At 44.6% G+C, this 61,282-nt stretch overlaps 7 protein-coding genes, 2 long non-coding RNA genes and 1 pseudogene across 16 annotated transcripts; 5 read left to right on the plus strand and 5 right to left on the minus strand.

Annotated features, from left to right (window-relative positions):
• Positions 1–11,978: 11,978 nt before the first annotated feature.
• Positions 11,979–14,745, minus strand: LOC127773892 (calcium-dependent protein kinase 14). Of its 2 annotated transcripts, XM_052300113.1 has the most exons (8): positions 14,033–14,743; positions 13,811–13,954; positions 13,533–13,685; positions 13,326–13,441; positions 13,050–13,217; positions 12,820–12,947; positions 12,596–12,695; positions 11,979–12,487 (listed from the first exon to the last, which is right to left on the minus strand). In XM_052300113.1, the coding sequence occupies exons 1-8, from the start codon at positions 14,697–14,699 to the stop codon at positions 12,395–12,397; spliced, it is 1,569 nt and encodes a 522-aa protein (XP_052156073.1). In that variant the 5' UTR covers positions 14,700–14,743; the 3' UTR covers positions 11,979–12,394. The 2 variants fall into 2 exon arrangements, with proteins under 2 accessions (XP_052156073.1, XP_052156072.1); XM_052300112.1 differs by having other exon boundaries at positions 12,820–13,217; positions 14,033–14,745.
• Positions 14,746–15,007: 262 nt separating this feature from the next.
• LOC127773894 (transcription factor TGAL1-like) lies at positions 15,008–18,481 on the plus strand. The gene is made up of 9 exons (XM_052300114.1): positions 15,008–16,053; positions 16,353–16,536; positions 16,679–16,753; positions 16,832–16,891; positions 17,018–17,095; positions 17,170–17,221; positions 17,432–17,703; positions 17,793–18,035; positions 18,134–18,481. Exons 2-9 carry the CDS (start codon positions 16,471–16,473, stop codon positions 18,278–18,280), a joined length of 993 nt encoding a protein of 330 aa, XP_052156074.1. The 5' UTR covers positions 15,008–16,053; positions 16,353–16,470; the 3' UTR covers positions 18,281–18,481.
• A 548-nt stretch (positions 18,482–19,029) lies between these two features.
• LOC127773926 (uncharacterized) lies at positions 19,030–25,889 on the minus strand. Of its 6 annotated transcripts, XR_008017681.1 has the most exons (8): positions 25,629–25,888; positions 23,942–24,002; positions 21,848–23,850; positions 21,622–21,760; positions 20,598–21,505; positions 20,404–20,492; positions 19,743–20,334; positions 19,030–19,524 (listed from the first exon to the last, which is right to left on the minus strand). It is a non-coding gene; the product is annotated as an uncharacterized LOC127773926 (long non-coding RNA). The 6 variants fall into 6 exon arrangements; XR_008017677.1 differs by having other exon boundaries at positions 21,848–24,002; positions 25,629–25,889; XR_008017682.1 differs by lacking the exon at positions 23,942–24,002 and having other exon boundaries at positions 19,031–19,524.
• A 4,573-nt stretch (positions 25,890–30,462) lies between these two features.
• Positions 30,463–32,865, minus strand: LOC127772722 (uncharacterized). The gene is made up of 3 exons (XR_008017453.1): positions 32,502–32,865; positions 31,781–31,909; positions 30,463–31,056 (listed from the first exon to the last, which is right to left on the minus strand). It is a non-coding gene; the product is annotated as an uncharacterized LOC127772722 (long non-coding RNA).
• A 481-nt stretch (positions 32,866–33,346) lies between these two features.
• Positions 33,347–36,680, plus strand: LOC127774264 (putative disease resistance protein RGA3; annotated as a pseudogene).
• Positions 36,681–39,410: 2,730 nt separating this feature from the next.
• On the minus strand, positions 39,411–42,504 carry LOC127773020 (uncharacterized). Of its 2 annotated transcripts, none has more exons than XR_008017492.1 (4): positions 42,246–42,388; positions 42,016–42,124; positions 40,319–40,389; positions 39,411–40,009 (listed from the first exon to the last, which is right to left on the minus strand). XR_008017492.1 is itself a non-coding variant. In XM_052299032.1 (4 exons), exons 1-4 carry the CDS (start codon positions 42,359–42,361, stop codon positions 39,971–39,973), a joined length of 360 nt encoding a protein of 119 aa, XP_052154992.1. In that variant the 5' UTR covers positions 42,362–42,504; the 3' UTR covers positions 39,411–39,970. The 2 variants fall into 2 exon arrangements, 1 of the variants encoding a protein (XP_052154992.1); XM_052299032.1 differs by having other exon boundaries at positions 42,221–42,504.
• Positions 42,505–44,135: 1,631 nt separating this feature from the next.
• Positions 44,136–48,447, plus strand: LOC127773946 (cysteine-rich receptor-like protein kinase 15). Its single transcript, XM_052300191.1, has 7 exons — positions 44,136–45,272; positions 45,909–46,055; positions 46,149–46,279; positions 46,416–46,626; positions 46,714–46,951; positions 47,622–47,763; positions 47,881–48,447. Exons 1-7 carry the CDS (start codon positions 44,414–44,416, stop codon positions 48,193–48,195), a joined length of 2,043 nt encoding a protein of 680 aa, XP_052156151.1. The 5' UTR covers positions 44,136–44,413; the 3' UTR covers positions 48,196–48,447.
• Positions 48,448–50,790: 2,343 nt separating this feature from the next.
• Positions 50,791–52,973, plus strand: LOC127773949 (uncharacterized). Its single transcript, XM_052300195.1, has 2 exons — positions 50,791–51,455; positions 52,403–52,973. Exons 1-2 carry the CDS (start codon positions 50,791–50,793, stop codon positions 52,524–52,526), a joined length of 789 nt encoding a protein of 262 aa, XP_052156155.1. The 3' UTR covers positions 52,527–52,973.
• Positions 52,974–54,432: 1,459 nt separating this feature from the next.
• On the plus strand, positions 54,433–57,367 carry LOC127773948 (cyclin-B1-5). The gene is made up of 9 exons (XM_052300194.1): positions 54,433–54,694; positions 55,088–55,211; positions 55,307–55,406; positions 55,502–55,729; positions 55,820–55,945; positions 56,032–56,280; positions 56,394–56,552; positions 56,655–56,833; positions 56,982–57,367. The coding sequence occupies exons 1-9, from the start codon at positions 54,643–54,645 to the stop codon at positions 57,112–57,114; spliced, it is 1,350 nt and encodes a 449-aa protein (XP_052156154.1). The 5' UTR covers positions 54,433–54,642; the 3' UTR covers positions 57,115–57,367.
• Positions 57,368–57,485: 118 nt separating this feature from the next.
• On the minus strand, positions 57,486–59,404 carry LOC127773947 (UDP-glycosyltransferase 87A1-like). Its single transcript, XM_052300192.1, has 2 exons — positions 58,807–59,404; positions 57,486–58,732 (listed from the first exon to the last, which is right to left on the minus strand). Exons 1-2 carry the CDS (start codon positions 59,306–59,308, stop codon positions 57,828–57,830), a joined length of 1,407 nt encoding a protein of 468 aa, XP_052156152.1. The 5' UTR covers positions 59,309–59,404; the 3' UTR covers positions 57,486–57,827.
• Positions 59,405–61,282: the final 1,878 nt, after the last annotated feature.

Raw genomic sequence — 61,282 nt, forward strand, 5'->3', positions numbered from 1 at the left:
TTCTCAAAAAACATCACATTAAATTCTTGACACATGTATCTAGTATTAAATATAGATTTTAGAAAACTAATTACACAGTTAGTAGAAAAATTGCGAGACGAATATTTTAAACCTAATTAGTTCAGGATTAACCATAAGTGCTATAGTAACCTACAAATATTAATGACAGATTAATTAGGCTCAAAAGATTCATCTCGCGGTTTTTAGGTGACTTATAAAATTAATTTTTTTATTCATGTCTAAAATCTATTTCTATATCCGATCAAACATCTTATATGTCACTATAAAAATTTTCTTTTCGCGATCTAAGCAGGGCCCAGGTCTGTCTCGGCCTCTCGGATGCCAAGAGGCGAAAAACCTCCCGCGTGCCGTGCCTTGTCTGCTTTTGTTGTTGTGTACGACCGGCGATGCATAGCGTCGTCAAGGACAAGGGCCCCGGTTGTTGCTGGTGAAATGCGCTCGCTCGCCGGGAGATACGTGTGAGTGATGAGATGAGTTGTGTGACTTGTCCCATCCGTAGCAGTGTGGGCGCTGCGTACGCCCGATGAAGGCCACGAGGCCCGTCCCCTCCTCGAACGGCTAAGTGCATGTTACCAAATTTTAATAAATCTATCAGATATGTATATCCGTATAGTACTTTATCAAACTATGATAAACACCTAAGAAATCTTGCCAAGACTTGATAATATTATTAAATTATTAAAATTTTAGTATTGTCAAAATTTAATCAGAATACGAAAGTTCAGGCTAAAAAAACGTCCTAAACGAGGAAGTAGATAACTAGAGAGGGGTTGACGCCATCGTACGTGCCGCGTGGCCGTCCGCCGAGCGGCAAAAGAGGCCGCCAGGGCCAAGCCCACCGTTTGGTTTCGGCACTGGCAGCAGCGCAGGCCGGGCTGGGCTGGCTCGGCGAGGGAGCGAGCGCTCACGTCCACTTCGCGGCGTGGTCCAGTGGGCGGCCGGGTGGATTCGGGGACACACGGTTCGGTTTTTACCGAGCATCTCGATTGGATTACGGGGTGAGCGTGGTCTGTTACTGTAATTTTATGTTACTACTCTAAAGGGAGAAAAAATTACAATTTTATTATATATTTGTCAACAATTTTTCTCGTAAAAATTTAACAATATAATTACAGAATAATTGTAGTGTAATTGTACTCTAACTTTGGATGTAATACAATATAGTAACTTATACGTAACTTCCGCGTAATTTTGAACCGTTAGAATTGTTTCAAGATCTTTGCAACTGAGGAAGGAAAAAAGTCACAGCACGCACACATGTGAGAGGATTTGTTCCCACGATCTCCGTTTTACCGAAATACCATGTTAAGGAGAGATTTTTAAAAATTACATATAAGTTACTTTCTCCGTTTTATATTATAAGGCTTTCTAGCATTGTCCACATCCATATATATATATATATATATATATATATATATATATATATATATATATATATATATATATATATATATATATATATATATATATATGTATGTATGTATGTTAATAAATCTAAACATATATATGTGTGTGTCTAGATTTATTAATATATATAAGGATATAGGTAATGCTAGAATGTCTTATAATATGAAACGGAGGGAGTACATTATAGTTATATGTAAATTATAGTGTAATTACATATGATTATATTATAATTATATCTGCCAACTTTTTAAGAAAAAAATATCGATAAATGTATAGGCGATCCCTCGCATAGCGACGATGCGAACTCGTAGAGTGACAACACGAAGTAGCGATGAGTTCGTGAGATGAAATCTAGCCGGCGCGATCAATTAAACGGATCTATCCTAATTAAACGGTAGTTAATGGTAATAAAACTTCAGTTAAATCTAGTACTCCCTCCGTCCAAAAATATAATGACTTCTAGCCTTTAAATTTTGTCTAAAAATATAACAACTTCTACACCAACATTCTCTTCTCAACCAATCAGAACCCTCCACCATTCAATTTTTCCATCTAACTCAACTTCTCATCCAATCAGAACCCTCTCATATTTAATTATACCCACTTTCTTAATAATTGTGTTCAACTCTAAAATTGCTTATATTTTGTTACGGACGGAGTAATTGCTAAGTGAAATCCTACTCTCACATGATTAGTAATTGCCAAGATCGCGTGATGGAAGAGAGTATTATGCAACCCTTGTGTTATATCCGTAGTCCAGAGGGATTGCATAATGTCTATAAGAGTGGAGACATAAGATATGGGAGATATGGGGTGTGACTCTCTTCTCATTTCTCCATTCCATCATCCTTAAGCACAAGTGTACAAAATGACCAGCCCCCTCCTCTTTATATAGCCATATTGCATATATCAAATGTTTAGGTGTGGGCACAATTAGTATATATGGGCTGGGTTTTTATGGGCTCGGGCCCATAGGTTTCATAACAGAGAGAACTTGCGCACACCATCCTGAGTTGATGATGCCATATTTTTATCAATTCTTTTCAAATTTGTATATTTCTATAAAACTAGGACTCCCTCCATACTCGTAAAGGAAGTCGTTTAGGACAGCAACACGGTCTCCAAAACACAACTTTGACTTCTTATTTCTATAAAAATATTTATTGAAAAGTGATATATGTATACTTTTATGAAAGTATTTTTCAAGACAAATCTATATATATAATTTTTACATTTTTAAACTCAACAACTTGAGAGTTATTCATGATTTATATTCTCAAGGTTTGACTTAAGCATTGTCCTAAACGAATTTTTTTATGAGTATGGAGTAGTACAAACAGGGGCGGGCGCAGAACAAAAAATGACTGGGGGCATGCATCTATAACTCATAGAACAATTAGAAAGCTAAGTGAAACTCACCTCATTGCAACTTATATAAACTCCGATATTACATTATCTTAAATAGTAATATATAGATATGACTTTCAAAATCCAAATAATGTTATTGCCTGTAAAAACAATATAAGTTATTAGTTAACACAAGCTAACAAAAATAAAACTGAAAGTAATATATATTTATCAAACCAAGACGGATTGAACCGCCTCTTCTTATTCCCAATCAACCTATACGGATATTGGAAATCACCACGTGGCTGATATGGTCCCCAAACTAAATACTTTCTCCTTATATCTTCATATTGATTGGGATGATAATATGCCATTCTCTTCCTTTTACTAGGATCCCATGGAAGCTTGTCCAAATCAATTGGTTGAGACACTGCAGATTTTTCTCTCGGTATTGGTCTAGATGCATTTGCACTAGAACTTCCTCCAGTGGTGTTCATAGCTGCTGGATTTCTAATAAAAAAAACCTGTTCATTATCTTTCCTATTAAATCATGAGAAGGTTGATTAGATAGAGCAGCACATGAGGAGGGAGACCTAGGGCTAGGGCTAGGGATCCATCCACTATAACTATTAACATGGAAGAGGGGTACTTACCAGGGAGGGAGGCAGAGAGGATAGAGCGAGCAGCAGCTGTAGTGCAGCACTGCTGAGACGCTGACGATGAAGAGCGATCGAGGAAGGAAGGAAGCAGCGATGGCGGCAAAGATGAACCGATGCGGGGAAAGCGCGATGGATGGGCGAAGAAGAGGAGCGGACGTTTGATGACACCTCGACTCGCGCGCGTGCGATGGAAGGAACGAAAACTAGGGGGAGCGGGGTCCTTTTTTCTAACTGGAGTGGGGGCCCATAGGTCGTACTATTATTAATATACCTAGGAGCGTAAATTTTGACTGGGGTCCAGGGCCCCCATCGTATGTACGGTAAATCCGCCCCTGAGTACAAATTTAGGGGAGCAAAAGATATTCTACAGTTTGCAAGCTGATAAAAACAATGGGCCTGTTAGTCGTTTTCAATTTCCAAACAAGAACAATAATTCCATCGCATTTTAATTCTTGATCTAAATAATAACATCGATAAGAATGTGAAGAAGTTAGATCGAGAAGTAATTCCCTCTGCTCCTGATTCGTAAGAATCTATATATGTCCCAAAAGTAATTCCCTCTGCTCTTGAATATAAGTATTTTCAGCATTTAACATTTTATATACTATAATAATTTAAAGCACATTGATCCCCGCCAATATTTTTTGCCAATCAGCTACTTAATTAGAAGGAGAAAACAAGCAATTGAAAATTCAAAATTTAGCAAGTAAAGGTGATTAAAAAGAAATCTTTTCCATCACCCTTATTCTTTGCAATGTAGAAATACTTATACTACTTCCATCCCAAACTTATTAAAACCTGTCATTGGATGTAACACACTATACTACTACTAATCTTGACAAGTCTTAACAGAGAATTTGTCTACATTCATAGTATTATAATATACAAGTCCGATACAAAGTTAATATGGGACGGAGAGAGTACTATCTAGCAACAGAGGGGTACAGTGGATCGCATGAGAAATGCGTGCTACGTACACTAGCATTTATACCTTCATATAATTGACAACACTAAATACAACGCATGATGATTCATCTAAATAATGTTGAATATCGTGTTTTCTTTTGGCAGTTCTGCAGTTGGGCTAGATAAGAGCAGGTACAATAGCAGGCTATTAGCCAGCTGTAAACATATTTTAATGAGATAAAAGATGAGAGAGAAGAGCAGCGGGCTACAGACTGTAGCCAGCTGCAGCGTGGACTTCAAGACACAATGTGTGCATGACAGGTGGGACCATATATTAGTAGTATAGTAAGCAACTATTGTATAAATTAGCTATTAAATTGGCTATAGATAAATTGGAGCTAGCGGTGGGCTATACTATGGTGGTACTGGAACGGACAGAGAAGGGGTAGCACTAGGGGTCTCAGGAAAACAGGGTAGATATTTCCCAATTCCGTTTGCCCATATTAATTTGGGATAATTTTTAGGTTAAAAATTTAAGTATCTATAAGTTTTTACGGGTAGTTGGTCTAAATACAGGTATTTTCAGCCGGAAATATATGGGATCAGGTTCGGGACGACACTATCCGACATATATAGATTAACTGGTAAAGATATAAATATTATCCGGATTTTACAGGCCACCAAAATCGGAAACACCATCCACATTCCAAAGCCGGGCACATGGCCCAAAAGGCCCACCAGCCAGCCACCATAGGTAAACCTTAGCCGCACAGCACACAGCCAGGCAGTACAGCAGCAGCCTGCACAGCCTGCACAGCACAGCACAGTAGTGTAGAGTACTGATATACTTGACAAGACTTTTGTTTGTGACTTGTGAGCACTATTTCTTTCGTCCTAAAAAAGACAAATTCTAGGTTTGTATCCAACGTTTGACTATCCGTCTTATATAAAATTTTTTTATAATTAGTATTTTCATTGTTGTTAGATGATAAAACATGATTAATACTTTATGCGTGACTTGTCTTTTTATTTTTTTCAAATAAGACGGACGGTCAAACGTTGGACACGGAAACCCAGGGTTTGTCTTTTTTTGGGACGGAGGGAGTATTACGGTGATCTCTCATCAATTGTCATACTTCTTCCGTCTCATAATATAAGGGATTTTAACTTTTTGTTTACGCTGTTTGACCACTTGTCTTAGTAAAAAATTTTGTGCAAATACAAAAAACGAAAGTTGTGTCCCATAATATAAGGGATTTTAACTTTTTATTTGCACTGTTTGACCACTTATCTTATTAAAAAATTTTGTGCTAATACAAAAAAACGAAAAGTTGTGTTTAAAGTACTTTGGATAATAAAGTAAGTCACAAATAAAATAAATAATAATTCCAAAATTTTTTAAATAAGACGAATGATCAAACAGTGCAATCAAAAAGTCAAAATACCTTATATTATGGGACGTGGAGGGAGTATAAATTAATCTTTTCGCTTGATTGTAACTATGCATGTGATTTTGAGGTAATTTTTTTATTATGAATTGGTACTACTATTACAATGAATTGGTGATATTATGAATTATATCTATTAGTCTATGTGGATGTTGATTTACACTTATAGATTATATGTGGTGATACGGTGAGGTACTGTGCTAGGCTTCTACTCCATGCTCTTTGTAGGTCCTGAACTCCTGATCCCTTAATGGCCTAATTTAATCACATTGTAGATATATGGAACGATTGAATGGTTATTATCTATATGATATATATAGTTGCCACTTTAACTTAGATATCCAAATAAGTATTTGTAACAGATAGTGTACGTATTCGTTTTGGTACGTATCTAGCTATTTTGTATTTGTGTCCGATATTATCTGAGTTTGTATCCATATTTAGTACTACTCATGTCCGACCCGATTTCGATTATAAAATGTGCATGAGTTAGGGATATGGGATGGGTAAAATCTGACCCAACCCGAGACTTTGGTTTTGCACATCAGGTTCGTCAATCTCTATGTATGACCTTATCTGGCTGTACCTAAAAATGGCCACATTCGCTTTCATGTTGAAGCTGAAGCATTGTCTGGAATTTGAAGATTTGCTCTATAGTGTGAAATCCTATGGTATGATCTTTTGCTGGTTGGATCATGGGTGATACACACGCCGACACGCGTGTCGTTTCCTTTTGGAAATTCTTTCTCGCAGTCTTAAGTGTTGCTACTGTGAAGAATGGAATTTAAGATCGTCTATGTGTAGAGCTAACTAATTAATCAAATTACATAAGTATACTACAAGTATAGTTTTAAAGTTTTACTATTTATCTTCAAAGTTAACCTACATATCTTTTTATGGACCATATTAATGTACATTTAATAAATTACTAAAAGATATTCCCTCCTTTTCATATTATAAATCGTTTAACTTTTTTCTTAGTCAAGATTCTTTAGGTTCGACCAATTTTACAGAAAAAATTAGTAATATCTATAATACTAAATTAGTTTAAATAAATTTAACTTTAAATATATTTTAATAATATGTTTGCTTTGCATTGAAAATGCTTGTATAATTTTCTATAAACTTGATCAAATTTAAAGGTGTTTGGCTAAGAAAAAAACCAAACAACTTACAATATATTTAATGTTAGATTTAGTGAAACTAATTTGGTATTTTAGATGTTGCTAATTTTTATAAAACTATAGTTTTACGTGTTATACATAAAACTAAAGATTTAGCGTCAAATTTATTACAAAACTATAAATTTGAGGCTAAGTATCAAAAAAACTATAGATTAATGTTGAAGTTATCATAAAACTATAGATTTTGAAGTTCACTCAGATCCCTAGTACTACTATTATGTTGGAGCTATATACGTTATAGTTTTGTGATTAAATTGTCAAATCTATAGTTATGGGATAAATTTGCTACCTAATCTATTGTCTTATGATATTCTATCTTAAGTATATAATTTTGTGATAAATGTGATCTATAAATTTGTAGTGCAACACTTCAAATATGTAGTTTTACGATAGTTTGGTATATGCGGTTTTATAAAATTCTCTCTTTTGTATGTAAAATTTACAGTGGAAGAGAACCCAATGTCCTTTGACCTCTGCACAAAGCCAAAACACTTTTTAATCTATGCAAATGATGGACTAACAGCTTAATTAACACCCAAGCAGATTAATCATGTGTGGAGCCCACAAACGAACACAAAAAGAGGACGACAAAACATGCATTTGCCACAGTGCTATACACCACTAATTAACTTTTGGGGCAGCATCATACACATGAGTTTCATCTTAGATCAAACATATACTTCTTCGATTTTCCAATCGATCGATGGATCGAGCACATATATACATGCACATACGATACAAATAATCCTCGTACAAGAGCAGCACATACGATGCATCCGCCCACTCGTTAATTACTACTAGTAATTAATCTCCGCGAATTATTTGGGAATTAATTGCTCATCACTACCTACAAACCGTAGTCGTCGCCGTCGTAGGTGTGCGAGCCGCCGCCGTAGAGGAACGTCGGCGGCGAGAAGCAGACGGAGTACCTGTTGTCGATCAGCTCCGGCGCGATGAAGCTGTTCTCGTCGTCGTCCAGCGCCGCTGCCTGCAGGCCGGCGCCCTGCCCGCCGGCGCCGGCGCCGCCGTGGTCCGTCGACGACGAGTCCACGGTGCTGCCCGGGCTGGGCTGCATCATCGCCGCCGCGCCCTGCATCATCTCGCCGCCGCCGCCGCCACCACCGCCGCTGGTCTCGTCGACGGGCGCGCCGCCGCCGCCGCCGCGGTACTTGGACGGGTCGGCGTGCCGGCCGGTGAGCTCCTGCACGAGCGCGCGGAAGCCCTCCTCGCTGGTGGTCACCCGCATCGGGTTGGCGATGTACACCACCTTGATCTCCCTCCTCTTCCCTCCTCCGCCTCCGCCGTCGCCCTGATGCTTCCCCTTCCGATGCATCCTCCCCGCGCCGCCGCCCGTCGCGCTCCGGCGAGCATTGCCGCCGCCTCCGCCCTTGGCGCCGCACTGCTTCTTGTCCATCGATCTAGCTAGCTAAGCTACAGATGAATGGATCGAGGAGCTAGAGTGAGATTTGCAGGTGTGGCTAATTAATGGCGAGATTAATGGGAGGATTAATTGGGGAGCTCAGGGGAGTGTACTGGCGAATGAGAGGTTGGAGGTCACAATTGTGGAAAAGAGGCTATAAGAAGGCCGGCGGATGGCCGTTTCCAGTTTTAGTAGTGTTAGTAGCATAATTTGGCTTTTGGTTAGGTCATTTTAGACAGGCCAAATTATATAGAATAGTTGGTGTAATTGTTTTAGTGGTTTACTTAAGAATTGGTTAGCTTGACAAGGGCAGGAATTTGTGATGCACCGGGAGGTGTACGAGTTGCTGGGGAGCTGCAGAAACTAGAGAAGAAGGTTGGGACTTGGGAGGCTACAATTCTCAGATTTTGTCAGTTCAAGCAGCTAGCATGCAACGATGGAGCTTTTGCCGATTCAATGGATGTGAGGCTTCAGTGGTTGATTTTATATGGCTGGGGTTGGATGCATGGCTATGTTTGATGATATGCCTGTTGAAGTCTAGCCACACAGGATCACATTGTTGCCAGAGCAAGGGGAGACAAATTCTGAAACTTGGGCTGGAGCAGTGTTGCAGGATGGAGGCGACTTTCGGCTGAGGCGTGTATACGTCTGCATGGAAGCTGTCGTTAAAAAAGGATGGTTTTGATTAGATAGAATTAATCACGGATTTACCTAGAGTTTTCTATATATGCAGTACAACGTATTCCTTTACTATATACTATGGATTTTGCACTTGGTAGGGCTCTGGAACAATTATCATCCTATATTATTTTCTTCTACAGTTTTCATCGTACTTTTGCTCTTGTTTCTTTGGCCAAATCCTAGTTATCTAGGGTGCGGTTAATCTTTACTGGTTTGCGCTGAAAATCAGTCGGGTTCTTCCACGAAAGTGAAGATCTTTGCTAGTTTGCTTGAAAACTAGTCGTTCGTCGTCACGAAAGCACGACGGTTATCATTGTTGTTGCGTGAATCAATTTTACGTGTCAACAAGTAGCCAACCAAAGGAAGCCACGGATGGCAAAAGGTTACTACAATACAGCTACGGCGGATGGATTCCTGTGGGATGAGAGGAGATTTGTGTGAGAGAGGCAATGGCAATGCAATGCAAGTGGATTCTGTTACTGTATATCCCCTCTTGATCAATGTAATAATAATATTATTATTAAAAGAAGATGGTGTACATGATGTGGGGGGGGGGGGGGGGGGCGGCGAGTGTGTGCCACTGCCATGGATAATGGCTTTTGGAGTTTAGAGAGACATCAGGTGGAGGCAATTTGTTAGGTCTACCCAACAATGTGAATTGGTTCATGCCTATGAGCACTTAACATTTCTCTAAGAAGTGGTGAATTAGTCGACTATGGTGTGGTATTTCTAAGAAGCGGCAAAATAACCGAAGATAATATAGTTGTGCGGAAGTTTATTTGCAGTATTATAGAGTTTGTAGCTAGCTGGTGCAAATTTCTCAATTTACATATGGATGCCATCGTATGAATTAATGGGCTTCCTTTTTTTTACTCCGTGTTTGCTAATATATTTATATTGACATTAACACCATGCCTAATTTCCCCCCTTTCAACTAACTATTAGGTATGGTTTCAAGTTGCTTATAGAGTTAGTATTAATTTTCCTAATAACAAATGCTAAGTTATACTACTTCCTCCATTCTTTCTTTATTTTTTGCTCTGCAGCCTATCTGCCCATATCAACTAAGTATATGTTCAAAGCTACATAGTTTGATAATATTAAAACTACAGAGTATATCATTAGATTCACGCTGACAGCACTTTCGATAATGCGGTGTTTTTATTGAATTTCTTTAATGCGCACCTATAAAATATTTTCAAAATTTCGAGTTGAAAAGAAAAAAAAAGCTATTATTACCAAAAACTAAAGTTTGCATCAATCCATGGATGAATCTAGCACTTGAGGGGTCGACAAGGGCAACCACAGTTTGGAATCGGATACGGGCAGCAAGGGGAAACACAGCAGGCAGGGGGGCTCAAAAAGCGGGGCGCATCACACCCCAAGTGCATCAATCTCGTCTCGCAAAAAAAATCGGTGACGTGGCAAGCTCTCATAGGCCTCCTTCCCGTCACCGTGGGGCCCCACGCTGACGCCAAAGTACAACCAATTGGACCACGAAACTTTTCTCACCGCCCACCATCCCTTACCCGCGCCGCGGGTACCCGCCCGCCGCTGCCACTGACAGGTCGTGGCCCACGTCCCCCACCTGCAAGGAGGAGGGGGAAGTGGGCCCCACCTCTCCCGCGCTCGCGGATACCCGCCCCCGTGCGTGGCCGCGGGGGATCGCCAAGGGGGACACGTCGATCTGGACCGTCCGATCGTGGGCGCGGGCGACGGAGGGTCGTCGGATCGTCTCGCGTGGGGGGGACCGCAGCTCGTGGTGTCGTGTTTGCCGCTTTCCCACGCGATTGGACTGTTGCACCCACCTGACGGGTGGCTGACCGGTGGGGCCATTGCTCCTTTTGTTGGTAGAGTACTAGTAGTAGCCTGGAAGCAGATCAGTGAACGGGATCAGATCAATCATCATGGGCACACGTAAACCTTTTTTATTCCTGGAGTGATATCTAATCAAATCTAATCACTACAGGAATGTCCCCTCATGCACCTTTCTTTTCTAAATTCGATACGAATAGTCGTAAAAAGTTATGAAAAAAATTAACAATATTGAGTATTGTGATATCTATTTGTCCATTAAAAATCAAGTTAAAATTCGACTTACACAATGAGAAAAAAAAGACAAATTTAGATATGAACAGTACGCTATTGTGCATATGCTAAATTTATCTTTTATTTATATCTTGACTTGTGAGTTAAAATTGGACCTAAGATTTTATATAGCTGAATATATATGTTGTATGAGTATTGTCATTTTTTTCCGGAATTTTTCATAACCATTTGGATGCTTTTTTAAGCAGATGAGAGGACATCCTCTCGAGGGATAAAAATAGTTTTCCCTTTTACTCTCCTAAATAAGAAAAAAACCAACTTAATGGGATGTGACACAACCTCACATTCAGATTTTTTTATATTAGGTTATGTTATTCTCATCTAAAGGACGAAGAGAGTATGTTATTAGTACAATATTTTTTCTATACATTTTTTTACGTGGAAGACGCACGCAAACTGAAACTATTTTATTTACTGTGTATTGCTACACATGATTTGAGTGGAGAAACGTCCAGGGGTCTTTTGACCAGCTTTCACAAGGTGGTGGGCTAGCTAGTCTGGGTTCAAAGTCCCACCCCTTCTATTTATTTGATATTAGATCATTTCTTAATATTCACTTTTTTTATCTGAGTGATATACTTTTTATTCTTTGATCCTACAAGGGTGGTCAACTGGCAATATCTGCTTTCTCCTATTAATCCATGATTAGGGATTGACTTTTTACAACATGATGTTCTTTGTGTTGTGGCCATCAGCCTTTAAGATGAGAGCTTGCACTCATGTACTCAGTACTGAACTACTGATACTCTGATAGTGAACTGCATTCAGACATGTACTTCTTCAGGATCAAGTGCAATTGGAGCCTTCGCAATTTGCTTCTTACTAATTCACATTCATGGTCAAAATTTGTACAACAATCTCAAATCCTTCAGACTCTGTCTTTTACCCCCAATTTAAACACAGTGTTTAATACAACGCATCTTCAGTTAAAAGAGTATGAACAGTTCTATTATACAGCCGAGCTGAACACAAGAACAGCACCCATCTTCACATGGTTCTTCATCAGGCTCACTTCCCCCCGATCTCGATCCGATCGCCTGCCATGGCTGTGCAGTACAGAAATTCGCCTATGCAACACATGGCGTGTGTTGTGTAAGCATGTTTGTGTGGGGTTCATGTGCTTTGCTCTCTCTCCTCGCCGGCCACCCTGAGGAAATCCAATCCACCTCTCAATCTTGAGCTCCATCGATCCCCTGCCATGGCCGCTCCGATCTACAGCACGACGTCGCGCCGCTTCTTCGGGTTCGCCTCCGGGTCGCCTTTCCTCATCATGGCCACGAACTCCGTGTAGTTGATCCTCCCGTCCTGCACGAACGATCTCACCCAATTCAGTGATGTTCAGAAATTCAGTCATGTTCAGCAATTCAGTGTTCAGTTCAGGGATGAGCAGTGTAGGAAATGTCTGCGGCTTACGTTGTCGGCGTCGACTTCGGATATGATGTCCTTGATCTCCCTGCCGTCCATCAACCCTTTCTCTCTCAGCGCTTGCTCGAGCTCTTCGATCGTGATGTACCTGTCAGCAGAAATGTGCGTTGGTTTTCAGCTCTGAATGTTTGCAACCGCATACTGATACTGTTCTACTGCTGACTGCAAACTGAAATGGCATTGCAGCTGAACAGAATTTTCAGAAAATGTACCCGCTGTTGTCCTTGTCGAAGTACTGGAACGCGGTGTAGAGGTGCTCCTCCCTGTCCATCCTGTTCATGTGCATCGTCGCAGTGATGAACTCCTCGTAATCGATTGTCCCGTTGCCGTCTGCATCAGCCTGTTTTTTTCCCCCCAAATCCACAAACATTTTGTAAGTCTGAAAGTTTTCTGAATGTGAAGTACAATTCCATATGATTCTGGTAAGTGTGGCTATCCTTACAGCTTCCATTAGCTGCTGAACTTCAGCTTCGGTGAGCTTGGTACCCTTCTTGGCCAGCCCTTTCCTCAGCTCGTCGACGGTGATCGTGCCGCTGTTGTCGGAATCCATGCTCTTGAACATCTCCTTGAGCCCCCTGATCTCCTCCTCCGACAAGCATCCGGCGATAACCTGCAAAAGATTCAAGGTAACAAAGCGAATTATTGTTCATCATGAATTTTTCTCTCTCTCACTTTCACCACCTAATTTCAGACTCAATGAGCAGTGAACACTACTCACCCTTAGAGCAGCCTTCTTGAACTGGTTCATAGCTCTGAACTGCTTGAGCCTGCCAAGAACAGCATTGTCGAGCGGCGTATCGGGCGCCTCGCCGTCTTCCTTTATCCATGGATGATCTGGACAGAAAACAAAAACAGCATCATTCACCTGAAAAATTCAGGGTGTTGAAAGATTTGGGATGTTCAGCGTAAAGTGAAGGGTACTCACTGAGCACGTCATATGCAGAAATCCTCTGCTTGGGGTCAGAATGGAGCATCCGCCTGACAAGGTCCTTGGCGCCATGCGAGATGCGCGACCATGGCTCGCTGCTGAAGTCGACATGCCCTCTCAAGATGGAGTTGAAGATGCCGTGCTCCGATTCTGCCACGGCCAAATCTTGATCTCGTCATTAAATTGTTCAGAAAAAAAATTAACGCAAGCAGAATCATGAACCATTCTTTCTGCTTCAGCTTAAAAAACCATGGCGATGAACAGCAGCAGCTTGCCTGCCCAGAAGGGAGGAACTCCGCAGAGAAGGATGTAGAGCATGACGCCGATGCTCCAGATGTCCGCCTCCGGGCCGTAGCTCCGCTTGAGCACCTCCGGCGCGATGTAGTAGGCGCTCCCGACGATGTCCCTGAACACCTCACCTGAAATTGGAACGCCATTGATGACGACGATGATGATGAGCTCAAGGAGAGAGCAGCAATGGAGGAATTGATGGAGACCTTCTTTGAAGAAGACGGAGAGGCCGAAGTCGGTGGCCTTGAGAGGGGCGTGCTCGTCCTTGCTGAGGAGGAGGAAGTTCTCGGGCTTGAGGTCGCGGTGGATGACGCCCATGGAGTGGCAGGTGTGGATGATCTCGACGATGGTGCGGAGGAGCGAGGAGGCGGCGTGCTCGGTGTAGTGGCCCTTGGCGATGATCCGGTCGAACAGCTCGCCGCCGGCACAGAGCTCCATGACGAGGTGGACGGCGTGCTTGTCCTCGTACGCGCCCTTGAGCTCCACCACCCCGGGCTGGCCGGCGAGGTGGTACATGATCTGCACCTCGCGGCGGACGTCCTCGACGTCCTCCTTGGTCGACAGCTTCCGCTTGCTGATCGTCTTGCACGCGAACCGCTGCCCCGTCGCCTTGTGGGTGCACAGCGACGTGACGCCGAACTGCCCGCGCCCGAGCTCCTTGCCCACGGTGTAGATCGACTTGACGTCCTCCATGGGGCGCCCGAGGACGGGGCCGATGGGCGCGGGCGGCTTGGCGGGCGCCGGCGCGGCGGAGGGGGATATTGTCGCCGGCGAGGCCGCGGCGCCGGCGCTGCCGGCGGGGCGGGAGGAGCCGGAGGACGCCGGCGGCGGGTCGGGCTCGGAGGATGACCCCGGCGGGCAGCAGTTGCCCATGGCCGGCGTCGGCGTCGTCGTCGGGAGGAGGAGGAGGAGGAGGCGATTTGTGCGATTGGGGTGGGGGTGGGATGGGCGATAAAGGGGAGGTGGGGAGGAAATGGCGGGAAGGGTAACGGCTCGCGGGTTTGGGTTCGGTTGCCGCGCTTTTGCTCGAGACGGGAAAGATAACTGAAAGGCTTCGGTGTGCCAAATCCGGGGCATGAACTCAGCACGATCGCTTCGCATTTCTGGGCAAACAATCTCGGATTTTAATCAGAAGAGTTTCTCGACACCGAGATATTTTCGTATTAATAAGAAGAAAAAAATTCTCGTCCCTACGCAAGCGCCACGGACACCCTCGTAGGCCGCGCAGCGCGGCGTTTTGTGTTACTGTGCCCCGAGGGGAGCGAGCCCCCGCGAGGGAGAGGTAGTACTGCCTCTCGAACAGTGCCCACCATCTGTTCGAGCAAATGCCGCCGCCGGGGCCGAACTACCCACGGCGATGTTTGTCGCGTCGTCCCCGCGCAATTGTCCCCAAAGACCCTGGCAGGCTCGCGCGCACGGCCAACCAGCTGCTTGACGCCGCCGACGCAGCGGCCGCGGCGTTCGTGTAACCGTGCGCCGGTCGAGGGTGGTGGCGACAGTGAAGGGGCGCCCGGATCGAGCGGCAGCCATCCATCGCATCGATTCGATGAGCGGCCGTACAAGTGAGTTCCTTTCTTTTTCTTTCTGCTCTGTTGCACAATTTCAGTAGTGCGTCGGCATTGGCAAGCCTTGGTTGGCATGGTTACGCGCCACGACTTCTCAGTGTAGCAAACTAGGCTTTTTTTCTGAGCCTTTTTTCTAGCCAGATTTCTCAAGACTTCTAATCTCAGCTCAGGCTCAGGTAAACCATGGTTAGGCGCAAAAATCTAAAATCTTTTCAATTGATGAGGCGGCCTAGTCAGTCACAATGGTCCCCCTCCTGCCGTCCAAATTCTACTCTGATGTTAGACATAAACGCCGAGATACACCACTTGTGCTTTCCTGTGCTCCGAGCACATTCACAATTCAGACATAGTTGATCGCTATCACAGACCACTGAGTGCGTGTTGGGTGTAAGAGACACCAAACTGGTAAGCTCAGGATATATCTGATGCAATGTGGCAGTACACGCGTATGTGCCATTTCTGACGATTTGATTACTCCAGAAGATATGGTGCTGATAAAGCTGTGTTAGCATCATGGTTTCTGTCCATTATTTCTGTTAGCGTGTACTATCAACTCTTTTTCAGCTGCACAGAGGTCAATGAGTTGTAAGCCTCTTGGGTTTGTGAAGGCAAGAGGGGCTTGAGGAGTATACAGATATTTGACATTGCCAGAAAAATTACAGGTATGCAGATGTTCTCTCTGTTGATTTCTTAAGGAGTAGCTAGATGCTTATGCAATTGATTTTTCAACTTTTGTTGTCCAAATATGTTCAGAATGTCCATATGATGTGCATATTCTTCGTTTTCTCTATGTTTGTTCTCATGATTACCGTACAAAGTACATCACCTAGCTGAATTTGAGTTGACTGAGCAGCTTGGCTGTGTTTTTACCCATTTCAATCTGAAGCCAATTTACCTCCTTCAATTTTCATCTTGGTAAATGATGGATATATTTTCTGTCCACTGCAATCTGTTCCTTCAGTTGTAAAACTGCTGCGGCACCCGTCTCAGGATCCCAGTAAACAGCAAAGCGAAAGGAAGCGCACTAGATCAATAATATTATAAATATTAAGTGCATTTTTAGCTGAGAGGAGTTTAATATGGTTTATGCAAGCCCTGGGACAGATGCATCAACAGATCCAGACATTGACAAGAATATCCGGATGGTAATTACTATGTTCAATTTACATTTTTCATCAAAATTCTGATGCACCATCATGTTAGATATTAACAATATGTTACCTTTCATTTTTTGCAATAGACTGTTGTTATTTGCATATATGTTGACTGACCCGATCTACTTATCAGTTTGAACAAGGGGATCCTCCTACTCCCATAGCTTATTGTCCTAGAGAGAAATCAAAAGGCAAACTAGGTCAAAAGGTATCTGATCACTACACCTTCAAAGCATTGGTTCATGATTCACTTGTTAGGTTGTTACTGACATCCTCATTTTGACAGACACTACGTCGTCTTGCCCAAAATCGCGAAGCGGCTAGGAAAAGCCGTTTAAGGAAGAAGGTTTGTTCATGAGCATAACCTGTTGCGCGGGATCCCGTTAACCTTTCCCTTGCTCATATGCTATTTCAAGCATGTTCACAAGATTTGCACTGGAACTCATAAAATATTTATCCTTTTGTCCCACAGGCATATGTCCAACAGCTTGAGGATAGCAGGATGAAACTTACTCAATTGGAGCAGGAGCTTCAACGTGCTCGTCAACAGGTATATTCTTCACCTTTCTATTTTCAGAACATGCTGATATCTGAATATTTGATCTTTGTCTACTTACTGCCCAGGGCATTATCATTTCAACATCGGGAGACCAACAACGTTCAACGAGTGAAAATGGTAATGAGCTATCCTGTAAAATAGTTAGGTTACAGTATGCAGTTTGATCTTTAAGAAGCCCTCTCTATTTCTGAGTACACTAAAACTTTTGCATGAGTGCAGCTATTGTTTGTTGTCCATCACATTTTTTTTCCTTTTTGATTCCATCATCATCCTCGCATCATCTCTTACCACTTCATGTTAAGACTGATAACAATCTCTGAATTCTAGAAGCTCTGGCTTTTAACATGGAGTACATGCGCTGGCTGGAGGAGCATAACAAGCAGATAAATGAGCTGAGGTCTGCAGTCCACACTCATGCCGGTGACGATGATCTTCAGAGCATTGTTAGTAGCGTCATGGCGCACCATGAAGAAATCTTCAGGATCAAGGGTTTAGCAGCAAAGGCTGATGTTCTCCATGTGTTATCAGCAACCTGGAGGACCCCTCTTGAGAGGTGTTTTCTTTGGTTAGGTGGATTCCGACCATCGGATCTTCTTAAGGTCTCTTATACCTCTCAATTTTCTCAAACCAGCGACTAGTTCGTTCATTATTATTATTATTATTTTTATTTATTTATTTTTTGCTGCAGTTGCTTGCAGATCAGCTAGAACCACTGACTGAGCAGCAGCTTGCCAGCATATACAACCAGCAGCAATCTTCCCAACAGGCAGAAGAAACTCTTTCTCAAGGGATGGAAATTATACAAGATTCTCTTGCGAAAACCGTTGCATCCCAACTTGGCCGTGCAGGTTCTTCTTCTCCTAGCAATGCTGCAGATCACACGGCTGCGGCATTGGGAAAGATCGGCGACATGGAAAGCTTGCTGCAGCAGGTAGTAATTTCAGCAATTCTTGGAGCTGGTTGCCTACTCAATTCACATGAACATGACATGAAGCTTTGTGCTTTATCCTTCCATTTGCTGATCTACAGGCTGATGATCTACGGATGCAAAGTCTCCAGAAAATGCAGCGGGTGCTGACCACCCGGCAATTTGCAAGGGCGCTGCTCTTAGTCAGTGACTACTTCTCCCGGCTTCGCGCTCTGAATTCTCTCTGGATCGCACGTCCACAGCAATGAGTTAAAATCGATTTGATTTTCACTGATCCGTAGTGCGTTACGTTCTTGATAGCTTTGTGTTGCTCACAAGAATCGAAGTAAATGTTCATGTGATTCCTCCATAGCTCGTTGTGTTGATGTATACCAAGAGGAATTTAGAAGGGAAAAATCGATCTTGTTCATGTCTTCTTGTCTATAATAAAAATCCAACAATCTATCAAGTATGGAAAAATCTTCACCAAATTCAAAACCATTCAACTCTGGGACAAAGTACAGGTGTGGAAAAACATTCAGGGCCCCTTTAATTCGCATAATAGGAAAAACACAGGATTTGAAGTGGTAGGATTTTTAAATCCTACGGGAAGAGAAAACAGAGGAAAACGTAAGAAGATCCCTTTGATAGAAGCATAGGTAAAACAAAGGAATCCGCACATCCCTTTTTGCGCCAGGAATAATTCCAAGAGGTCTGACCTCTTTTTTAGTTTTCTTTGGAATCCACTCATAGGAATGCAATCCTATGAAATTTATATTTGCTTTTCCTATGAATCAAAGAGGCTTGAAGGAAAATAATCCTTTGGAATCCCATTCCTCCAAAAATCCTTTGGCATTCCTTTAAATAAAGAGGCCCTCAATGGAAATGATACAGAATTCGCCGTCGTGGCACGCGGGCAGGCCAGCGTCCAGCACATGGCCCACTAAAACGGACAACCAGCACAACTCACGAGAGGCCCACCAAAAACTGGATCGGTAGCGAACGTTCTGTGCACATGGGCCTACTCCGATGGGCCGTAAATCGTGGCCCAACTACACGCGACGACGAGACAGGGATGCGCGAGACGTACAGCGCGTGGACTTTAGTACCGTATCGGCCACCTACATTTGCGGAGCCAGTTTAAAAGCTGGGCTTTAAGCCCATCGCACTGCCCCTTAAGGAGGCACCTGTTGACTGTTCTTGGTACAAAGTGTGAGCTGTACTTATGTATAAAATATATGCACATAGAACGTACATAAAAAAGTGTATGTAAATAGGTTCCTGAAAAGTGTTGAAAAACACACAAAATTTTAATCTCTACGGTTTTTTTTTTCACTTTAGCACTCCATTATAGAGTCATAAACTGTATTTTATATATTTGTAGAAATCATACATAAAAGAAGCGTATACAGATTACAGAACCGAACTTGTATCAGTAACTTACCAACGACCAACGTCGAGCTCAAATGAAGTACCCCTTTTTCCTTTTGTTTTGCAAAGAACATTCCCTTTGCTGCAAAAAAAAAAAGGAGAAATAATTGATAAATACTACACAGATATGACCAAAGTAGGATTATTCGGCATCCTTCACTGCTGCTAAAGAAGTCAAAACTCTCACGAACAGTAGGTGTGAAACAAGTTAAGCAACCTAGACATTATCAATAAAATAAAATGGTTATCGAGTGTGAAACATGACGCACATCAAGATGAAACCATAAAGAAATCACGCACCTTCATCAATCATACAGTGCTTCTTCTTCTTTTTTTTCAAGGACTGGCACGAAGAGCTCGCACTTTCATCAAATACTATATGCTAACCCACCTAACTGCGACTTGTGCGAACCTGGAAAATTTTAATCAAAGATATCTAGTGGAAAGAGATCTTCTGAACGGTTCTTTTCAAAATTTTCCATTCGATGCCGGGCAGCCATGGTTGACTGAACACAAGAGAAAGGATGCGAGACATATTTGCACATGACTGTAGCAGGCCTGCTGAAGCTGTGCTTCTTTTCGAACAGCATTTGATGTTGCTTTGGCTGGTCTTTCTAGGAAATTGCCAAGCTTGCATCGACAGCACTTGAGTTCATTTGAATATTACACATAACGCTGAGGAATCGACAGCTTGTCTCCTTTGGTAATTTATCTGCACAAGACATTGGAGTAAGATTCAGATGGTTGGTCAACACATGAGTGAAGTACCAGATAACTCTACAACTGTAAGTTACAAAAAAACAGACGCCTTGAGAGTATATCATATTTCTCTTTTACATCGGACGGATGTTGTTTTCGCCACCAGGATGTCTCATATGGGCCAAACCCTATCCTGTCACAAAAATAAAAAGACATTTTATAATAAATTTATCCTCATTTTTTTATATGGAATAAAGTATACCTCAGATGTCATGATCCTATTAAGCATACAAATCATAGAAGCCACCGATCAGATCATCGGTAGTCCAGGAGAGATGTTACAGCAGGTCCCTACAACACACAACTTTTCTTTTCTGAAAATGTACAGGCAACAACGACTTTGAGGTCAATGCTGGAGACTCAACTAAGTACCCCCAAAGTCCCAGGCCTCCTCACCTTCCGTTCCAATTAGCATACCCAACCGAAGAACATGGTGATCGGAGAAGCTGTTCTGTCTGCCTTCATGCAAGCACTTTTTGATAAAGTGATTGCTGCTGCTATAGGTGAGCTGAAATTCCCCCAAGACATAGCTGAGGAGCTGCAGAAGTTATCCAGCAGTCTGTCAACGATTCAAGCGCATGTCGAAGATGCTGAGGCTCGGCAACTTAAGGATAGGGCGGCACGAAGCTGGCTTGCCAAGCTTAAGGATGTCGCATATGAGATGGATGACTTGCTCGATGAATATGCAGCTGAGACCCTCCAATCTGAACTAGAAGGCTCGTCCCGCAGTCGCCATCTGAGCAAGGTTAGAAGCAGTTTCTGTTGCCTTTGGTTGAACAACTGTTTTTCCAACCACAAGATTGTGCAACAAATAAGGAAGATCGAGGAGAAGATAGACAGGCTTGTGAAAGAAAGACAGCTTATTGGGCCCGATATGAGCAGTACCATGGACAGAGAAGAGATCAAAGAGAGGCCGAAGACCAGTTCACTAATTGATGGCTCAAGTGTGTTTGGGAGAGAAGAAGATAAAGAGAACATTGTGAAGATGCTGTTGACTCCGAACAACTCCAACCATGCCAACGTTTCTGTTCTTCCCATAGTGGGTATGGGGGGACTAGGGAAGACAACTCTAACACAGCTTGTCTACAATGATCCAAGAGTAAAGGAGTACTTCCAGTTACGGGTGTGGCTGTGCGTTTCTGAAAATTTTGACGAAATGAAGCTTACCAAGGAAACCATTGAATCAGTTGCCAGTGGGTTCTCATCGGTCACGACCAACATGAACTTGCTTCAAGAAGATCTCTCAAAAAAGCTGGAAGGTAAAAGATTTCTTCTAGTACTTGATGATGTTTGGAATGAGGACCCTGAAAAATGGGACAGATATCGTTGTGCTCTTGTTAGTGGAAGCAATGGAAGCAGAATTGTAGTAACTACACGGAACAAAAATGTTGGGAAACTAATGGGTGGAATGACTCCTTACTTTCTAAAGCAGTTATCTGAAAATGATTGCTGGAACTTGTTCAGGAGCTATGCATTTGCTGATGGTGACTCCAGTTTGCACCCACATTTAGAAATTATAGGCAAGGAAATTGTGAAGAAGTTGAAAGGCCTCCCACTTGCTGCAAAAGCAATAGGTAGTTTGTTATGTACCAAGGATACCGAGGATGATTGGAAGAATGTATTAAGGAGTGAAATATGGGAACTACCATCAGATAAGAACAATATATTACCAGCACTGAGGCTGAGTTACAATCATTTGCCTGCCATATTGAAGCGATGTTTTGCGTTTTGCTCAGTCTTCCATAAAGATTATGTGTTCGAAAAAGAAACCTTGGTGCAAATATGGATGGCCCTTGGGTTCATTCAGTCTCCAGGAAGGAGAACAATTGAGGAACTTGGGAGCAGCTATTTTGATGAACTATTAAGCAGATCCTTCTTCCAACATCACAAAGGAGGATATGTGATGCATGATGCCATGCATGACCTTGCACAGTCGGTCTCAATGGATGAATGCTTAAGATTGGATGACCCTCCAAACAGCAGCAGCACTTCAAGAAGTTCCAGGTACCTGTCATTCTCTTGTCACAATAGAAGCCGGACTTCATTTGAAGACTTTCTTGGATTTAAGAGAGCACGCACACTTCTACTATTAAATGGATATAAATCAAGGACAAGCCCTATTCCCAGTGATCTGTTCCTCATGTTAAGGTACCTCCATGTGCTTGAATTGAACCGGCGAGACATTACTGAGTTGCCAGACTCCATCGGGAACCTAAAAATGCTCCGTTATTTGAATCTTTCAGGCACTGGTATAACTGTGTTGCCTTCATCAATTGGTAGGCTCTTCAACTTGCAAACACTTAAGTTGAAAAACTGCCATGTATTAGAGTGCATCCCAGAAAGCATAACCAATCTTGTAAATCTTCGATGGCTAGAAGCACGAATAGATTTGATCACTGGCATTGCAAGAATAGGGAACTTGACTTGCCTCCAACAGTTGGAGGAATTTGTTGTTCATAACGACAAAGGATACAAGATCAGTGAATTGAAAACAATGATGAGTATCGGAGGTCGTATATGTATTAAAAATCTTGAGGCTGTAGATAGTGCAGAAGAGGCAGGTGAAGCTTTACTAAGCAAGAAGACACGCATCAGGATTCTAGACCTGGTATGGTCCGACAGGAGGCACCTAACTTCAGAAGAAGCAAATCAAGAGAAAGAGATACTTGAACAGCTCCAACCACATTGCGAACTCAGGGAGCTGACGGTCAAGGGATTTGTGGGATTCTACTTTCCAAAGTGGTTAAGCAGACTTTGTCACTTGCAAACTATTCACCTGTCTGACTGTACAAATTGTTCGATTCTACCAGCACTAGGGGAGCTACCTCTACTCAAGTTCTTAGACATTGGGGGTTTTCCTGCCATTATTCAAATCAACCAAGAGTTTTCAGGCAGCGATGAGGTTAAGGGGTTTCCGTCACTGAAGGAACTTGTAATTTAAGACATGGTTAATCTCCAAAGATGGGTTTCTTTTCAAGATGGTGAGTTGCTTCCATCCCTCACAGAACTTGAAGTGATTGACTGCCCACAAGTAACAGAATTCCCGCCCTTACCACCGACATTAGTAAAGCTCATAATTTCAGAAACAGGGTTCACTATTCTTCCAGAAGTCCATGTACCAAACTGTCAATTTTCATCATCATTAGCATGTTTACAGATTCATCAGTGCCCAAATCTCATATCCTTACAGAATGGATTGCTTAGCCAGAAATTATTCTCTCTCCAGCAATTAACCATTACTAAGTGCACAGAGCTAACTCATCTGCCAGCTGAAGGATTCAGATCCCTGACTGCTCTTAAAAGTCTCCACATTTATGATTGCGAGATGCTGGCACCATCAGAGCAGCATAGCTTGCTACCCCCCATGCTTGAAGACCTGCGCATCACTTCATGCTCCAATCTAATCAACCCTCTTCTTCAAGAGCTAAATGAACTATCCTCACTGATACATCTTACCATCACTAATTGTGCCAACTTTTATTCTTTTCCAGTAAAGCTTCCAGTCACTCTGCAAACATTGGAGATCTTCCAGTGCAGTGATATGAGCTACTTGCCAGCTGACCTAAATGAAGTTTCCTGTCTAACAGTTATGACCATCTTGAAATGCCCTCTTATAACATGCTTGTCAGAACATGGCCTTCCAGAATCACTAAAAGAATTATACATCAAAGAATGCCCTTTAATAACAGAGAGGTGCCAGGAAATTGGTGGAGAAGATTGGCCTAAAATTGCTCATGTACCAGTAATAGAGATAGATGATGATTACTTCATACCCAACAGGAGCATAAGAAGAAGGTTGTCCTGAATGCAACAGCGATATAGCTGAAATGGTAAGAACTGAATGCCTTTTCTGTTTTTTCTGTCTAAGTATGTGTTGTCAACTAAGTACTCAACTTATCAGTGTTAAAACTCTTTGATATAAAATGTTTCTTTACAAGTAAAAAAAATTGAGTAAATTTCACAAAACTACAGGTACTTTAAACAAATTATCAAAAAACTACAAATTTAACATGATGTATCCAAAACTACAGATTTAACACTGAAATTATCGCAAAACTACAGATTTAAGGTGGAATATCACAAAACTACACATTTAGTAACAAAGTTATCACAAAACTACAGGATTTAAGGTGGGATATTGCAAAACTACACATTTAGTAACAATGTTATCACAAAACTACAGGTTTAGTATCAATTTAACCACAAAAGTTGGACATTTTTAACTCAAACCTAACATTAGTGTTAAGTATTTAAACCCTAAAATATGTATTTTTGTAATAATTTTATTATTAAAACTATAGTTTTGCGATACTTAGCCTTAAACCTGTAGTTTTGTGATAAATTTATTGTTAAATCTGTAGTTTTGTGATACATGACCTTGAATCTATAGTTTTCTGATAATTTGACCAAAGTATCTATAGTTTTGTGAATTTTACTCAAAAAAATTCAGACCAGCACCCCAAAACCATGGTCAAGTCATACCTTGTAAGGGAATGAAAACCTAAAACTTTGCAGTGAGACATGCATATTTTCTCATGGAACCATGCATAGTAACAAAAACATTTGGTCCAATTTTAGAGAATGTTGTGGCGTGACTTCCCAAGAAGATAAGTCCAGGGCAGTACTCTATACAGATGGTAACTGGTTTCTAAAAATATCGATGATAAAGTATTAAAGTTCCATGCATAAGTATTATAAGTTAGCGCAGCTCACTTAGTTTGACCAAATAAAAATAATGGCGTCCATCTTTCTTAAAAAAAATGGTCAAAACACTTATTTGTGCACTATGTTCTCTGTATTTTTCAGATCACATATGAACTCATGATGTTGGTGGATGCTGATACTTCAAGAACATTATGCATTTATGCATTCAACCTGCCATCACAAAGCACTGTGAAGAAAAAAAATCAGGTACTTTAGCGGAAGAGTATGGTCTTAACTAATCAGTTCCTTGCGTTTCTCAAACATTGGGAAGCTTCCATTATGTCATAAATTTATAAACATCATTGTCCTAAGCGCATGTTTCAGATCCAGCCTATTCTATTGTGGTATTGTTTGTACTCATCTAGTTAAATGTGTGACTGTAACTTTCAAGAGTTAACTCTTTGGCTAAACTTTTGCTATGGAGATAAGTTGAACCGCCAACGATCCTCACTTTTTAAGCTATGCATTTCAACACTCAAGACTGATTAGCCCCAGATTTGGGTATCTTAACACCAATTATCTCAAGAAGCAAGCGGTTGTGAATTGTGACCATGCCAAGGCAAACGGTAAATATCCTGGAAAACCTAATTGCGCAGTACGCATAAAGGGTAGGAGAATCAGAGAATTACCATATCACCAATTTCTCGGAAGAAAAAAAATTACGGCATCAAACTCAGATGCATCATTCTGAACTCATTAGAGAATCGCGGCTATTGAACTTACCGCCTGATGAAAAAACGAAGGACGCGTTGCGCTCTCTCTCTCTCTCTCTCTCCTCTCCTCTCCTCTCCTCTCCTCTCCTCTCTCCTCTCCTCTCCTCTCCTCTCCTCTCTCCTCTCCTCTCCTCTCCTCTCCTCCCGCGTCTCCGGTTTGGCGGGGTGCAAACCGGCGGTAGAGCGCTCCGAGGCGGCCGCGGCAACGCGCGACGTGTGCGCCGCCGGGCAGCGGGCGCCGCGCGTGCCGCCGTCGGTGGCGGTGGCTTCGGCCATGGCGACCTTTCTCGTCAGGGACTCACGGGCTGCTGGGCTGGGCCTCTTCGGAAGACGATTGGTGCAATTGGGCATGTGCAACAAGGGCCAAGGCCCATCACGTATGAGGTCGTTTTAATTTGGAATAAGTTCATCTGAGGTCCCTAAACTTGTCAATAAATCCGATTTTCGTCCTTGAACCCCAAAACCAGATACCATGGATCCCTCAACTATCAAAACCGTGCAGACTACGTCCCTTGGCTGTTTTGGCTGACGTGGCGTCTACGTAGCTATTTTGACTTGGTCTTTATCTGACGTGGCATTGACGTGGCGTAATTTGATTTGAAAAAAATAATAATATCCATGCGACCCACATGTCAGTTCTGCACAAAAGATAATTAAAAATGGTGGGGCCACGTGGGCCCCACATGTCATCCTATCCCATGCGGCTGCTGCTGCTCTTCTTCCTCCTTCGTTCTTCGCGGCGCTGCTCCTGATGGAGCGGGGTGGGGGGAGCGGCGCCGCGGCGACGCTGTGGCGGCGGACTCGCGGGAGGACGCCTCCTAGCCAGCAGCGGAGGCGGAGGCGAGCGGCGATGTACGAGTTTTGAGGGGTCGGCGTGGCCGGTGGCGACGCGGATCGCGCTGGGGCAGATCATCATCATATACGTGCGAGGTTCAGGGAGGAGAGCATGCGGTCGGAGGCGGTGCTGCTGCATCCGGCAAACGTGGTGGCGTGCACGGCGCTCGGGGTTGTGGCGGCGCTGCTGGGCGTGCTGCTCCCCTGCCCGAGGCTGGCCACGCGCGACGCCACGGACAAGAGGCTCGCCTACTTGGAGGTGGCGGCAGAGAGGGTCATGCTGCTGGCCCACGCCTTCCAGTTGCACTTCTCGAGCGACGATGCAGGTGATGATGAGAGAGCATCATATTGTCGTTGCCGCAGACGGCGGCGGCAGTGCGTGGCCGCGTGCATGATGTCGCAGGCCGACCGCGCAGCCTCCGCCGGCCGGCGCCGTCCTCCTCCGCCGCATAAGCTCCGCCCAAGTATGTATACTATACGCGTGCAGCAAATCATGCAACAAACCTACACTATAGTATAGATAGTAGATGCATGCATACAGATGGCCCGATCGAAGAAGAGTCGTCGGGATCTAGTAGTGCTAAAGTTACATATGAGATATGATGGCCTAACATTAACACTATCAGCAGCATCTGCACGACACCAACATGGCTGCAGCAGCCTACCGACCATGTACGCCTGGCTTTGCTCACAAAACGCATTCCCAGCTGCAGCAACACAGGCATAGGTAGCATGGAGATGGCCAAACTAGCACCGGTCTCTGTTGTTGCTGCTGCAGCTGGCTCCTTTCCTCTTCCTCTTATGCTTGGATCTCCTCCTCCATGGATCTCATCTGGCGGCGCCCCAACGTCCACCTAAGCTGCTGCTCTCTGTGTCTGCACACTCAGACGCTGCTGCCTGCCTGCCTCCCAAGTCAAGGTGATCTCAGCAACAACAAAACACGACGATGAAAAGCAACCGGAGCAGACGAGGAAGAAGAAACACCAGTGGCACAAGGAAACAACAACAAGATACACCATGAGGAGGCTGGTGGCCGCGCGCGGCCAAGTGCGGCTTCTCGCTGGGCCTCGCCGTCCTACTCGGCCTGCTCTTCAGCAGCGACCACGGCTTCTGGTCGGGGCTCATCGTGGCCACCACCATGGTCGCCATGACCGCCATGGGTGGAGGTGGGGAGGGAGACGAGTGGATTCGCCATGTCTCGACCGCTCCGACCGCCTCCCGTGGCGCTCCCCCCCCCCCCCCCCCACCCCGCCCAGCGCTCCCGCCGCCGACGCTCTCCCCTTCTCTTGCGCTGCCACCGCCGTCGCCGTCACCACGTCGCCAGCCGCTGCCGCGGTGCCGCCGTGCGCCGAACCTCCCCGTCCCGTGGCGGCTGGAGAGAGGAGAGGGAAGAGAGGGAGAGATGAGGAAGAAGGGTAGGGTGGGAATGACATGTGGGGCCCATGTGGGCCCCACCATTTTTAATTATTTTTTTATGTAACTGATATGTGGGTCCCACCAGTTTTATTATTTTCTGGATGAATTGCCATGTAAGCGCCATGTCACTGCCATGTCATATGAAGACCGAGTCAAAATAGCCACGTAGGCGCCACGTCAACGAAAACCGCTATCTAAACCACCGAGGGACCTTATCTGCACCGGTTTTTATAGTTGAAGGATCCGTTGTATCTGGTTTTAGGGTTCAAGGACGAAAATCGGATTCGTTGATAAGTTTAGAGACCTCAGATGAACTTATTCCTTTTAATTTTGGAAAAATACATCGAAAGTCTCTTGTATTGTCATCGGATTACAAAATCATCCTCCAACCATAAAACTAGATATATGTCATCCTTTAACTTACAAAACCGGGTCACTCTAAGTTCTTAGGAGGTTTTGACCCCGGTTTTATCTGACATGACAAATGAGTCGGCGTGGGCCCCACACGTCAGCTGCTATTTCCCCTCCCTCTCCACCTCTCTTCCTCTGTCATCCCATCCTCCCTTTCTTGGCAACCAAAGTCAAGGGAGAGGAGCTGGGCGCGGACGATGGCTGGTAGGGGAGGAGTTGAGTTGACCCTCTCTTTCCATCTTCTATGCCTTCCTCCTCTCTCACTTTTCTCGGTGGTGTGGAGGAGGCCGGCGGGACGATACGGGAGAGGAGGAGGTCTGGCGGCCTCTCGTCATGGCTGTCGCGGCGATTGCTGCTAAGGAGGAGTAGGCGGTTGCTGCCAAGGCAAGGCTGTGTCGGGCAGGACACGGTAGCATGGACAGGGGCGGCGGAGACCATCCGACAGGCGGTCGATGGGGAGAAGGGCAGCCAACTGCAATGGTGGATGGATGGATTTGTGGTGGGAGGAGCGGGCGAGCTCACCGGCCTCCCCGCTCCCCTCGCCGGACCCGTCTCCTCCCTCTCCATCACTCGTCGTTGGCCTCCCTACGCCCCTCATTGGCCCCACCTCCCCCCTCGACGGCAGCTTTCCTCGATTGCTGCTAAGGAGGAGTAGGCGGTTGCTGCCAAGGCAAGGCTGGAGGGAGGAGGCTGTGTCAGGCAGGACACGAGCAGCATGGACAAAGGCGGCGAAGGCCATTCGACAGGCAGCCGGTGGGGAGAAGGGCAGCCGACTGCAATGGTGGATGGATGGATTTGTGGTGGGAGAAGCGGGCTCGTTCACCGGCCTCTTCGCCCCCCTCATTGGACCCGTCTCCTCCCTCTCCGTTGCTTGTCGCTGGCCTCCCCGCCCCCCTCGTTGCCCCCCTGGACGATGGCTTTCCTTTGTGCCTGCGGCCTCCCCTTCTCCTGTGCCACCTGTCGTTGTGTTGCCGGCCGCCGATGCCCTTCTCCTCTCCCACCTCGACCTGCCGACCTCCTTCCCACTTGCCGGCGAGCCTGCCTAGAGAAGAGTGAGAGAGAGAGAGAGAGAGAGAGGAGGATGAAGGGGAGAAGAAGGGAAAGAGAGGGTGATGACATGGTCACCCTAACATGTGGAATCCACGCCGACTCAGTTGCCACATGAGACAAAATCAGGATCAAAACTGTCTAAGGACCTGAGTGATCCGATTTTATTAGTTGAGGGATGACATATATTTGGTTTTACGGTTGGGGATGATTTTGTAATCTGATAACAAGATGAGAGACCTCATATGTACTTTTTTTTCCTTTATTTTTATTTTTTATTTTTGGATATGAGGGCCATCAAGTATATGTATGCACGTAGGAGTACAGTATGTCAGTATACCGTAGTGGTACAGGACTTGCTCTGTAATTAGTACTGTATCGGCTGTATAATTTTGGCAAATGTAATTTTAAAAAACGGGCTTCCGCACGTTGCTTCAACTCCCACGGAGGCACCCAACGTACATAAAAATGTAGATAAATGTTAATATTCTACAATCCTGTATATACAGAAAAAAATGTATAACGTTGTACAATCCTGTAAATACCCAAAAAAAAATCAATGTTTTTTTCACCCTTGCACTCCACTTGATTTTTTTTTCACCCTTGCTTTCTCACCATGCATAAAATTCGTACCAAAACGTACATATTTACATACTTCTTTAAAAAAAATAAAGGTAAGTAATAGAATCGAGAACCTAAACATTCCGGTGTCAATCTCAAATTCTGAACTCTGTAAAGCAACGGTGAATAGAAATCTGACTAGGCCGCGTAGTCAACCAAAAAAAAAATCATATTCAGACATAGGCCCTGTGTAGATTTCCACCTCAAAATTTTTCACCTGTCACATCAAAATCTTTGAACATATATATGAAGTATTAAATATAGGCTAAAAAACAACTAATTACCCAGATTGTGACTAATTTGCGAGACGAATCTTTTAAGCCTAATTGCTCCATGATTTAACAATGTGGTGCTATTGTAAACATTTATTAATGATGGATTAATTAGACTTAATAAATTCATCTCGCGGTTTACTGACGGATTCTGTAATTAGTTTTTTTATTAGTGCCCGAACACCCCATGTGACACCCTATATAATATCCGATATGACATGCCAAAACTTTACATCTCTGGATCTAAACACCCCCATAGTAACTGAACCGAGACTTTGCGCGCACCTGAAAATATTTAATCAGTAATAATATTAAGTGAAAACAGTCTTTCTAGTGGTTTTTTTCAATATTTTCCATCAAATACCAGTAGCTACTAGTAATTTACCCGTGCTAACGCTACGGCGGTAATACATGTAGAAACACAATGTATGTCATGGAAACATTTCTCCACTATTCATTTGACTGAACTGGTGAGTTGGGTCAGGTAGACTACTTGAGTATGCATAATGTGGTTTCTGAACATTTGTAGGAAAAAAAAAAAAGAAGCTTGGAGTACAACTGGGGCCACCGCTTCCTCAAAAGGACTTCTGAACAATTTTGAAAATGTGCACTTCAAGTCTTGAAAATACATACTATTATACAAACCAATAGCCATATAATGACAAGGAAGAACTTGTCGGTGAATCCGCTCAATACGACCACCTTCTAACTTCCCAATGTTTACTGGACTAAGCACAAAATCGCATGATTTTAGCCTTTTGAGCAGCAGAGGCGCACGGTGCGACAGATGCCTCTTTCCTCCTTTGCCTATAGTTAGGGCTCTTCTGTATGTACCACCTAAAGGGCAACAAAACAACTCCACACAAATATTAGCACATGATTTGCATTAAATACATGAAAAAAAATCAATGAAGCATCACCCAAGCTAAAAATGGAATCTGACACATTGTTAAATTGTCAGAATATCTATAGTAATTTGGGAATTAAACACACATAATCATATTGACATGCCATCACCAAAGCATATGGTTTACGAGCAATCAGCTTATGATCACAAACATGTTTCTTTTCTGTTCCTTTAGTAAATACACTCTATTTAAAACCCTTCCTTTGTACCCTCAGAGGAGCAGCTGCCCATTCTTTTGACCACAAACTGAAATATTTGTTGAGTCATCTCATAAATCCAGGCAGCAAATGTGATTCCTTCTAGCAGGTCCTTTTTATGCTTTTTATGAACCAGACAAAATATACGATTGTGTGCACCATCTTAAAGGATAATGATAGAATACATGGGCATGTGCAGCAGGAGCACCAGGGGAACTCAAAAATATTAGCAATGCAGTGTTCATTTGACTATAACATCAGCAGCACCAGTGATAAACTCACACATGTAAAACCTATAAAATTTGGTCACCAATTCAGAATTGCATGGTAAACAGGAATCCCATTAAAAAAAAATCTGAAAACTCGACAATCCAAATAGGAACACCATTATGAAAAATCTAAAAACTTCAGATCCCATATGTAGGAGTTAAGGGAATAGTGAAGAAACTGGTTGTACCTTCAATTCAGGGAATGAGATACAGGAAGGGACAGTAGCAGCTGTTTGCAGTGATACGGGAATGGATAATCACCAGCGATTCCTTAAGGAAGAAACAACGGCGAGGCAACGCCCTTGATAGAAGTTGTTCTGCATATGGATATATAATGACATCATATTTTTCTCAACGGAGAGTCAAGAAAAAAAGCATATTTGTTATATTTTAAATGAACAACAATTGACAGGAAATTTTTCAGTAACAGTTTGCAAATTTGTTTTGATCCCATCACTACCTGCGTGACAACTCGTACTTATTTTTTTCCTACTCTGCTCAACCTTAGAAACAAATCGCCCAAGCTTATGTTACACTACATTTTGATTTTTCAAACCAGTGGTAACAAAGAATCTCTTTTTGCTTCTTTAACAATTAAATGATCAACACACATAAGCAGTTTGTTTTAACTTCCATTTTTTCACAAATTTGTTGCTCTGCAATCAATATAGTAATTCTGGGCAGGGTTCAAATTTGATACTATGGAGATGGACACTTCAAGCACTGAATTAGATTATCAACATTAGCATCAAATGGCACAAAAATATTGGGCCAACGAAATGATTGCAAAGTGAAAAAAGGGATAACAAAACTGAAATATTAGGAAACATATTAGGGATGGGGAGACAGAGAAGGGGGAGGGGTGGGGGAGGAGGGTTTCTTCGTGGAGGAGGGGATATGGGTTGGCACCGGTGGCGCTTGAGGCGGCATCACGTTGATGGAGGAGGCAGCAGCTTATGGGCGGAGCAGTTCGGCGAGGGAGGCGACGGAGTTCTGGCGGCGCAGAGGAGATCGTCTTGGCGGGCGACGGCGTCGACAGAGACGCCGACGGGAGAGATCGGCGCGGGCGGGTGGACGAGCTGACGACGGGAGGTTGAGGGGCGATTTTTTTTTTTTTAGAATTGCGAGATAGGGGGACGACGGGAGTTACGCGCTGTGGGGATTGGGGAAGGGGGCAGCGGAAATTACGGGGAGAGAGGGTGAGCGCGTGGATGAGTTTGGACCGTTTGATGAGGACGGAGCGATGAGGGGCGTTGGATTTGTCCAATGATGATGATGAGTAAAATGAGTTGGCGAATTATAGGGTAGATGGTTGACTATCACAAGAGGAAGAATGTGATAAACTTACACATCAGCTGTCTTACACTGAAGTTGTGGCCAAGTTGCAGCCTGCAGCAGTGTCTTTTCCTTTTAAAAGTCCAACATGCTCCTTTCACCGGCCTAACCAGGAAATTGCAGACTTGACTCTTGTCACTTGGGGTTCATCAAGCTTGACTCTTGACAACTTGTCTCGTACTTTCCTGTGCTAATTTAACTGCATAAACCATGTAGAGTTGAATCAGTTTTTGATAGTATCCACTGGTAGCAACACAAAGTCTTCGGGTCAATACTAGAGATATAACCAAGTTGAGTCCCCCAGCATCCTCACCTGCTGTTCCGATTCACATCCCGGCAGATTGTACACTAATTTTAGAGAAGAGGCATTGCTGCCCAGCTTTATACTGAAAGCATAACAGATTGTACACTAATAGACTATGCCAATCGGAGAAGCTGTGCTGTCCGCGTTCATGCAGGCGCTTTTCGAGAAAGCGGTGGCCGCTGCTTCCAGCGAGCTGAAATTCCCTCAAAACATAGCTGTGGAGCTGCAGAATCTATCAAGCAGTCTGTCGACAATTCAGGCTCACGTTGAAGATGCAGAGGAGCGGCAGCTGAAAGATCAGGCGGCAAGAAGCTGGCTTTCCAGGCTGAAGGACGTCGCGTATGAGATGGATGACCTGCTTGATGAGCATGCTGCTGAAGTCCTCCGATCCAAACTTGCAGGCCCATCCAACTATCACCATCTGAAGGTTAGAATCTGCTTCTGCTGCATTTGGTTGAAAAATGGGTTATTTAACAGAGATTTAGTAAAACAAATAATGCGGATTGAGGGGAAGATCGATAGGCTTATTAAAGACAGACATATTGTCGATCCGATCATGAGGTTTAACAGGGAAGAGATAAGAGAGAGGCCCAAGACCAGTTCGTTAATTGACGACTCGAGTGTGTATGGTAGAGAAGAAGATAAAGAGGTCATTGTAAACATGTTACTCACCACGAATAACTCAAACCATGTCAACCTTTCTATTCTTCCCATAGTGGGTATGGGAGGAGTAGGGAAGACAACTTTAACACAGCTCGCCTACAATGATGTGAGAGTAAAGAAGCATTTCCAGTTAAGAATGTGGCTGTGTGTTTCTGAAAACTTTGATGAGGCCAAACTTACCAAGGAAACGATAGAATCAGTTGCGAGCGGATTATCATCCGCCACAACAAACATGAACTTGCTTCAAGAAGACCTCTCAAACAAGCTGAAAGGCAAAAGGTTTCTTCTAGTATTGGATGATGTATGGAATGAGGATCCTGATAGATGGGATAGATACCGACGTGCTCTAGTTGCTGGTGCAAAAGGAAGTAAAATTATGGTGACTACTCGAAATGAAAATGTTGGGAAATTAGTGGGCGGGTTGACTCCTTACTATCTAAAACAGTTATCATTCAATGATTGCTGGCATTTATTCAGAAGCTATGCATTTGCAGATGGTGACTCCAGTGCACACCCAAATTTGGAAATGATCGGCAAGGAAATTGTCCATAAGTTGAAAGGCCTACCATTAGCTGCAAGAGCTTTAGGTAGCTTATTATGTGCTAAGGACAACGAGGATGACTGGAAAAATATCCTAGAAAGTGAAATATGGGAATTGCCATCAGACAAGAATAATATCTTACCAGCTCTGAGACTGAGTTACAATCATCTTCCACCCATACTGAAGCGATGCTTTGCATTCTGCTCGGTCTTTCACAAAGACTATGTGTTTGAGAAAGACATATTGGTCCAGATCTGGATGGCAGTTGGGTACATCCAGCCTCAAGGGCGGAGAAGGATGGAAGAGATTGGGAATAACTATTTTGATGAATTACTGAGCAGATCCTTCTTCCAAAAACACAAGGATGGATACGTGATGCATGATGCCATGCATGACCTAGCGCAGTCTGTCTCCATTGACGAATGCATGAGACTGGATAATCTTCCAAACAATAGCACCACAGAAAGAAATGCCAGGCACCTATCATTCTCTTGTGACAATAAAAGTCAAACTACATTTGAAGCTTTTCGTGGATTTAATAGAGCACGGAGCCTTCTACTGCTGAATGGATATAAATCAAAGACAAGCTCTATCCCCAGTGATCTGTTCCTCAATTTAAGGTACCTCCATGTCCTTGATTTGAACCGACAAGAAATTACAGAATTGCCAGAATCTGTTGGAAAATTAAAGATGCTCCGATACTTGAACCTATCAGGCACTGGTGTAAGAAAGCTGCCTTCATCAATTGGTAAGTTCTATCGCTTGCAAACACTTAAGTTACGAAACTGCCTCGCATAATCTTGTAAATCTCCTATCCCTCGAAGCAAGAACTGAACTGATCACTGGCATAGCCAGAATAGGGAAATTGACTTGCCTTCAAAAGTTGGAGGAATTTGTTGTCCGTAAGGACAAAGGATACAAGGTTAGTGAATTGAAGGCTATGAATAAGATCGGAGGACATATCTGCATTAAAAATCTAGAGAGCGTGTCTAGTGCGGAAGAAGCAGATGAAGCATTGCTAAGTGAGAAGGCACACATCAGCATTCTAGACCTTATATGGTCCAATAGCAGGGATTTTACTTCAGAAGAAGCAAACCAGGACATAGAAACACTCACATCCCTCGAACCACATGATGAACTCAAGGAGCTGACAGTCAAGGCATTTGCAGGATTCGAATTTCCACATTGGATAAATGGGCTCTCACATTTGCAAACTATCCATCTGTCTGACTGTACAAATTGTTCAATTCTGCCAGAACTTGGACAGCTGCCTCTACTCAAGGTTATAATCATTGGGGGTTTTCCTACCATTATTAAAATTGGAGATGAGTTTTCAGGTAGTAGTGAAGTTAAGGGGTTTCCGTCACTGAAAGAACTTGTATTTGAAGACATGCCTAATCTCGAAAGGTGGACTTCCACACAAGATGGTGAGTTTCTTCCATTCCTTAGAGAACTTCAAGTGCTTGACTGTCCCAAAGTAACAGAATTGCCACTTCTCCCATCAACACTAGTGGAACTGAAAATTTCTGAGGCAGGCTTTTCTGTACTTCCTCAAGTTCATGCTCCAAGATTTCTACCATCATTGACACGCCTACAGATTCACAAATGCCCCAATCTCACATCCTTGCAGCAAGGATTGCTTAGTCAGCAATTATCAGCCCTCCAGCAACTAACCATCACTAACTGTCCAGAACTAATTCACCCCCCAACTGAAGGATTACGAACTTTAACTGCTCTTCAGAGTCTTCACATTTATGATTGTCCAAGGCTGGCAACAGCAGAACATCGTGGCTTACTACCTCGCATGATTGAAGATCTACGCATCACCTCATGCTCCAACATAATCAATCCTCTTCTTGATGAACTTAATGAGCTCTTTGCTCTCAAGAATCTTGTCATTGCGGATTGCGTTAGCCTTAATACTTTTCCAGAAAAGTTACCGGCTACCCTCAAAAAATTGGAGATCTTCAATTGCAGTAATCTGGCCTCCTTGCCTGCTTGTTTACAAGAAGCCTCTTGTCTAAAAACTATGGCTATCTTAAATTGTGTTAGCATAAAATGCTTGCCAGCACATGGACTTCCACTGTCCTTAGAAGAATTATACATCAAAGAGTGCCCATTTCTGGCAGAGAGGTGTCGAGAAAACAGTGGAGAAGATTGGCCTAAAATATCTCATATAGCCATCATAGAGATTGACGATGATAGTGCCATGCCAGATAGGAGCATAAGGAGAAGATTATGCTAAAAGCTTCTTAGCAACTCAACAAAAAGGGTATGAATTAATTGCCTTCTCTAGTTTCTTTTGTCTAAATATAATAGATAAGGCTGGCTGTGAACATCATACTCAAACCTATTCTCTGCAGGTGCAATTGGTATATATTCAGTTTATTATCTCCAGTGCAAAGTTCTATTTTAACATAATTACTAACATTTATCAGATACAGAAGTAATACACTCGAAATGTAAAAACTATGGTAAACAACTGTAGCGATAGAGTACAGTTAAGATTGAGTGATTTCCACCAAACAGAAAACAACAGAAAAGAATAAAAGAAATAACGGGACAAAGAATTTCAGTACTAACAATGTAACTAAAAGGAACCAGGAAGGAGAGCATGTATATCTCTTTTATGATAGAAGAATGTTGGAGCATGACATATGTAAACAGTTTTTTGTCCACAAGAAATGAAATTCAGATTGTCATGGTCAACACTTATATCTTCATATTACAAACTAAAAATTTGAAGCAGTTTCATCGGTTCTGATAGGAAGAAGTTTGACGAGAATGCAAAAATGAATGCATAATAACAGTTCATTTGGTCAGTTGTGTTATGCAGAACAGTTAATATCATTGCCTTTTAGGTGGAAACATCTACACCCCCCGTCCCCCCCAAAAGAAAACCCTCTTCTGGGCCTATGTCCATATTCAAACCCATGGAGTGGGTGTTTTTTGAGACAGAGGGAGTATAAATTAAAAATGCTATATTACAATCACCATTTGATGAGAAAACTATAGTCAAATGGTATGCGTTACTCATCTGTTCGCCTTTATGTTGGACCATTTTGGTTTGGTGCCAATTCTTGCCCTACCAATTCTTTGGTAGTTTTGAATAGTGCATGTTAGCATTTTGGATTGGAGCCAAATTTTGCCAAATCAATAGAGTGGAGCCAAATCTATACTATAAAAAAAATTTTGCCGGGTCGGCCAAAGGTTGGCCGACCAATTTCATTAAGATTGGGGAGAAAAACAAAGGAATGTTACAGCGACATTACAATGTCGTGCTAGTCCGGGAGAGATCCCAGACATAGCGTGAACAAACGAAGGAGAAAGAGACAATACAACAACGATTACTCGCTGAATTGGGAGAAGATCCCAGCTACCCTCCACACCACAATTTCTTCTTTTATATTCTCGGCTACTTACTATAAAAAATTTGGTAGTGCCAAAATATGCCCAAGGTTTGGTACTACCAATATTTTGGTAGGGTTTCAAACCAAACAAGCCCGTTATTTTCAGAACTGCCATCTAGATTCCTCATGCATGGCAATGTCAGCGTTTCAAGAGAATCTCATATTCTACCTGCATCAGGATGTGCTATGTTAATGTGACAGAGAAGGACGACCAGACAATCAATCAATACTTCAAAGAATCAAGTCAAGTTTGAATTGATTCTTTCTCTTTAGATGGTCTGGGACACTGAGTCTTTTGTTACAGATTTCCCAAAATTGAACTGAAGAAATCAATGAAGACTGAATTCTTGCTTCTATTTATGTCTATCAAGCCATATTCGAAGGTCCAAAATTGACCAGTTACCACTCCAGAAGAATGTATAATAATCTTCTTATCAAAGTTTGGTTATCACCTAATATAGTTCAACTAGGCATATGCTTATCCATTCAAAAGGGAAAGAAAACTAAGCATGGTCCAATGTTCACCTTTACGTTTCCTTTTCCTGACCAACTGTATTACACAGCCTATCCCATAATATTTCTCTAGGTCTGTTATGATTGGGGCATTTCAAAATTAAGTAATTTTCCAAAATAAAACTATGAACATCAGTACAACGATACCATATATGTATAGCACAATATACGGTGATCAAATCTCAGAGGCGCTTTCTCTGACCTAATTAGAAAAACCCGACTAGTAAAAATCCACGAACTTACAGCCAAAAAAAACGAAGGACGCGTTGTAGATTCGCTCCACACACACACTCGCTATATCTCTCCTCCCCCTTCCCCGTCTCCGGTTCGCGGAGATACGAACCGGCGGTAGCCCCGCGCCGCCGCCGAAGCCGCCGCAAGCCGAGAATTTCCCCCGGAGAAGTAGAATGATGAGGCCCAAATTTAGATTGATACTGTAGATTCGATCTCTATCGGGCCTGGATGCACGGCCCACCAAATCTACCATATGGGCTGGGTGTGGGCCTTGAACGAATGCTGCCCGGAACAAATTTTATTTGTTCATTTCAGTGTAAAAATACTTATGGCCCCAGCACAGCCTGACAATTCGAATTTCCGTGTTGGGTTTGGAATTTGGAGAGGGACTTGATTTTTTTTCTGCGAAAACAACATGGACTACTTGAATTACCTTTCATTCTTTGCAATAGACGGTTGTTATTTGCACATATGTTTACTGACCTCATATACTTGATCAGTTTGAACAATGGCATCTTTCTATTTCCGTAGCCTCTGATTCTAGTGACAATCAAAGGGCAAACTAGGTCAAAAGGTATCTGATGGCTACACCTTCAATGCATTGGTTCATGATTCATTCACCTGTTACAAATATACTCATTTTGACACACACTACGCCGTCTTGCCCAAAATGGTGAAGCTGCAAGGAAAAGCCGTTTAAAAAAGAAGGTTATGTTCATGAACCTAACCTGTTGCGTGGAGATCCCTTTAACCTTTCCATTTGCTCATATGCTATTCCAAACATGTTCACAAGAATTGCACTGGAACTCAAAAATTATTTATCCTTTTGTCACTCAGGCATTTCCAACAGCTTGAGAATAGCAGGCTGAAAATTACTCAATTGGAGAAGGAACTTCAGCCAAATTGTTCAAAATCAGCCGTTTGGTCAACACAAGAGTGAAGTGTCAGGGTCAGGGAGCTGACGGTAAAGCATTTTCAGGATTCTACTTTCCCAAGTGATTAAGCACACTTTCTCACTTGCAAAATATTCACCTGTCTGACTGTACAAGTTGTTCGATTCTACCAGCACTAGCCACTAAAGTTTTTCGAAGATTGGGGGCTTTTCCTGCCATTACAAAATCAACCAAGAGTTTTCAGACAGCGATGATGTTAAGGGGTGTCCGTCACTGCAGGAACTTATGATAATCTCAAAAGATGGGTCTTCTGTTCAAGATGGCCAGTTGCTTCCATCCATCACAGAACTTGAGGGAAGGTCCACGAGATCACCTTTTCCCTAACAAATTAAGGTTAATAATACATGCGATCGACTAAATCATAAAAAGTATTTGATCTCCTCAACAACTAGATCATCTTCATCCGACATCGACATGCCATACGCCTATTCCACTTGCTCGACGATAGGTATGGTGTCCATTACCTAAAATTGGCAAACAAATACACAGTTTTAGAATCCAATTGATCTCTATCTAGAAACAAACAAAATTAACTCTACACTAGAGAAAAACTGCACATATTTATACTATCAGCACAAGGGCATCAGTGAATCTCACAAAAGAAAAGAGGAGAAGTGCAGACAGGTTCTACAGTTGATTATGAACTATAATCTATCTAGATGTTTGTAAGCCTGCACAGACAAGTGATAATGGAAATTACAAGATGCAATTTTCCTTTGGGAGAAAAAAAGGAATCAACGGATTTCTTTGTAAGGTTGGAAATTCAGTATCACCTCTTCTCCGGCTGGTTGTTGGCTGCTCGACGCCTTCTTTCTGCATACTTTGCAGCTAGTTCCTTGTCCTTCTGTTTTCATCCAAGATGCTAAAAGTTACAGAACTTTCCAAACAGATAAAATGTATTTGCAGCTAAAATCAGAACGATAACAGGAAATGACGTGGCTTATTTAGTTGAAAAAAGGAACACAATTTGTGATAGAGACATTTGTGATTAGAACACTAATTATTTTGCAAATAATTACCGAGATAACTAGATACAAATTGCAACGAGCAATGCGTGAGGAAGGAGATATTAGCTACTTCATGAATGACCAATACAACAGCTAACCGCTTAGTGGAAACTGAATGATTATTCGGCTACGTATGCTTGAAAATTAGACTGAAGAAACAAGCATATTTGTCCGTGCTAACAGTAACCAGCAGTTCTGCGTTCAGTGCCTCTATAGTGCAGCTGTGAGTACTTTGCTAATGCCGCACAATGACTAGCAGTTCAAGATCAAATTATTAGTTGCTAGCTGTTTCGTGAGTAACCAATCAGCACCTTTCACCAATTGATAACTGAAACAGTAATTAGCCAATTCTAATGTAGAAAAATGGGAATAACAGTATAAACCAATCCGATTGCCAATGTCCAAAACAAAATCAGATTCCCCAGTCACCGATGCTCATTTTAATTCAAGGAAAAACCGACACTTTATGGGAGAAAGTTAGGGATAATATATATATATATATATATATATATACCTTCTTTACAGCCTCGCTGACAATCACGTCTTGATTGCCAATGTATCCCCCATTAGCATTCATAGTGTTCATGTGATCGATGTACCTCTCCCAGTCAAAGCTACCAGGATGGGAATACAGACTATTGCACTCTTCATCAGTCCAGTCTGCGAATCCGTTAGGGGCGAAAGGGACATCCATTGGTCTTACCGCATTAGCCTTGTCTGCCCTTATCGCGGTCTCCTTGAATATTTCATAGCGGCGAGCCTTCTCCTCCTCGGTGCTGTACGAACGGTTGTGCTCCTTCATCCAGTCCTGAAACCTGGCCTTCATGGTTGCCTCATCGACCTTCACATCCTGCTGCTTCACAGCTTCTTCCCAGTCACTCACCTCCTTAGCAGATGCTTCCTCGTCGTAAGGAGGCATTCCCCCATGAGTGTTTGAAAGTTGACATGATCGAGATAACTAGCCCACTGAACTGTGCCATCTTTGTCCACAAACCCTGCCTTGATGGCTGCTTCCTTACTCAGGTAAGGGTAAGGTTCCTTGACAGCCCCCCTGTCACATACATCCTCTATCCCATAATATAAGTCGGTTAAACTTAGTACGGTCTTTAAAACAAATCTTTGGATTCTAATTTCTTATATATAGTATAATGTTTGTAGCAATATAAAAGTAAACTACAACCATATGAAATTAAATTCAAATATCAATCCAATGTATTATTTTCAGCAAATAAAATTCATAATAGTTAATCAAATGTTTTAAAAGTTGAATCTTAAAACGCATGTGTGCCTTATATTATGGGATTTAGGCAGTAACCCCTTCCTGCCTTCCTCCTGCAGCTGGAGATGTACATCAACAGGTAGGTGGTGGTGGGCATGGTTTGGTCACCTGGATCAGAGCTAACTAACGAAGAGAAATCTAAAGGCTTTTGTTTTGTTTTTTTTTCTTTTTTGTCAATTCATACCTCCTGACTTGTCTGTGCTCTCGTTGAAATACAGGATTGTGGCCAATCCAGCCAACGCAATCGTGGCTACAACTCCATAAGCGCCACCATCACCAACGGCGAGATCCCTCTGTATCATACAGAGATGAGAACACATGAGCTGCGAGTGCACACAAGAAATAAAATTTTCGATCTGAGAACCGGGTGAAACGGACGGAGATTTCACCAGGGCGCGGAGAGAGCGTGCTGACCTCCCCGCCGTAGCCTGAGTGAAGATCCCCCGCGAGGACTCCGCCTCCGCCTGCGCCTGCACGCGTGGCGAGAATCTCCTACGGGTGAGAAGGGAACCGAGGGCACGGAGAGACATGGTCGCCACAGGAGAGCTCCTTCTTCCTCCTCCTCCTCGATTTACTCTTCGCTCTCCGCCGCCGCCGCTCGCCTCGTCGCCTCGATTCGACTGTAGGGTGTGAGACGGACTTCGCTTCCGATGGACGGGGCTTGTATGGCCGAACAGAACTGGAATCCGTTATCTTAATGAGTTTGAATTGCGTCCATGAACCGTGATACATAGGCTGTGTTTATACTGTCCTAAAGTTTTGGCGTGTGGTATTAAATATACGGACACATTTAAATATTAAACGTAGATTAATAACAAAATAAATCACAAAATTTGCTTGTAAACTACGAGACGAATTTTATTAAGCCTAATTAATCCGTCATTAGCAAATATTTACTGTAGCATCACATTGTCAGATCATGGAGCAATTAGGCTTAAAAGATTCGTCTTGCAATTTACACGCAATCTATGTAATTAGTTATTTTTTTCGTTTATTTAATACTCTATGCATATGTCCAAATATTCGATGTGACATGGTGAAAAATTTTGCCAGATGATCTAAACAAGGCTATAGTATAACACGGGCACCTAACTTATAATAAGTAGCCGAGCAGAGCTTCTAGAAAGTATATAGTTCTAGGTTTTAGCTGACATGACAAGTCAATATGAAACTCAACATGAACCACACATATCAGCTTCCTCCTCTAATCTTCTCTCCCATTCCAGCTTTCTTCCTCCTCTTTCCCCCTCGCTCTCTTTCTAGTCTTCAAGGGAGCGGACCAGCGGGATAAGGGGGAGGGGCAGGGGAGCTCGATCCTCTTCTCGCAGACGAAGAAGATAGGGTTCTTGGTGAGGCAGGTGTAATATGGAACGAAACCTCTGGTTAAGAGAACGGTACGAGTACCGACATACAGCTGATAGCGGAATGTGCAAGCCGCAGCACCCAGGGTTTGCCAACCATGGCCCCCAACACCATGGCCACAGCGTCCGCTCCATCCTCACCTCGCTTTTTCTTTTTTCAAATTTAAGTTAACTCTAGAATCCTAGAAAGTTTTAAATTTTGAGTTAAAAGTTTCACTAAATTTGTGTTGGAAGTTTTAAAATTAAATTGAAAGCTTCAAATTAAATATACCTTTTGAAGCTGAATAGATATTTCTCTATTAGAAATACTCATGGTTGGAAGTTTTCAAAATCAAGCTAAACATTTTTAAATTTCCAATAGAAACTAAGTAACAAATTAGAAATTAAATCTACTATATGACTTGATTAAACCAAAAAAAAAGAAAGGTGACTTCATGCATGCAGGATACGATATCGCTAATTAGCAATCAGGCACGCACACCACCTCCCGCCTGATCACTATCCGTACGGTAAGAAATACGCGTCCATACGTATAAAATATACTCCCTCCGTCCAAAAAAAAAAAAGCAAACCATAAATTTCCGTGCCAACGTTTGACTGTCCGTCTTATATGAAATTTTTTTATAATTAGTATGTTCATTGTTGTTAGATGATAAAACATGATTAATACTTTATGCGTGACTTATCTTTTTAGTTTTTTTCATAATTTTTTTAAATAAGACGGACGGTCAAACGTTAGACACGGAAACAGGGTTTGTCTTTTCTTTTTGGAACGGAGGGAGTATAAATAAACATTTTACGTACATGTATAAAGTTTGTACGACTATATATTTAAAAAATTATATGTCAAAAATGTATACTTGTACGAATTAATTTATAATACATAAAAATTGTAAAGATGTGTAAAGTTTATACATAAATGAAAACTTGGTATATAATTTTGTATACTTATGTATGTATAACTATGTATATGTACATATAAACTTTGCATTTATCCAAGTATAAATACAAAGTATATAAATACGTGTACATGACTGAGGAACCGATCACGCGGGTGCAGCTCTAGTTGTCCCCCCTCCGGAACTTGCCTCTATAGTAAAAAAACTCGCGCTACTTGCATTGATATTAACGAGTTGTTGCTTCCTCCTCGAGAGAGCTCAACGGCGACGAAGCAGCGCGACGCGACGCGACGCCCTGCGGTGGCGTGGCAACACCGCAACAATGGCGCCGCCGCCGCCGTTGCCGCCGTGCCGGCCGCGAGTCAAGCCCGAGCGCGCCCTTCTGTGCTTCTCCCTCCTCCTCCTCCTGACCGCCACCACGGCGAACGCCAGCATCACCGACTGCCCAACTACAAGCAGCACCAACTCCAGCCATGTCGACGACGGTGCCTTCGGGGCCAACCTCCGCGCTCTCCTCTCCTCCCTTTCCGGAGCCGCGGCGGCATCGTCGTCGGGGTTCGCCGAGAACGCGACCGGCGCGGCGCCGGACACGGCGTACGGCCTCGCGCAGTGCCGCGGCGACATCGTCGGCGGCGGCAATGGCACCAGCTGCCGCTCCTGCCTCGACGACTCGGTGCGGGACGCGGCCAAGGCGTGCCCCGGCGAGAAATCCGCCGTGATCATCTCCGACTACTGCCTCGTCCGGTACTCCAACGCGAGCTTCGCCGGCGCCGCCGACGAGCGGACGGTGAAGCTCTGGTGGAACACGGACAACGCGACGCAGCCGGAGAGGTTCAAGTCGCTGCTGGGGACGCTGATGGGCAACCTCACCGACGCGGCGGCGCGCGCGTCGTCGCCGCTGATGTTCGCGGCCGGCGAGACCGACCTCCCGCCCTTCACCAAGATCTACGGCATGGCGCAGTGCACCCGCGACCTCGCCGCCGGCGACTGCTACCGCTGCCTCGTCGGCGCCGTCAACAACATCCCGAAATGCTGCGACGGGAAGCAGGGCGGGCAGGTCATCACGAGGAGCTGCTCCATCCGGTTCGAGGTGTACCCGTTCTTCGACGCCCAGGCCGCCAAGGCGGCCATGTCGCCTGCGCCGGCGCCGGCGCCGGTGACGACGCCCACCGGGGTCAATGGTAAGTCAAGTCAAAGGTCTCTCCCGTGCGCGTTTGCACTTGCGTCGCTTTCTCCACGCGTTTGCTTGTACAGTTCGTGAAAAGGAAAAAGTTCAGTTGTCATATTGGCGTTTGCTTGTATAGTTCGTGAAAAGAAAAAAGTTTAGTTGTCTTATTGGATATTTGACCAGATATCGGAAGGAGTTTTTGGACACGAATGCAAAAACTAATTTTACCTGAAAACCGCGAGAAAAATATTTTTGAGCCTAATTAATCCATCATTAGCACACGTGGGTTACTATATTACTTATGACTAATTATGGACTAATTAGGATTAAAAGATTCGTCTCGCGATTTCCTCTCTAACTGTGCAATTAATTTTTTTAATCTATATTTAATGCTTCATGTATATATCCAAAGATTCGATGTGATGTTTTTAGAAAAAAATTATGGGAACTAAACCAGGCCTTAGCTGGTTGCAACTTGCAACTTTCTGACTCTAAATTCCGAACACTTGTTCTCTTCTTCAACCGTGTTTTCTCCTTCAACCTTGTCGAGTGGACAGAACAAAGTGGTTTGCATCCATAGATTCTGATAGTACAATGACTTTTGCGCTCTGAATTTGTGTTTTGACCATGGTAAAACATGTTTATGCAGGAAGTAATCACACAGTCAGTAAGTCTGTGATTGTCCCAGTTACTGTGGGAGTTGCCGTGTTACTAGTGGTAATACTGCTGCTAATTGCCCTTTGTCTGTGCAAGAGGAACAGAAAACCACATAAGCATATGATGATAGGAAGCGTCGGTAAGTCCTCAAGGCTTGAAACAACTGCATTAGCATTATAGCACATCTGAAGAATATTTAAGGGCTTAACTCGTCAGTTTTTACTATGAACAGATCTTGGAGATGAAGACGAAATGAGAGGCTCAGAATCTCTCTTGTATGATTTGAGTACTCTAAGAGCAGCAACTGCCAACTTCTCAGAAGAAAATAAGCTCGGAGAAGGTGGATTTGGCCCAGTCTACAAAGTAAAGTCTGCAACCTGACAATCAAGTTCAGTTCTAATTAGCCTGTAAAAGTAGCTCACAGATTCAGACTTGCAGTTATGCAAGCAATGTGATCTACATTACTTGAACTTACCGATTCTGATGCTGTTGAGTTCAGGGTACACTGCAAAATGGTCAAGAGATTGCAGTGAAGAGATTGTCAGCAACTTCCCATCAAGGGCAATTGGAGATGAAGAATGAGGTAGTCTTGGTTGCAAAGCTTCAGCACAAGAATCTGGTCAGGCTGCTAGGATGCTGCATCGAAGAACGGGAGAAAATCCTAGTTTATGAGTTCCTCTGTAACAAAAGCCTCGACACTATCCTTTTCGGTACTTCATTCAGATAATCTAAGCCTATTTAATTTTATATATCCTTGTTTAGTAAGCTAATCAACAGAATTTACATGGACAATTCAGACACTTCAAGACAGCAAGACCTTAACTGGGAGCAAAGATTCAAGATCATTGAAGGGATCGGAAGAGGGCTTCTTTATCTTCATGAAGATTCAAGGCTCAAGATCATCCACCGTGATCTCAAAGCTAGCAACATCTTGTTAGATGTAGACATGAACCCCAAGATATCAGACTTCGGCCTTGCCAAGTTATTTAACATGGAAGCGAGCGTAGCAAACACTAGCAGGATTGCTGGAACCTAGTAAGTGCTTCAGATATTAGAGTCCTCTCTTGAAAAAGTATATCTATACTAAATGAGCACTCGAAGGAAACTCCCACGTTAACTTATGAAAGATTTGACCATTAATTAGATAATTGTATTATCATGACCATATATCATATTAAGAGTTTCTGTAAAATAAAACAAGTGGTTTTAAATCAGTGAGCTCATTTTAGTTTTTCTAAAATATAGTAATATTTTAAGAATTCGGAATTGGTAAATATGAAATTGTACCCATATTGAATTCTCAATTTAGTATGTCATTGATTTAATTTTAAGATTCGAAAATAATAACTAAGAAGTTGTAAGTTGTTAATGGCATATGGTCTCTTTTTTCAACTTGAATGTCACTCCCTCCGTTTCATATAATAAGTCGTTTGGTTTTTTTTCCTAGTCAAAGTTTTAAAAATTTGATCAAATTTATAAAAAATATATATATTAGTATTTTCAACACAAAGCGATCATATTATTAGATTTAATGAAACTAATTTGATATTTTAGATGTTGCTAAATTTTTCTACAAACTTGATCAAATTTAATAAAGTTTAACTATGAAAAAGGTCAAACGACTTGTAATATGAAACTGATAGAGTATTACATTACTATCATTTGGAAATTTGAGCTGAGAGCATTAGATATACCTCTTGTTCAGCGGATACATGGCGCCGGAGTACGCGCTGCACGGCATCTTCTCGGCCAAATCCGACGTCTTCAGCTACGGCGTGCTCCTCCTCGAGATCGTCACCGGCCGCCGCAACACCTGCCTCCATGACTCCGAGGATCTCCTGGCATTTGTAATCCCCGCGCAAATCCTATCTAAAGTTTAATCACAAACATTGCAATCTGCAATTCGAAAGACTTTTGCATGGATATACAACCGTCTGAGACTGATTCTGCTCGCCGGCGTGCAGGTCTGGAGGCACTGGAGCCGCGGCGGCGCCGGGGAGCTGCTCGACGGCTGCCCCGCCGCCGGCCGCCGGCCGCAGGAGCTTCTGCGGTGCATCCACGTGGGGCTCCTCTGCGTGCAGGAGGACCCGCAGCTCCGCCCCGGCATGGCGGCGGTCGTCGTCATGCTCAACAGCCGCTCGGTCACGCTGCCGGCGCCCTCGGCGCCGGCGTTCGTCTCCGCGAGCCGTGGGATCGGCGGAAGCCCGCCGCCGCCGGCGGCGGCGGGAGATGCGCCGGCGAGGAGCACGGATCACGAGGTTCCTACGGCTGCTCGATAGCCGTCGATCAACGGCGCTTCTGTCTCTGAACTAGAGCCCCGGTGACATCGGAGATTCGGAGGACTGACGGCTGGGCCCGGCTTATGTTTCTGCTCTGAATTTGAAAATTTGTTGCTCGTTTTGCATTCAAAATTTCTCTCGGATTTAATGCATTTCTGTATGCCGTTCAGTGTTGGAGTAGTTAAGTGGATATGAAAATGTAACGACGGCTTTGTAATTTAAATTTTTCGACGAGCTTAGCAATTCAAGTGGTTTATGTAGTACAAATCAAGTCAACTCAGTCAGAAAAAGTAGAAATCAAATCCCTTCCCAAATTCAAAGCACAAATCGGCTGGTATTCGTGGTAGTAGACCTAGTCAAACGGCCCAAACCTCGTCAAATCCAGGCCCAAAAGATTGGCCCATGTGTTTTTTACATTGAAAACAAATGAAAATTGTGCCGGCCAGGTTGGACCAGATGGCCTAAGGTCTAGATAGGGTGTGCCGAAACGGTCTCCCGCATCTTAAAATTTGTGTGAACGGACGATTTGGCATCAAAACAGGGAGTCTTAAATTCAGATTGCATCAAAATAATTTATTCCAAAATTTAATAATATTAAAGTTTTCGTAAATTAACAACATTGTAAAGTTTTGATAGGACGAACGATATTACCAGACAATAATATGGTTCAAAATAGTAGGGGTGGGCATTCAGTATGACCGAAAATTTCGGTCTCGATCTTCGGTATTTCGGTGTTTGAAAAGTGAATACTGAATCTCAACGCGAAAATATCAGGACCAATAAATTCGGTCTCGGTCTTGACCGAAATTCAACAACATTTTCATATATGCAAAAAAATAATGAAAATTTTTAACACAAAAATCACAAAAAAAATTTGTAAACACGTATGAGTAAAGACTCTTATTAGGTTGCATGCCTATAAGAAGTAGAGATGTGAAAATTAGAGTTTAATCCTATTGAACTTAGTGGATTGTAGGTTGCATCTAGATTTTTTTTTGTTAAATCGGTCTTTTCGGATAACCGAGGAGACTAACCGAATTAACTTAACAAAATTCGGTCTTTCACTACCTAGGACCGAATTAATGACCAATTTTCTCGATCTCGGTTTTTTCGGTTCGGTTTTTTCTGTCCACCCCTACAAAATAGCATCAATCTAATCTCAAAACCTAAACACCAATCCCAAAACCTAAACACACCAGCCAATGACACACCTGCCCCACCCAACATATAAGCAGCAGTACCGAACGAAAGCTAAAGAAGTCCACACCGCGTCAATCGCCCCAACAAACTCGTAAAATAACTAATCAATTCAACAGCTTCCTGGAATCTGAAGAACAAATGTTGTAGAAGAGCACACAGCGATTCTGACGAGGACCAAGGTCGATCTCTAGAAAATCTGTGCTCTTCTGCGCGCTAGCTAGTGTAGTGCTGTGCAATTGCATATGGGCGGGATGGCGCAGGCTACAGATGAGTCGCCACCTGGCAATTTTCCTCTTCTTTCTCTGATTATCTCGTACGTTGGACCGATCGACGAGTGGTTCCAGTCTTCCAGAAATCAAGCACGGCGACAACTAATATAGCTGTCGAGGAATCGGTCCTGTATTATTCACTTCGGTTTTTAATCTAGACGCTCTGATGGATTGATTAACTGCGTACGTGGTTCAAACTCTACTGTTGATTTGCACCATAAGAGACGTGTGCTTTAGAGTACTACTCTTTGGTTTCCTTCAAGTCACGACCAGTTCGTTATCTTTGCCCGATCATTTTGCCTTTCTGCTCGGTTATTCGTAACGCGTCGACATAAGTATATCTGATTCGTAACTGTCTCCATCTTTCGTTACATGTAAACGAAAAGAAAACTGATAGCCTATCATGCGCGCCAAGCTATGGCTTACCTAAGCCAACGCACGCAGCCACCCCCTACCAAACAGAAGCTTCTCTCTCCCTGGCACCACAACTAAAAGCACGTACAATAGCAGACTATAAACCAACTATAAACACATTTCGATGAGATAAAAGAGAAGAGAGAGTAGCAACGAGCTACAGATTTGTAGCCAGCTGCAGCATGGACTCCAAGATACATTTGTAGCCAGCTGCAGCACGGGTTCCAAGATACATGTGTGTATGACAGGTGAGACCATATATTAATTATGTAGTATATGTTTATAGCTAACTAATGTACAAATTGGCTATTAAGTTGGCTATAGATGATTTGGAGCCGGCAGTTGGCTATACTATTAAACTTGCTCTAAGAGCAGGTACAATAACATGCTATAATTAAGTTAGCTAAAAGCATATGTTAATAAGATAAGAGAAGCGGACTACAGATTTATAGTCAGCTGCAAGCCTATAGCACAGACTTTAAGATGTTGTGCGTGTAATTAATAATGATGTAGTTAACGATTGTATAAATTAACTATTAGATTGACTGGAGATGATTTACGGCTAGTAGTTGATTATATATTATTAAACTTGCTCTAAACAACGGGAGAAGCCTTCTAGATCAGCGTGTTGAAAAAAAATGGCAACAGCCAACGCCCAACGGAACCGCCCAAGCCCACACGTCGCGTTTACCTCTCCAGCACGGTCACTGGCATGTGGGCCCATGAGAAAGTGGGACCCACATGTCAATCTGTGTCCGCCCCACTACCGCCTCTACAAAAGCAGAGCGCGCGCGGCGGCGGCAGCGGCAGCAGCAGCAGCAAATCGATCGTTGTCGTGTCTCGCGAGATGGAGGCGCTCGCCGGCGGGAGGCCGCTGTCGGGACGGGCGCGGCAGGTCGGCCGGAGCAGGGAGGAGGAGCTGCTCGGCCTCCTCTCCGACTTCTCCGGCGACAGCGGCGAGTTCGGCCGCGAGCTGTCGTTCAGTGACCTCGTCGTGGTCGAGGACACGGCGAACAACCCCAGCCCGAGAGGAGGCGATGGTGGTGGTGACAGGGAAGCTCCGACGGCGGCGGCGGCGGAGAACGGCCAGGGGAGGCCGTCGTCGTCGTCCGAGCAGGAGGAGGCGGCGGAGGCGGCGTCGAGGCGGCAGCAGCAGCAGCAGGCGGCGGCGGCGGCGAGGGAGAGGAGGCTGCGGAGACGGCGGAGCGACAGCAGGGGAAGCTGCGGGGGCAGCGGCGACGGCGTGCTGCTCAACTTCTACGTGCCGGGCCTGCTCACCAGGAGCATGACGACGCCGCGGCCCGCCGCCCGAGGCACGCTTCCCGGCGCCGCCGCGGCCGCGGCCGCGCCGGCGACGGCGGCTGCCGGCAAAGCTAGGTGAGTGGCTGTACACTGTACACGGCGGAATTTCCGGCATGGATGCAGACATGCAGGGATACGTAGCTATACATATACGGTGAAGTATTAATTATCTTGGAAAGGAAATTTTGCATCATTGGTGGTTGGTATCATATAGGAGTATACATGTCAATTAACAGAATCAATCATGCAGTCTGATGACCCTAGCAACAGGAGTCAAATTAACTCTTAATCATCTTGAAATCTTTCTCCAATTATGAGATTATAATCATCATGTAGTAGCTGTAGATTTTGCTAGTGAGGCCAATTATTCCACATTTACTACAACTGCATTAGATCCAACTCTTTTCTTCTTTCTTTTTGATCTGCATTAGATCCAACTCTACTTATATTGTAAGACGATTACATTCTTTGTGGAAACTACATGTGTCATCTAGTCACCGTGTTCTTTCCAAATTCCAGCACAGATCAGTCATAGCCCCTATAGAAAATCCAGTGCATGGGTTGTACCATTCTTTTTAAGTGAAACAGCACTAAAAGGAGTAATCAGTACATGCTCCTTTTTTTTTCTTTGTCAGCATCAATTTCTTTTACAATTCCAAGCAACACTAAGTCCTTTTAGACCACATGACCCTAAACATCCTTTTTGACTTAGCCAGCTTACTGAGTCAAAAATATCGATCAATTCGTCACCAGGAAATCAATGAAACATGGGTCAGGGGATGACAATCTGACCAAAGCATCCACAGGATTTATTTGACTAAAATGTGTTAATTTTTTTCTAGCATAAATAAATTACTATCTTAGTATTTCAGATGCTGGACTGACAGGCAATATCACTGTAGTAATTAATGGTTGGCCAGTAGAGTAGCATGCATGATATAACAACCACCTGAAAATTCTGAATTTTTAGACGATGGAAGCAACTTCTGAGCCTGAAATCTGAATTTTATCTGAACTTTCAGGATGGATGCGCCTCTGGCCGTCGGATGCTGGCCGGCGTTGTGGGGCGGCGGCGGCCGCCGCGACCGCCGCAAGCCGGCGAAACCGGCCGCCGGGAGACGGGACACCAGAGTGGTGACAGTATGAGCCAAGCATAATCGATCTACTCCTTCTATTACTACTAGCAGAGCAGATAGCTTTGCTTAATGGCTTTAGACTTCAGTTGAGATGTTCCTTTCCTCTTTGTAAATATTCCTCTACTCGTTTTTTTGTAGACCGTGACACTGGGTGGGTCGGTTTGTGTGGACAGTGAGTGAAGTTTATTGGAAATTTGGGATGATCGTGACGTGTCAACTGCAGGGGTAGTACGGTTTTGTGCCTGGATTCACGGCTTCTTCTTACACGTTTTCCATCAGCGTATTGCACAAGTGATGATAGTACATAGTTGAGAGAAAAACGTGGCAAGGCCTCTGCATCTACCTTGAGCATTTCCAAAAATGCTAACATTTAAATCTAAAAATGTTAGTATTAGGGTCATATAAAAATTGGGCAAATAAATTACCCCGCCCTCTAACAGCGTCTCTGAATTTGGTTTTTTAAACGGCACATCATTCGTGTGGAGGGCACAACACTAAGAACGTGGAATTGAGATTCTGTGACTTAGTCATTCCCTAATATCCGTGTTTTTTTTTCTCTGACTTAAGTCGTATAATTTTGAGTCACTGACATATGGATTCTGTTTGTTGTGGACTCACTTGCCAATGACCTTAGAGCATGAGACAGTGTTGGTTTCTCGTGCATACGCTCACTATTGGGGGCATCCATCCCTACCTCAAATCTGGCTTAATGATTTGGTTAAATTGAAAATACAGATAATTTGGGATATTTTTTCGCCAACACAGAAAATTTGGGACTGGATTTAGGCATTTGTGGGAGAGGTGATTTTGGCCTTAATTCACAACAATTATAAAACTGCGAAAGATGCTTAGACCTCCCTGGGAAATGCTCTCATAGAAAAAAAGAAGAGTTTTAATAAGATCGTTAGAAAACAGAAGCAGCTTTTCTCTCGAGTTCAATGCGTGATGTTGTCGTGTGAAAATTGAAAACCGAATGTGAGTGTGGGAGTGAGTGAGTCACCGAGGAAACGGGTCCCTGCGAGTGGGACTGAGTTAAAGCTGGCACGACACGACACCACACGACACCAGCGATCGCTGTAGCGTGCGCCGCATTCCGCCGGTTTTGCAGGGACAGCCACGTCCAAATTCGAAGCTGAAATCAGGGAAGAAGAAAGTTGTATAGGAGAGGCGCACACGGGCCAATTTCGGCGGCACCACGCGCCCTCACAAATTTGGCAGGCAGCCCATCGAATCGGCATGGGCCATGGCCCTCCCGTTCCCGGTGCCCCGCGGCGCGCATTGGGCCGTGACTTCCACCGCGCACGTTTTGGTGGGCTTCACTGGTGAAATGGCCCGCGTTGAACAGCCCCGCACCCCCGCGCCGTACAATGCAGCATTTCTGAGGAAGAAGTTAACCTTGGCAACGGTATTTTCTCTCTCCTAAAATAGGTGAAGTTTTATAATTAAATAGGAAAATGATATGACTGGTCAAGAAAATGAAGTAGAAGAAGAATTTGAATGATGTAAGATTGTGATTGATTAAGAAGAAAAGGCATACGACGAAAACCTCAGATTCACTTCTATTTGGACATAGCTGGCACCGTGGTAACACATTCACACGGTAATCACAGAGATAGAGCTGGTACACATATGTACTGCTCCTAATTAAGTAATTACTACCAGGCTAACACTGTCTTTCAGTAGCAAACAAAGCTTAAACACAGTACTACAGTACTTGCCATGTATGACCCCGCCGCCGAACACTTGCCCGTAATACCAGTCCCCAACGGCTAGTTTCAACCGTTCACTCCGCCCGCGTCCGATCCCAGCCGTTGAATCCACGCCGCGCCATCCCGGCCGTCGATCCTCTCGACCGTTGGAGGCGTCGCCCTCCGCTCCGGATAAAGCTCGAGCCCCCCACCGCGCCGCTCCTCCCACGCCAACGCATCTCCGCGTCTCTCCTCTCCGATCCAAGCAAATCAAGCAAGAACAAGAAATTTTAGAGAGAGAGAGAGTTGGAAGAGCGAAGAGAGAAGAGGAGGAGGAGAGGACGGTCGCCTGCTTCGGTCCGGGAGGGAGTTCGCCGGAGTTCTTGGCGTTCTTGGAGCCCGGAGGAGGAGGAGGAGGAGCAACAAGAGGCCGTACGCATGGCGACGAGGCACCAGCGCGCGGCTGCCGCTCCGCAGCCGGCGAACAGAGGTGAGCGGCGGTGGCTTTGTTCTGTGTTCTTGATTTGGGCTCTTTGGGGGGACTTGCCTGAACTTGGGGTTCTTTGGGGTTCCAAGCTACGGATTTTTCTGTTTGATGTTCCGAATCTGTACGATTCAAGCGGAAAATTTTGAGTTCTTGGTAGTCGAGTCTTGCTTGGTGAGAGTTCCAGGTCTGTTCGAATCCTTCTTCAAGAACGGATTTATGTTGCGAGGGCCAACTGATTCCAGTTTCCATCCTTTCTTGCCCGATTCATGCACCAAGAACGGATTTTTGATGCTGCCCTTCCTGTGTTTGATTAGGTTTTCTTGATCTGCTTGTTTCGATTTATCCCCGTGTAAACGCAACCCCTGTTGCTAATCTTCTTCTCCGGCGAATGGGCAGGTGCTGCAGTCGCAGCGGGGAAGCAGAAGGCCGCCGCCACCGCCGCCGCCGGCCGACCTGGTGCGAGAAACCGGCAAGCCCTCGGCGATATCGGCAACGTCCTGAACGCCCATGTGGTCGACGGGTAAGGAGCAGCACGACATCATCGTCGCCAACCTTCCCCGATTCGTTCTTCCTCTCGTTTCCTTCTCTGAAAACCTCGTGTTCTTCTTGCAACAGCAAGATCCAGCTGCCGGAGGGGATCAATCGCCCAATCACCAGGAGCTTCGGCGCCCAGCTTCTAAAGAAAGCTCAGGAGAACGCCGTTGCGGCGAACAAGGTACGGAGTGAGACACACCCCCCTTCTGTTTCTCGTGTTCTTCTTGCGAATTCAGAGCGGTTGATTTGATCCCTGATTTTTGATTTTGGTCGCAGATTGTCGTGCAGAACCCGGCCAGGAAGGAGCCAGCTCCGAAGCCGGCAAAGAAGGTCGTACCCCGTCCGGAGAACGCCGCCAAGGCCAGCACCGGCGCCGGCGTCAACGAGAACAAGAAGCCGTCGGAGTCGGAGGGCGCCGGCAGCAGCAGCGGCGGTTCAGCCCTCAAGTACTCCAGGAAGAAGGTCGTGAACACGCTTACATCTGTGCTTACTGCTCGTTCCAAGGTGAGTGATCGATCGAACACCTGTGCTTGCCTGCTTATTTCTGCATAATTGCACTGTAGCTGAATCTGAATTCGATGTTGTTAATGGCAGCACGCGTGTGGCATTACTGAGAAGCCAAAAGAAGTCGTCGAGGACATCGACAAGCTCGACGGCGACAACCAGCTCGCCGTGGTGGAGTACATCGAGGACATCTACAACTTCTACAGGACAGCCCAGGTAAACCTCAGATTCTTCCATCTTCGTTTCAGTGAAGCTTTCCTCTTCAGATTTGTTCAGAAACTGACAGTGTTGTTCTTGCACAGCTGGAGCGCCGGCCGACAGACTACATGAGCAGCCAGGTCGAGGTGAACCCCAAGATGAGGGCCATCCTGGCAGACTGGATCATCGATGTGCACTACAAATTCGAGCTGATGCCGGAGACCCTCTACCTCACCATGTACGTCATCGACCGGTACCTCTCGCTGCAGCCCGTGCTGCGCAGGGAGCTGCAGCTCGTCGGCGTCGCGGCCATGCTCATCGCCTCCAAGTACGAGGAGATGTGGGCGCCGGAGGTAACGCAGATTCGATTGATTCAACAAGACGAACAAGAATCCCAATCTCTGCTTCACACTTGTGATGTAACTGAACAAAACTCTGCTTCGCTGCGGTGAACGGATTTTTTCAGGTTCAGGACCTCATCCACGTCTGTGACAACGCCTACTCGCGGCAGCAGATCCTCGCCATGGAGAAGAACATCTTGAACAGGCTGCAGTGGAACATCACTGTTCCCACACCTTACGTCTTCTTGCTCCGGTTCATCAAGGCCGCCGGAGGCGACAAGGAGGTAAAAAAAACAAGAAGAAGAAACAAAGAACTTGATTTCATTTCTGGTGTGCCATGGAAATTGTAACTGTATTCTGATCAGAGACATTGTGTCTTTTTTCAGCTGGAGAACATGGTGTTCTTCTTCTCTGAGATGGCGCTGAAGGAGTACGGCATGGCGTCGCTGTGCCCGTCGCTGGTGGCCGCGTCGGCGGTGTACGCGGCTCAATGCACGCTGAAGAGGAGTCCCCTCTGGACGAGCACGCTCAAGCACCACACCGGTTTCACCGAATCACAGCTCAGGTATTTTTTCAACTTTCTGAATTTCCATTTTCCCTGAAACCTGAACTTTCTGAACTTCCGTTTTTCCTGAACCTGAAGTTTCTGAACTTTTCAATGATCTGTAAACTAACTTTAGTTCTGATTGTTGGGATGAATTGATTGATTGCAGGGAGTGTGCGAAGGTCCTTGTCAACGCTCATGCTGCCGCTCCTGAGAGCAAGCTGAAGACGGCATACAGGAAGTACGCATCCGAGCAGCTTGGGCGTGTCTCTCTGCGCCCTCCGGCAGTTTGCCTAGCCTAGGATTAGTACTGTTCTGGATTCGGTTTAGACTGTGATGGAATGTCGTTCTTGACAGTATTTAAGATTCTTTCCTGGGTTTAGCTAATTGGATCAAGACAACTTGAGAGCGATTGTTGTTGGGTTTTTTGCGGGGTTACTCTGAACTCTCGAGTATACTCATGTATTCAGTACTGTGATACACCTTGGTGTAACTACTCTTCATAAATTCTTTTCATAAGTATGAATTGAATGAAAAGTATTCTTTTTTCATAAATTCTTTTATGTCTGCCAATTTACTTGCAAAAAGATGTGTGCTCAAGTATAATTCTGCAATGAAATCAAACTTTTGAGGCTACTGAAACCAAATGATTTTATAATTCTTAACTCTGCAAATAAGCCTGATTTTATAATTCAATGTTCCTTTTCTGAACTTGCACAGCCATAAAAGTTTCCAAATCACCATTTGAATATCTTTTTTTTTCTCCTGTAAATGAACTAGAAGAAACTTTGCTCTGGAAGAGAAACTTTGCTCTAGTGTTTAGATCCAAAGTTTGGATCCAAACTTCAGTCCTTTTCCATTACATTGAACTGTCATACACACACAACTTTTCAGTCACATCATCTTCAATTTCAACCAAAATCCAAACTTTGCGCTGAACTAAACACAGCCTCAGTTTCAAATAGAGACCAAACTAAAAGCTTATTTCAAATAAGTGGTTTCAGGCAAACAAGTTTCAGTTCTTGAACTCTGAAATGTAGTTGATCAGAGACGTCACGTCTCTGTAGGAAGAACCACCCTCTTGAACCGCGGCGCGAGAGGCCTCTCGCATCAGCGAAGCTCTCCTCCTCATCTCCTTCGCCTCTTCCGCCGCCGCCGCATCGGAATCCATCACCATCAGCCTCCTCACCGCCGCGGCGATCTCCTCCCTCCCGACGACGCCGCCGCAGCCGCCGCCGTCCCCGTTCTCCCTGAGGCCGTACCCGATCCTCCACTCGTCGGCGACGAGCCGGGCGACGATCGGCTGGTCGAACGCTATGGGGAGCGTCAGCATCGGCACGCCGGCGTGCACCGCCTCCAGCGTCGAGTTCATGCCGGAGTGGGTGAAGAAGCCGCCGACGGAAGGGTGGCACAGCACCTTCAGCTGGTCCGTCCACGGCACCACCATGCCGCCGCCGCCGCGGAGGATGTCTCGCGCGCCGGAGTCGCCGCGGAGCACCCACAAGAACGTGACCTTGCTGTCGGCGAGGCCGGCGGCGATCTCGTCGAGCTGCGGCCGTGACACCGAGAGGAAGCTCCCGAGGGAGACGTACAGCACCGAGCCCACCGGCTGCGCGTCCAGCCACGCCATGTATGGCTCTTCTTCCTCGTCGCCGGCGTGGTGTTCGTCAGCTTGGAGCGCCATGTATGGGATGCAAGGGCCAGCCGAGAACGCCGGGTAAGGGAGGTCTCGCCGGAGAGCGTCCATGGCGTTGCTCTCGAGTTCGTAGAAGGAGGTGAAGATGACGCACTGTGCTTTTCTGGCATGGGAGTAGGCTTCGAGGATGAGGTCTACCATGTTCTTGTTCGTGTGTGTGGGCTCAAGATCGCTAAACCTGATCGATTTCAGCCCAGGAATGTAGTTTCCGACCTCATCGCCATCTGCATCGGATCGAGCAACAAATTTTCATTTGCAACGAAATTTACGATCTTTCATGATGTTCAGAGCTTCGTACCGGCGATGTCGGTGGCCGTGGGCAGGCGGTCGAAGTGATAGTGCACGGAGAACATGGTGGCGCTGAGCGGCGAGAGGACGCACACCGGCAGGCCCCTCCGGTTGCCGACGCCGACCGCCCACGGCAGCACGAACGTGTCGGCCACGATGGCGGCGGGCGGCGGCGGCGCCGCGCCGAGAGCGAGGCGGTCGAGGAGGCGCTCGAACGGCGCCTCCATCCTGGTGTACACGGCCCGCACGAACCCGAGCATGTCGCCGGCGCGGCCGTGCTCGGAGGGCACGACGTTGGGGATGGCCTCGAGGCGGACGCCGCCCTCCGCCGCCGCGGCCGCCGCGCCGCCGAGCAGGCCGAGCCACTCCTCGGTGACGACGACGGTGGCGGTGACGCCGTCGCGCGCGGCGAGGATGCGGCACAGGTTCAGCATCGCGTTGACGTGGCCGCGCCCCGGGTACGGCACCGCCACGACGTGGCACGGCGGCGGCGGCTCGGCCGAAGACCCCATTGCACGCACGGCGCGGCGGCGGCGGCGAACAAGCTCGGAGCTGCACAAGGTTCACGAAGTCGAAGCGAGAAGCGAGGTTCTGAACAGTGAGACATGATCCGCCATGGGAGTCCGTGACCTCGGCACCCGCCGCCACCTCGAGAATCGTGATGATTCCAACGCTGGAATCACGTGTAGTAGGCCAACAAATTCTGGCCAACCTGGAGCCCAAGGCCTTACTTAGCCTAATGGGCCGGCACTGTGGGCTTTCGACTGGACCATAAGCTTTGCGGGCATTGTGGGCTTTGCTTCCCAAGCTTCAACTTCAGAAGAGCAGTGTTTGAAGGGTTTGTACTTAAAATGTGTGAGTTGAGTTTGGATTTAAAATTTTATGAATTGATATTTATATGTATTGTACGAATGTTGTCAATTTATTTTATAATTTTTAATAGCTATTTATATGGTTTTTTAAGACATATGAGAGGACATCCCTAAGGGTTTAAAAGAGTTTCTTGTGTTTGAACGGTCTTCTTTTTTTTTTTCTAGTTAAAGAGAGTTTTATTAATGACTGAATAAGGGATTATGTTCCTGATTTAAGAAGTATAGGATTCTTGAAGGAGAACAAAGCCTCCACTCCGCATAAAACCTAGTACTCATTGCCAGTTGAGTTAAAACATGTGCTACCCTATTTGTTTCTCTTCTTATCTCGTGCATTTGCATATGTTAGAATAGGTGTCGAATATACTAGTCCTATTTAGTTACAGTTAGACTTGGAATTGTAATAGGTGTTAGGGGATGGAGTGTTAGGGGATGGAGTTAGAGTCGAACTCTGTAACCCGACATCTCTCTTAAATAGAGAGAGGGGCACCACAATGTAACCATAGCGACTACAATGTAGCGTAGACACGCAGGGAGAGGATGTCGGCGTGGCCATGGACTCGTAGCGGCTAGGAGCTATATTGGTTGGGGAGGAGTGCCCATAATCAGAGCCCTGGGGATGTAGGCTTCGGCTGAACCTCGTTAACAAATATCGTGTGTTCCTGTGTCGTCATCTGGCATGTCTTGGGTGATCAATGATTGAAGCGATCGGGAAGGTTAGTCGTCGTTCCACTATATCGACTAACTTTTATAACAAGTGGTATCAGAGCTGAAGGTTTCAGTATTGGATCAAGAAGACATGTGGAGGAGAAAACACGAGGCAGGGATCACGCATCGACAGGAGATCGTCAGCCGTGGCGATGAGATCGATGGCGACAACGAGGATATTGCGGAGGCGATGACCTCGCTTGCGATCAGACCGGCGATGGCGGAACGTGACCGGAAGACGGGGCCGGGCGTGGCCGAAGGCGACCGGAGAGATTGGAGGGGTAGCGCCATGGACGGCGTGCCCGACGCCCGCGGCGAATGCGGATCCGCGGCGGCAGGGAGGTCACTGATGGAAGGGCGAAACCGGCGAGCGTGGCGCGGCGCGGCGCGGCGGACGTGTAGGGCCGATGACGACGGGGTCGTGGACGGTGAACACGAGGGCTGCGACTGCGGTGCGTGCGGAGGCACGGACAGTGCGTATGGAGTATGTACTATACACATGCACAAAATACACGTGTTGGCATACAGACGAACAGGAAGCCATGGGCTTAATGATGCAGACGATGACGCAGCAAGGAAGACGATAAAATTGAGTTCAATGCAGAAGAAGACGCAGATCAAACTTGACTCGGAGAAGATGTGGATTCGGAGTCGACATCGTAAAGGACTCTGTTTGGTAGGCGTGGATCGGAGTTAGGAGCAAACTCATGTATCGAAATCGGCAGAGCGGATCGTGGACTCGTGGTGCTTTTGGCTTCAGTTCGTGTAAGAAAACAGGGCAATTACTTGGCTGCATGCAAGGGGGATTAGTAGTGCAAGTTTGGGCATGGACTATGGTCATGTGGATCATTAATTGTATAAGCATATCACTACTATTACAAGGTCACGTGAAAAGCACCAGCAGGCATG

Source organism: Oryza glaberrima, chromosome 5 (genome assembly GCF_000147395.1).
Source record: "Oryza glaberrima chromosome 5, OglaRS2, whole genome shotgun sequence".
NCBI lineage: Eukaryota > Viridiplantae > Streptophyta > Magnoliopsida > Poales > Poaceae > Oryza > Oryza glaberrima.

Coding starts and splice junctions, on each gene's coding strand:
- LOC127773892 (XM_052300112.1), bottom strand. CDS start 14,699: ATGGGCAACTGCTGCCCGCCGGGGTCATCCTCCGAGCCCGACCCGCCG. Junction 13,955..14,032: donor CTCCGTCTTCTTCAAAGAAG/GTCTCCATCAAT, acceptor TTCCAATTTCAG/GTGAGGTGTTCAGGGACATC. Junction 13,442..13,532: donor TTCTGCATATGACGTGCTCA/GTGAGTACCCTT, acceptor TTTTCTGTCCAG/ATCATCCATGGATAAAGGAA.
- LOC127773894 (XM_052300114.1), top strand. CDS start 16,471: ATGGTTTATGCAAGCCCTGGGACAGATGCATCAACAGATCCAGACATT. Junction 16,537..16,678: donor TTGACAAGAATATCCGGATG/GTAATTACTATG, acceptor TCTACTTATCAG/TTTGAACAAGGGGATCCTCC. Junction 18,036..18,133: donor TGGAAAGCTTGCTGCAGCAG/GTAGTAATTTCA, acceptor GCTGATCTACAG/GCTGATGATCTACGGATGCA.
- LOC127773020 (XM_052299032.1), bottom strand. CDS start 42,361: ATGTCTCTCCGTGCCCTCGGTTCCCTTCTCACCCGTAGGAGATTCTCG. Junction 42,125..42,220: donor CACGCTCTCTCCGCGCCCTG/GTGAAATCTCCG, acceptor TGTATGATACAG/AGGGATCTCGCCGTTGGTGA. Junction 40,010..40,318: donor AACAACCAGCCGGAGAAGAG/GTGATACTGAAT, acceptor TGCCAATTTTAG/GTAATGGACACCATACCTAT.
- LOC127773946 (XM_052300191.1), top strand. CDS start 44,414: ATGGCGCCGCCGCCGCCGTTGCCGCCGTGCCGGCCGCGAGTCAAGCCC. Junction 45,273..45,908: donor GACGCCCACCGGGGTCAATG/GTAAGTCAAGTC, acceptor ATGTTTATGCAG/GAAGTAATCACACAGTCAGT. Junction 46,056..46,148: donor TATGATGATAGGAAGCGTCG/GTAAGTCCTCAA, acceptor TACTATGAACAG/ATCTTGGAGATGAAGACGAA.
- LOC127773949 (XM_052300195.1), top strand. CDS start 50,791: ATGTGGGCCCATGAGAAAGTGGGACCCACATGTCAATCTGTGTCCGCC. Junction 51,456..52,402: donor GCGGCTGCCGGCAAAGCTAG/GTGAGTGGCTGT, acceptor CTGAACTTTCAG/GATGGATGCGCCTCTGGCCG.
- LOC127773948 (XM_052300194.1), top strand. CDS start 54,643: ATGGCGACGAGGCACCAGCGCGCGGCTGCCGCTCCGCAGCCGGCGAAC. Junction 55,212..55,306: donor AACGCCCATGTGGTCGACGG/GTAAGGAGCAGC, acceptor TTCTTGCAACAG/CAAGATCCAGCTGCCGGAGG. Junction 55,946..56,031: donor ACTTCTACAGGACAGCCCAG/GTAAACCTCAGA, acceptor GTTCTTGCACAG/CTGGAGCGCCGGCCGACAGA.
- LOC127773947 (XM_052300192.1), bottom strand. CDS start 59,308: ATGGGGTCTTCGGCCGAGCCGCCGCCGCCGTGCCACGTCGTGGCGGTG. Junction 58,733..58,806: donor CACGGCCACCGACATCGCCG/GTACGAAGCTCT, acceptor GATCCGATGCAG/ATGGCGATGAGGTCGGAAAC.